The sequence below is a fragment of the Oncorhynchus gorbuscha genome, linkage group LG02 (genome assembly GCF_021184085.1).
Source record: "Oncorhynchus gorbuscha isolate QuinsamMale2020 ecotype Even-year linkage group LG02, OgorEven_v1.0, whole genome shotgun sequence".
NCBI classification, from domain to species: domain Eukaryota; kingdom Metazoa; phylum Chordata; class Actinopteri; order Salmoniformes; family Salmonidae; genus Oncorhynchus; species Oncorhynchus gorbuscha.
In genome coordinates, this window is record NC_060174.1 from 9,312,717 (window position 1) to 9,375,073 (window position 62,357).

Here is a 62,357-nt window from a genome sequence, read left to right on the forward strand (position 1 = left end):
ATTTTATTACAATGGTTAAATTGGATTTTCATTGTGTTCAATGGTGTTATTTGCCCCCTAGTGGCGCTTTCTGGTACTTAGAAAGACAACGCAAACGGGAAGTTCAGAATTTGTTTTGCACGCAAAGAAGCAGCTACAAACAACGCTACGGTGCAGGTCTTTCAATGTAGTTATTTCTTGTCACGCTTCAGCCTTGGAAAAATATTTGTTTGTAAGTTTGATTCAAGCATTTAGCTAATGATGATAATCTTGTTATTGATAGAGTTTCTTACATATCAATGTTGGTTGCATATACTCACAAATTGCAATGCCTTTTGTGTATGTCGTTAGCTGTATTACTTTGCTCATGCGTCATACAAACGAATTGTAAAATATACAATACTGTAGTTTTGTTACTGTTTTTAGTGTAATATGCTTTGTTATTCTACATAGATGGTTATACATTATTAGAGTAATGAAAGGAGCAATTACCATATGGTTAACCATTAGCTATATGGTTTGGCATCATGCCAGATGCATGGTACCTTAGCGCGTGCTTTGTATTTATGCAACTTCAAATATTTAATGTACAGCTACAGAATGTCGGTGTGAATTGAACACTAAAGTATATTCTTTTCTGTATTTTGCAGCTTCACAACATAAACGTTTTCAATATATTCATTCAAGAAAAGTCACGCCTTGGGAGTTTTATTGAAGACTTAGTTGTTAGCTATCTGTCTAGTTTTGCATGGGAACGCAACTCAATGGCAGAATAGTGAAAAAACATCATCACAGCGGGCTCAAGCATAAGAATAACTGCACACAGTGGTTATGTTTCTACGTTCATCAGCCAACAAAGCCTCTTATCCTAGGGAAGACCAGCAGTCTACGATGCAACAACCAGAGCCAGGTGTTCAACAGAGAGAGATGGAAGAGCCTCTTCAGCACATTGGGACCAAGTCTCAATCTACAAGATCAAGGTCATCAAAACAGTCAAGCAGATCCTCAACGGCGAGTTCTGCAGCCGTCAAAGCACGCGCCAAGGCGGAGGCAGCACGCGCACAAGTCTCTTATGCTGAGAAGGAAGCTTCTGTGATGAAACAAAAGGCCAGAAATAGAGGCCAGCTTGTTGAAGCAAAAGGCAGAAATAGAGGCCAGCTTGTTGAAGCAAAAGGCAGAAACAGAGGCCAGCTTGTTGAAGCAGAAACAGAGAAAAAGCTGACCTCGAGGCAAGTTTATATGTTCTCCAAGTTGAGAGAACAGCTGCTGCTGCATTGGCTGAAGCTGCAGCCTTTGAAGAAGTTGTAGGATCAGAACGCAGAGAGCTTCGCAAAGAACTAGACACAGGGACACAGCCCTTAAGTCCAGTCCAACGTACATGTGAGTACGTGCAACAACATGCTAGGCCCTACTTTGCTGAACTTCCATTTGAAGTGGAGAAACAAGAGCTTAGTGTTGACCCAGCTACATGCCATAATCCAGAGAAAGTAGCAAACAACAGAACATGAGCAGAGACTCTCCGTTCAAAAGAAATGAACAGCAGCATGGTGGAAATGGAAAGCAAGCCCACTTCCAGTCACACACACACAACTTCCCTGAGTCACAAGTGGCACCAGACCTCACCAAGTACCTCCTACGACGTGAGATGGTGAGTTCAGGACTCCTGAAGTTTGATGATCGCCCTGAAAATTATTGGGCATGGAAAGCATCCTTTCTCAATGCGACCAGAGACTTGAATTTATCAGCCAGGGAAGAGTTAGATCTAATTACCAAGTGGCTAGGGGCAGAGTCGTCTGAGCAAGCAAACAGAATTAGATCTGTCCATATTTTCAACGCAACAGCAGGGCTTAACATGGTCTGGCAACGACTAGAAGAGTGCTATGGTACACCCGAAGTGATCGAGAATGCACTGTTGAAGAAAATTGATGATTTTCCAAAACTGGCTAACAAAGACAATCACAAACTAAGAGAACTAGGTGACATTCTTCTCGAACTGGAGTGTGCTAAAGTAGAAGGGTACCTTCCAGGCCTCGCTTATCTGGACACATCTCGGGGGGTAAACCCTATTGTAGAGAAACTTCCATTCAGTTTACAAGAAAAATGGATAGCACAGGGATCCAAATATAAGGAGGACTATCGGGTAGCATTCCCACCATTCTCGTTCTTCTCGAGATTCATCAGGAACCAGGCGAAAATTAGAAATGACCCCAGCTTCACCCTCTACACCTCAACTAACCAGGTGTCCATGAAAAGTGAGAAACCTGCCAGGTACAGCAGCAAGACACCTGTGACTGTATACAAGACAGATGTGTCATCTGAGGCTTCAGACCACCAAACCAAACCCAGTAAGACAAAGGTTGAAAACCCTGACCGTCACTGCCCAATACATAACAAGCCTCATCCTCTTAAAAAGTGTCGTGGGTTTAGATACAAAACTCTAGATGAGCGCAAATCATATCTCAAAGACAATGGCATTTGTTTCCGATGTTGTGGGTCAACTCAGCACAGAGCTAAAGACTGTAAGGTTTCAATCAAGTGCTCTGAGTGCGACAGCGACAGGCATCTTGCTGCTCTGCATCCAGGCCCAGCCCCTACAAATACATACACCGCTACAGCAGAGACAGATAATGGCGGGGAGCAAGGTGACGATGCTCTTCTATCTGTCACCTCAAAGTGTACAGAGATCTGTGGTGAGGCAGTCAATCCAAGATCATGTTCAAAAATATGCTTAGTCAAAGCTTATCCGGCTGGGAAAAGAGAGAAAGCTGTCAAAATGTATGTAGTGCTTGATGAACAAAGTAACAAATCTCTGGCCAAGACAGAGTTTTTCAGTCTCTTCAACATCAATGACAACTCTGCTCCATACACCATGAAGACGTGTTCTGGGGTAACAGAGACTTCAGGCAGGAGAGCCGTCAACTTCATGGTGGAGTCTATAGATGGACACATGCAGCTCACTCTCCCTACTCTGATAGAGTGTGATATGATGCCAGACGATAGGATGGAGATTCCCTCCCCCGACATTGCGTATCATCATCCCCATCTGCAACCAGTTATGGACAGAATTCCAGCTGTGGACCCAGACGCTCCCATCCTCCTGCTCTTAGGACGAGACATCTTAAGGGTACACAAGGTACGAGAGCAAATCAATGGGCCCCACGACACTCCTTATGCACAGCGACTCGACCTCGGGTGGGTCATTGTGGGTGAGGTCTGTCTGGGAACGGCTCACCGACCAGCCAATGTTAACGTGTTCAGGACAAACATACTTCAAAATGGTCGCACATCCTATCTGAGCCCTTGCCCTGACATCATCCAGGTAAAAGAGAACTACAACAGCGTAGCTCAGAAACACATCTCTCCCTCTACAGTGCACTCGAGAGATCCAATCACAACTGTGAACACAGACAGCCTGGGATGTTCCGTGTTCGACAAAACACAAGACGATGATAAACCAGCACCATCAGTGGAGGACAAAGCCTTCTTGGACATTATGGACAAACAGGTTTTCCAGGATGATGGAAACAACTGGGTGGCTCCACTACCCTTTCGCCCCAATAGACGTCGCCTTCCTAATAACAGGGAGCAGGCCATGAACCGTCTCACATCACTTCGCAGGACTTTAGACAAAAAGCCTGACATGAAGCGTCATTTTATTGACTTCATGCAAAAGATGCTGGATAACGACCAAGCCGAACCTTCACAGCCACTAGAGGGAGACAAAGAACGTTGGTATCTGCCCATATTTGGTGTTTACCATCCACAAAAGCCTGAACAAATACGAGTAGTATTTGACTCCAGTGCTAAGTGTCAAGGCGTGTCACTTAACGATGTTCTGCTCAGTGGTCCAGACTTAAACAACACACTCTTGGGTGTCCTAATGCGTTTTCGCAAGGATTGCATTGCACTAACAGCAGATGTGCAACAAATGTTTTACTGTTTTGGTGTACGTGAGGATCACAGAGATTACTTAAGTTTTCTCTGGTATAAAGACAACAACCCAGATAGAAACATAACTGAGTACAGGATGAAAGTCCATGTATTTGGGAATAGCCCTTCACCAGCCGTAGCCATCTACTGCATGAGACGAGCAGCGCTACAGGGTGAGAAGGAACACGGATCAGAACCCAAGCAATATGTAGTGAGGAACTTCTACGTCGATGATGGTCTGACATCAGTAGCTACTACAGAAGAAGCTATCAATATTCTAAGAAAAACACAAGCAATGTTGGCGGAGTCCAACATGAAACTACACAAGATTGCATCCAATAGCAAAACAGTTATGGAAGCCTTCCCTATGGAGGACTGTGCGAAAGACTTAAAAGATCTGGACCTAGGAGTGGATCCTCTCCCCTTTCAACGGAGTCTGGGACTTTCCTGGAACCTGGAAACAGACAGCTTCTCATTCCAGGTGTCCCACAATGAGAAGCCTTTTACTCGGCGAGGCATCCTGTCCACAGTGAATAGTCTTTATGACCCCCTTGGGTTCGTGGCTCCAATAACAATGCAAGGTAAAGCCTTAATCATAGAACTCTCTTCTGATCAGAGTGAATAGGATGTCACTCTTCCAACAGAAAAAGAAGAGAAATGGAAACAGTGGAAGCAAGTCCAGTGTCTCGCTGACACCTTTTGGAAAAGGTGGAGACAGGAGTACCTGACAACGCTGCAGAGATGCAGAAAATGGACAGCAGAAAAGCCAAATGTAAAAGTGGAAGATGTTTTCTTATTGAAAGACAGTCAGGCACACAGAAATGACTGGCCAGTTGGGATTGTGGTAAAAACCTTTCCCAGTACTGACAAAAAGGTTAGGTAGAACTAAAAATTGTCAAGCAAGGAGCTGCTAAGGTGTTTCTGAGACCAATCTCAGAGATTGTTGTTCTTCTTTCTGAAGCATCCTAGAGACAAAAGATAAAAATAGAAAGGACATTTGTTTCTTGATATGTTTTATTTAATAGTGGCACAATTTCATTATACCAGGCGGGGAGTGTGCTGCCATCCTGTTAGAAGGTAACAGATTATTTTATTACAATGGATTTTCATTGTGTTCAATGGTGTTATTTGCCCCCTAGTGGCGCTTTCTGGTACTTAGAAAGACAACGCAAACGGGAAGTTCAGAATTTGTACGCTACGGTGCAGGTCTTTCAATGTAGTTATTTCTTGTCACGCTTCAGCCTTGGAAAAATATTTGTTTGTAAGTTTGATTCAAGCATTTAGCTAATGATGATAATCTTGTTATTGATAGAGTTTCTTACATATCAATGTTGGTTGCATTTACTCACAAATTGCAATGCCTTTTGTGTATGTCGTTAGCTGTATTACTTTGCTCATGCGTCATGCAAACGATACTGTAGTTTTGTTACTGTTTTTAGTGTAATATGCTTTGTTATTCTACATAGATGGTTATACATTATTAGAGTAATGAAAGGATAGTTTTGCATGGGAACGCAACTCAAGGGCAGAATACCCTTTCTAGCCTAACTTCTTCGCATTGGCAACAATGAACCAGCTAAGTTAGCTAGCTAGTTAACGTGAGCTTACTAGACTACATGTTGAACTTCAATCGTCTCAGGACAGTGGCACAATATGTGAATTGATGGTTAGATCAGAATCGCCGTCATAATCATAATCATTAAGTCCAAATCCCTATTAAGTCTCTATCCATGGCTTAGGAAATGATTGATTTAGCAAGTTAGCTACTGCTGCGCCTGGACAACCCACAATTGAGCTCAGCTCAACACTGATTGGCGTGTTCAAGACGACTGGGAACTCTGAAAAATACAAGGTTGAATCATGATGATGTCAGTGATCTTCAGGTCGCAGCAAGAGAAAGAGAAAGAGAAAGAGGCCTGAGGTCCCAATTTACAATTCCGAGTTGGATGATTGCTCAAAACCTATTTTCCCAGTCGGAGCTCGTCTCAGGCATTGCAACCACTGATTCCTTCCAAACCACTCATTGTTGAATTTACGATTTCCAACTAGTTGTGTAATGTTTATGTCCAATGGCCAAAGAGCACAGATACGTTTTATCTATAATTTCCCTTCGTTATTTCTCTTCATATGACAAGGATTAAAAAGGATTTGCCAGTAGATTGTCGATTTAATCATGATGATGACTTCTAGCTAAGATTTTTAAAGTGTGATGTTGACATACAGTCCAATCAAAGCTACTGTGGATATAACGTGATTTGATGGCATTTTATCTGTGGCCAATGATCTTGAAACTTCTTTGAGGGGCACTTCTAATGTAATGCTATGAATTTTCGAGCAATACCCTTAGACTTGGTGGTGACGTTGTGTCCCCACAACTGACGGAACACTGAGCCAATCACAGCGCAACTAGAGAATATTACCAACCCCTATGCTTCGTATTTTCCGCTGGCTGCCCCACCACCACAGAAAGCACCGAGCTGGGCTGAAACATCTGCATTTTGGAGCTGCCTTACTCATGAAAGCAAAAAAATACATCCTGTTTGTATGCGGCATTATTAACCGAATGACGGGCGCCACTGGACCTCACAATGGCTGTCAAGCACCTAAGCTAACTGACTAAAGTTGGCAAGCTTGCTAGCTACTTCCAGACAGAAATTTGAGAACACCTCACTCTGACCATTTTACTCACCCTAGCAGAGCTGTTTAGACTGTGTTCATGTACATTAGTGACTAACTGTACTGCTAGGAAAAATGTCATTAAAATGTATTTTTTTTATTTTTAAATTGCAGACATTCAGACAACGGGGGTTGAGCATTCTTAAATTCATCAGTTTTTCTGCGATCTGCTCTGAAATAGACGTAGATAGCCAGGCCGGGGTTTGGGAAGTCAATGAGAGAAGTGACATTCTTCCTTAGTTGTTCATTTTCTCCAAATATAAAGGCACAACCTAGATTTGAGCCAATGTCTTAATTAAGTATTTGAACATGCTATTACTCCAACTTCGTGAAAATGACACTGACATGTTTTATTGAAGGAATGCCTTTGATTTGACGGCCTGCACATGTGTGGTTCTTCCTACCTTCATACTTTACGTCGGTATTGCCCAATAGCTCTCCACCTCCATCTAGTGGCAAAATGTAATATTGTCGCTTTAAATCAGCTAACTTTCTGTTCAAGAGCTCATCACTCCTATCCAATCAGATCTGAAGAGAGGCAGCATCACGGACTCTCTAGGCCCTTTGAAAGATTGTCTGCAAGTAGATTACCTTTGTTTTCAAGTGTTTGGTATGATATTTTGTTAATTAAAGCTGTGCCTTTAGTTTAATTTTTTAATTCTAGCCTTTATAGTCCCAATGACGCTAAGCTAATGTGTGCTAACTAATCGCCATAGGGACTACATTGGGTGTTATTATGTTAGCTATCGGTTCTACATGCAACTTCAGCTTCCTTTACTTTATAATGTATCTGTATCCTTTGAGTTACAAGATTATACTGTTGTGATTATGTTGTATGTATACATAACAGGTGTATTGGTATTTTAGTCATTTTGTGGCACTTGTGAAGTCAATTCTGCAAGTAATTTGTTGTACTGGCTAGCTAGGTCACTATTATTAGCTTGTGGTGGTAGCTAAATGAATGGAGTCATGCTATTCATAATTCGTATGCATTTGTGAAGGACTTTATGCAGAACATTTTGGAAGACAACATTCTCTTTTCTGTATTTTACAGTTTTACAAAAAAATTAAAAATATCTCACTAAAGATTCAAAACGATACTCCTGCCTCCGTGGTCTTTATTGGGAGTTGTCAACTGTCTGAAATATAAAACAAAATAAAATATATGCCATTTAGCAGACGCTTTTATCCAAAGCGACTTACAGTCATGTGTGCATACATTCTACGTATGGGTGGTCCCGGGGATCGAACCAACTACCCTGGCGTTACAAGCGCCATGCTCTACCAACTGAGCTATAGAAGGACCAAGCTTTATACATACGGTACACATACTGAGGGAAGAATTCAACAATCAATTTATTCTTGCACCATGAGATCAATTAGCAGTTCTAAACATGTCTATTTCTTCTCTACGTTGCCTTGCAGCATGATGTATTTTGTATGCACGCATATACTGTATGACAGACAGCACGTCTCTGCAGGCACAGGAGGAGAGCGCATTAAACCTACTGTAGAATTCATTGCGGCCAGCAGGTCAAACAAATGACTAGAATGAACAAGTGACTCTGGAAAAACAAAATCACGACTCGGGTCAGTAAAAAAAAAAAGAAAGAATCGTTGGCGAACTGCACATCACTTAAAACTAAGCCCTCAAAATGAGACCTTGTAAAATGTAATGTTAATCATCACAGGACTGAATATTAACCACGTCTCTGTCATTAGCAAACAGTCATGGGTAGTACTGGTAACTCCAAAACAAAATCACTTGAAAGGCACCCTGGGAAATATGCAAATAAGGTTAAAGACCCTACATCAGGGCTTTTCAATTCCACTCCTGGTGGGTCAAAACATTTATGATTTTGGAGTTTTGTATCTTTCTTCAAAGAACCATCCCATGTATGTCTCTTCAGAGACCATAAAATGATTCACTTAAGGCATCTCTCCCAAGAAACTTATGTGGATCCAACTTCAACCTGCTAAACAACAGACATGAAGAGTGTATTGTAAACCTGCTAAACAACAGACGTGAAGAGTGTACTGTAAACCTGCTATACAACAGAAGTTAAGAGTGTACTGTAAACCTGCTAAACAACAGACGTGAAGAGTGTACTGTAAACCTGCTAAACAACAGAACTGAAGAGTGTACTGTAAACCTGCTAAACAACAGACGTGAAGAGTGTACTGTAAACCTGCTATACAACAGACGTGAAGAGTGTACTGTAAACCTGCTAAACAACAGACGTGAAGAGTGTACTGTAAACCTGCTAAACAACAGTACTGTAAACCTGAAGGTGTACTGTAAACCTGCTATACAACAGACGTGAAGAGTGTACTGTAAACCTGCTAAACAACAGACGTAAACCTGAAGAGTGTACTGTAAACCTGCTATACAACAGACGTGAAGAGTGTACTGTAAACCTGCTAAACAACTGTAAAGAACTGAAGAGTGTACTGTAAACCTGCTAAACAACAGAACTGAAGAGTGTACTGTAAACCTGCTAAACAACAGACGTGAAGAGTGTACTGTAAACCTGCTAAACAACAGACGTGAAGAGTGTACTGTAAACCTGCTAAACAACAGACGTGAAGAGTGTACTGTAAACCTGCTAAACAACAGAACTGAAGAGTGTACTGTAAACCTGCTATACAACAGAAGTGAAGAGTGTACTGTAAACCTGCTAAACAACAGACGTGAAGAGTGTACTGTAAACCTGCTAAACAACAGAACTGAAGAGTGTACTGTAAACCTGCTAAACAACAGACGTGAAGAGTGTACTGTAAACCTGCTAAACAACAGACGTGAAGAGTGTACTGTAAACCTGCTAAACAACAGACGTGAAGAGTGTACTGTAAACCTGCTAAAAACAACAGAACTGTAAACCTGCTAAACAACAGACGTGTACTGTAAACCTGCTACAACAACAGAAGTGAAGAGTGTACTGTAAACCTGCTAAACAACAGACGTGAAGAGTGTACTGTAAACCTGCAAAACAACAGAACTGAAGAGTGTACTGTAAACCTGCTAAACAACAGACGTGAAGAGTGTACTGTAAACCTGCTATACAACAGACGTGAAGAGTGTACTGTAAACCTGCTAAACAACAGACGTGAAGAGTGTACTGTAAACCTGCTAAACAACAGACGTGAAGAGTGTACTGTAAACCTGCTATACAACAGACGTGAAGAGTGTACTGTAAACCTGCTAAACAACAGACGTGAAGAGTGTACTGTAAACCTGCTAAACAACAGAACTGAAGAGTGTACTGTAAACCTGCTAAACAACAGCTAAACAACAGAACTGAAGAGTGTACTGTAAACCTGCTAAACAACAGACGTGAAGAGTGTACTGTAAACAGAACTGCTGTAAATAAACAACAGACAGACGTAAACCTGAAGAGTGTACTGTAAACCTGCTAAACAACAGAACTGAAGAGTGTACTGTAAACCTGCTAAACAACAGAACTGAAGAGTGTACTGTAAACCTGCTATACAACAGAACAGTATACTGTAAACCTGCTATACAACAGAGTGTACTGTAAACCTGCTAAACAACAGCTAAACAACAGTGAAGAGTGTACTGTAAACCTGCTAAACAACAGACGTGAAGAGTGTACTGTAAACCTGCTATAAACAACAGAACAGAAGTGAAGAGTGTACTGTAAACCTGCTAAACAACTGTAAAGACGTGAAGAGTGTACTGTAAACCTGCTATACAACAGAAGTGAAGAGACTGTGAAGCTATACAACAAAAGTGTACTGTAAACCTGCTATAAACAACAGAGGTGAAGAGTGTACTGTAAACCTGCTAAACAACAGAGGTGAAGAGTGTACTGTAAACCTGCTATACAACAGACGTGAAGAATGTACAGAATGGATGTTTGTATATGCATATATATGGATTCAGCTTTTTTTGTGCATAACACGTGTTTTTGACTGGAGGAGGGAGATCAGCAGCTGTGCTGTAACTTGTCTGTGGATGTGTAAACCTGAAGCCAGGAGGTGTGGGGGGCATGGATGGGAATATATTGAATGACTGTGCAGGGACACCTGTGCCCAGCCACTCAGTAGTCAGAGAACAAGAGCCCACTTGTTCCCAGTGGCAGAATAAATGTAAAAACACACATTACAGTGCTCCTCAGTCTCAAAGTGATGCTTCCTCCCACTCTGCTGGAAAGGAATGGCAGAGGAGGGAGGTGTCATTAAGAATCCCTTTAATCCATACGGATTATCAGACTGCACGGGGAGCAGGAGAATGGATGGATTATCAGACTGCACGGGGAGCAGGAGAATGGATGGATTATCAGACTGCACGGGGAGCAGGAGAATGGATGGATTATCAGACTGCACGGGAGCAGGAGAATGGATGGATTATCAGACTGCACGGGGAGCAGGAGAATGGATGGATTATCAGACTGCACGGGGAGCAGGAGAATGGATGGATTATCAGACTGCACGGGGAGCAGGAGAATGGATGGATTATCAGACTGCACGGGGAGCAGGAGAATGGATGGATTATCAGACTGCACGGGGAGCAGGAGAATGGATGGATTATCAGACTGCACGGGAGCAGGAGAATGGATGGATTATCAGACTGCACGGGGAGCAGGAGAATGGATGGATTATCAGACTGCACGGGGAGCAGGAGAATGGATGGATTATTAGACAAACTTCATAACAGCGTTTGGCCCACATGAAAAATGCTAAATCCTAACCTGCCCATTCCCTCCACCATATCCCAAATTGGACCAGAGAAACCTACAGTGTCTTCAGAAAGACAAACCTACAGTGTCTTCAGAAAGACAAACCTACAGTGTCTTCAGAAAGACAAACCTACAGTGTCTTCAGAAAGACAAACCTACAGTGTCTTCAGAAAGTATTCACACCCATTGACTTGATTCACATTTTGTTGTTAGAGACTGAATTTAAAATGGAATTAAGATTTTTTTTTTGTCAATGGCCTACAAACAATATGACATGTCAAAGTTTAAGACATTAAAATGGTTGTCTAGCAATGATCAACAACCAATTTGACAGAGCTTGAAGAATCTTGAAAATAATAATGGGAAATGTTGCAGAATCCAGGTGTGTAAAGCTCTTAGAGACTTGCCCAGAAAGACTCACAGCTGTAATTGATGCCAAATGTGCTTCAACAAAGTAGTGACTCTAACATTTATTAACCCAGGGGGTTGAATACTTGCATTACAGAGTATTTTGTGTAGATCGTTGACAACAAAAAGACAATTAGATACATTTTATCCCACTTTGTAACACAACAAAATGTGGAAACAGTCAAGGTGTAACGGTTTTCTAGGTGTGGTGAAGGAGAGTCGGACCAAAACGCAGCGTGTAGATTGCGATCCATGTTTAATAAAAACAAAGTAAACATGAATCAATACAAAAACACCATGCCACACCCTGGCCTGACCCAATACATAAAGATAAACACAAAATACTTAGACCAGGGCGTGACAGAACCCCCCCCCCACCCTAAGGTGCGGACTCCCGAACGCACCCCAAAACAATAGGGAGGGTCCGGGTGGGTGTCTGTCCATGGTGGCGGCTCCGGCGCGGGACTGGACCCCACTCAGTCAATGTCTTAGTCCCCTCTCCTCGCGTCCCTGAATAGTCCACCCTCGCCGCCGACCATGGCCTAGTAGTCCTCACCCAGAACCCCACTGGACTGAGGAGCAGATCGGGACTGAAGGACAGCTGGGACTGAGGGGAAGCTCGGGAGTGAGAGAAAGCTCGGGAGTGAGAGAAAGCTCGGGAGTGAGAGAAAGCTCAGGAGTGAGAGGAAGCTCAGGAGTGAGAGGAAGCTCAGGAGTGAGAGGAAGCTCGGGAGTGAGAGGAAGCTCAGGAGTGAGAGGAAGCTCAGGAGTGAGAGGAAGCTCGGGACTGAGGGGAAGCTCGGGAGTGAGAGGAAGCTCAGGCAGGTTGATGGATCTACCAGATCCTGGCTGGCTGGTGGTTCCGGCAGATCCTGGCTGACTGGCAGATCCTGGTTGACTGGCGGATCCTGGCTGACTAGCAGATCTGGCAGATCCTGTCTGACTGGCAGATCCTGGCTGACTGGCAGATCCTGGCCGACTGGAGGTTCTGGCGGATCCTGGCAGACTGGCGGATCCTGGCTGACTGGCGGATCCTGGCCGACTGGCAGATCCTGGCCGACTGGCACCTCTGGCGGATCCTGGCTGACTGGCACTTCTGGCGGATCCTGGCAGACTGGCACTTCTGGCGGATCTTGGCAGACTGGTGGATCCTGGCAGACTGGCGGATCCTTGCAGACTGGCAGCTCCTTGTAGACTGACAGCTCTTTGCAGACTGGCAGCTCTGGCTGCTCCATGCAGGCTGGCAGCACCTTGCAGACTGGCAGCTCCTTGCAGACTGGAAGCTCCTTGCAGGCTGACAGCTCTGGCTGCTCCATGCAGGCTGACAGCTCCTTGCAGACTGACAGCTCTGGCTGCTTCATGCAGACTGACAGCTCTGGCGGCTTCATGCAGACTGACATCTCTGGCTGCTCCATGCAGACTGACAGCTCTGACTGCTCCATGCAGGCTGGCAGCTCTGGCTGCTCCATGCAGGCTGGCAGCACCTTGCAGACTGGCAGCTCCTTGCAGACTGGCAGCTCCTTGCAGACTGACAGCTCTGGCTGCTCCATGCAGGCTGGCAGCACCTTGCAGACTGGCAGCTCCTTGCAGACTGGCAGCTCCTTGCAGACTGACAGCTCTGTCTGCTCCATGTAGACTGGCAGCTCTGGCTGCTCCATGCAGGCTGACAGCTCTGACTGCTCCATGCAGGCTGACAGCTCTGGCTGCGCTGAACAGACAGGAGACTCCGGTAGCGCAGGAGAGGAGAAAGGCTCTGGCTGCGCTGAACAGACAGGAGACTCCAGCAGCGCTGTAGAGGAGGAAGGCTCTGATAGCTCTGAACAGGCGGGAGGCTCCGGGAGCGCAGGAGAGGCAAGGTGCACTGTAGGCCTGATGCGTGGTGCTGGCACTGGTGGTACTGGGCCGAGGACACGCACAGGAAGCCTGGTGCCGGGAGCTGCCACCGGAGGGCTGGTGTGTGGAGGTGGCACAGGATGGGCTAGACCGTGAAGGCGTACTGGAGATCTTGAGAGCAGTGTTGGCACAGGACGTGCAAGGCTAGGGATGTGCAGAGGAGGCCTGGTGCGTGGGGCTGGCACCAACTTCACCAGCCGACTAACACGCACCTCAGGACGAGTATGGAGCACTGACCCAGGTGCCATCAAATCCCCGACACGTTCCGTCGGGCGAATTCCATGCAAAAAGCACCAACACAGCAACTCCCTCATTTCTCTCTCCTCCAATTTCCCCATTAACTCCTTCACAGTCTCTGCTTCGCTCACCTCCAACACCGGCTCTGGTCTCCTCATTGGCTCCTCACGATAAACAGGGAGAGTTGGCTCAGGTCTGACTCTTGACTCTGCCACTCTCTCCCTGAGCCCCCCCCCCAAGAAATTTTTGGGGCTGACTCTCAGGCTTCCTTGCTAACCGTGTTCCTGCATATCGCCGGCTCCTCTCTCCGGCTGACTCTGCTCTCCTCGCTGCCTCCACCTGTTCCACCTTTGGGCGGCTACACTCCCCTGGGCTAGCCCAGGGTCCTCTCCCGTCGAGGATTTCCTCCCATGTCCAGAAATCCTTATTACGCATCTCCTCTTTGGGCTGCTCCTGCCTGTTGACACGCTGCTTGGTCCGTTTACGGTGGGTGATTCTGTAACGGTTTTCTAGGTGTGGTGAAGGAGAGTCGGACCAAAACGCAGTGTGTAGATTGCGATCCATGTTTAATAAAAACAAAGTAAACACGAATCAATACAAAAACACCATGCCACACCCTGGCCTGACCCAATACATAAAGATAAACACAAAATACTTCGACCAGGGCGTGACACAAGGTGTAAATACTTTGGAAGGCACTGTAATTGTGTGTGTGGGCTACAGAGATGAGGTAGTCATTTGAAAGTCATGTTAAACACTATTATTGCACAAACAACTTGTTCGGCACATTTTTACTCCTTAATGTATTTAGGCTTGCCATAACAAAGGGGTTGAATACTTATTGACTCAAGAAATATCAGCTTTTCATTTTTTATGAATTTGTAAAAATGTCTGAAACTATAAATCCATGGGTATTGTGTGTATGTTGCACAATCCAATTGTGGAAAGCTCTTAGATACTTAACCCAGAAAGATTCACAGCTGGAAACTAAGGGATGTGAATCAATGGAGGTTGCTGAGTGCCCAAGAACACAAAGGTAACCTGCCTAAATGACTACCGACCAATAGCACTCACGTCTGTAGCCATGAAGTGCTTTGAAAGGCTGGTGATGGCTCACATCAATCTCTCTTTTGACGAACATATCAAGACTCTTTCAAGGACAGCTTTTTTCCATCTACGTAACATTGCAAAAATCAGAAACTTTCTGTCCAAAAATGATGCTAAAAAATAAATCGATGCTTTTGTTACTTCTAGGTTAGACGACTGCAATGCTCTACTTTCCGGCTACCCAGAAAAAGCACTAAATAAACTTCAGTTAGTGCCTAACACGGCTGCTAGAATCTTGACTAGAACCACAAAATGTGATCATATTACTCCAGTGCCTCCCGACACTGGCTTCCTGTTAAGGCAAGGGCTGATTTCAAGGTTTTACTGCTAACCTACAAAGCATTACATGGGCTTGTTCTTACCTATCTTTCTGATTTGGTCCTGCCGTACATACCTACACGTACGCTACGGTCACAAGACGCAGGCCTCCTAATTGTCCCTAGAATGTCCCTAGAATTTCTAAGCAAACAGCTGGAGGCTGGGCTTTCTCCTATAGAGCTACATATTTATGGAATGGTCTGCATACCCATGTGAGAGACGCAGACTCGGTCTCAACCTTTAAGTCTTTACTGAAGACTCATCTCTTCAGTGGGTCATATGATTGAGTGTCGTCTGGCCCAGGAGTGTGAAGGTGAACAGAAAGGCTCTGGAGCCTTCCCCAGGAGGGGTGCGTCACAAAGTGGGTGGGGTTATATCCTTCCTGTTTGGCCCTGTCCGGGGGTATCATCAGATGGGGTCACAGTGTCTCCTGACCCCTCCTGTCTCAGCCTCCAGTATTTATGCTGCAGTAGTTTATGTGTCGGGGGGCTAGGGTCAGTTTGTTATATCTGGGGTACTTCTCCTGTCTTATCCGGTGTCCTGTGTGAATTTAAGTATGCTCTCTCTAATTCTCTCTTTCTCTCTTTCTTTCTCTCTTTCGGAGGACCTGAGCCCTAGGACAATAACTCAGGACGACCTGGCATGATGACTCCTTGCTGTCCCCAGTCTGGCCGTGCTGCTGCTCCAGTTTCAACTGTTCTGCCTGCGGCTATGGAACCCTGACCTGTTCACCGGACGTGCTACCTCTCCCAGACCTGCTGTTTTCAACTCTCTAGAGACAGCAGGAGCGGTTGAGATAGTCTTAATGATCGGCTATGAAAAGCCAACATTTACTCCTGAGGTGCTGACTTGCTGCACCCTCGACAACTACTGTGATTATTATTATTTGGCCATGCTGGTCATTTATGAACATTTGAACATCTTGGCCATGTTCTGTTATAATCTCCACCCGGCACAGCCAGAAGAGGACTGGCCACCCCCTCATAGCCTGGTTCCTCTCTCGGTTTCTTCCTAGGTTTTGGACTTTCTAGGGAGTTTTTCCTAGCCACCATGCTTCTACACCTGCATTGCTTGCTGTTTGGGGTTTTAGGCTGGGTTTCTGTACAGCACTTTGAGATATCAGCTGGTGTAAAAGGGCTATATAAATACATTTGATTTGATTTAATCAACACCATTATCCCAGAAACCCTAGACCCACTCCAATTTGCATACCGCCCTAACAGATCCACAGATGACGCAATCTCTATTGCACTCCACACTGCCCTTTCCCACCTGGACAAAAGGAACACCTATGTGAGAAAGCTATATTCATTGACTACAACTCAGCGTTCAACACCATAGTGCCCTCAAAGCTCATCAATACTTTTTTTTGGTTTAACTGTTATTTAACAAGGCAAGTCAGTTAAGAACAAATTCTTATTTACAATGGTGAACCAGGGAAAAGTGGGTTAACTGCCTTGTTCAGGGGCAGAATGACAGGTTTTTACCTTGTCAACTCAGGGATTCGATCCAGCCACCTTTCAATTACTGGCCCAACGCTTTAACCACTAGGCTACCTGCTGCCCCAATAAGCTAAGGATCCTGGGACTAAACACCTCCCTCTGCAACTGGATCCTGGAATTCCTGACGGGCCACCCCCAGGTGGTAAGGGTAGGTAACAACACATTCGCCATGCAGATCCTCAACATGGGGTTCCCTCAGGGGTGCGTGCTTAGTCCCCTCCTGTACTCCCAGTTCACTCATAACTGCACAGCCAGGCACGACTCCAGCACCATCATTAAGTTTGCCGAGGACACAACAGTGGTAGGCCTGATCACCGACAATGATGAGACAGTATTTACAGAGGAGGTCAGAGACCTGGCCATGTGGTGCCAGGACAACAACCTCTCCCTCAACGTGATCAAGACAAAGGAGGTGATTGTGGACTACAGGAAAAGGAGGACTGAGCACGTCCCCATTCTCATCAAGTTACTTGGTGTCCAGATCATCAACAAACTAACATGGTCGAAGCACACCAAGGCAGTCGTGAAGAGGGTCAAGACAAAACCTACTTCCCCTCAAGATACTGAAAAGATTTGTCATGAGTCCTCAGATCCTCTAAAGGTTCTACAGCTGCACCATCGAGAGCACTGGTTGCATTACTCCCTGGTACGGCAACTGCTTGGCCTCCAACCGCAAGGCACTAGAGAGGGTAGTGTGAACGATCCAGTTCATCACTGGGGCCAAGCTTCCTGCCATCCAGGACATCTATCCCAGACGGCCATAAAAATTGTCAAAGACTGTTCTCTCTGCTACCACACGGCAAGCGGTACCGGAGCGCCAAGTCTAGGACCAAGAGGCTTCTAAACAGCTTCTACCCCAGGCCATAAGACTCCAGATCATCTAATAAAATGACTACCAAGACTATTAGCATTGTCCCCCCCCCTATCCTACGCCACTGCTACTCTCTGTTATTATCTATGCATAGTTTAATAACTATACCTACATGTACATATTACCTCAATTACCGTACCCCCTGTATATAGTCTCACTGTTGTTATTTTACTGCTGCTTTTTAAATACTTGTTACTTTTATTTCTTATTCTACTACACCTGTTATATTCAGCATTTCACTGTAAGGTCTACTACACCTGTTGTATTCAGCATTTCACTGTAAGGTCTACTACACCTGTTGTATTCAGCATTTCACTGTACGGTCTACACCTGTTGTATTCAGCATTTCACTGTAAGGTGACTACACCTGTTGTATTCAGCATTTCACTGTGAGGTCTACTACACCTGTTGTATTCAGCATTTCACTGTAAGGTCTACTACACCTGTTGTATTCAGCATTTCACTGTGAGGTCTACTATACCTGTTGTATTCAGCATTTCACTGTAAGGTCTACTACACCTGTTGTATTCAGCATTTCACTGTAAGGTCTACTACACCTGTTGTATTCAGCATTTCACTGTAAGGTCTACTACACCTGTTGTATTCAGCATTTCACTGTAAGGTCTACTACACCTGTTGTATTCAGCATTTCACTGTAAGGTCTACTACACCTGTTGTATTCAGCATTTCACTGGAAGGTCTACTACACCTGTTGTATTCAGCATTTCACTGTAAGGTCTACTACACCTGTTGTATTCGGCATTTCACTGTAAGGTCTACTACACCTGTTGTATTCAGCATTTCCCTGTAAGGTCTACTACACCTGTTGTATTCGGCATTTCCCTGTAAGGTCTACTACACCTGTTGTATTCGGCATTTCCCTGTAAGGTCTACATCTGTTGTATTCGGTGCATGTGACTAATAACACTTTATTTGAGGGGAGAATGGCTGATAATAATGGCTGTAAATTAGCGAATGGAATGGCATCAAACACATTGAACCCGTGTTTGATATTTGACACCATTCCACTTATTCCGCTCTAGCTATAACCACTAGCATGTCCTCCCAAATTAAGTAGACACCAACCTCCTGGGGTGTGAATACTTATGTAAATGAGATTCTGTTTTTAATTTTCAATAAATCTGCATAAAATTCTGAACACGTTTTCACTTTGTCATTATGGGGTATTGTGTGTAAATGGTTGAGAAAATGAAGAAATATATATATATATATATATACACACACACTACTCAAAAAAATAAAGGGGACACTTAAACACCACAATGTAACTCCAAGTCAATCACACTTCTGTGAAATCAAACTGTCCACTTAGGAAGCTACACTGATTGACAATACATTTCACATGCTGTTGTGCAAATGGAATAGACAACAGGTGGAAATTATGGGCAATTAGCAAAGACACCCCCAATAAAGGAGTGGTTCTGCAGGTGGTGACCATAGACCACTTCTCAGTTCCTATGCTTCCTGGGTGATGTTTTGGTCACTTTTGAATGCTGGTGGTGCTTTCACTATCGTGGTAGCATGAGACGGAGTCTACAACCCACACAAGTGGCTCAGGTAGTGCAGCTCATCCAGGATGGCACATCAATGCGAGCTGTGGCAAGAAGGTTTGCTGTGTCTGTCAGTGTAGTGTCCAGAGCATGGAGGCGCTACCAGGAGACAGGCCAGTACATCAGGAGATGTGGAGGAGGCCGTAGGAGGGCAACAACCCAGCAGCAGGACCGCTACCTCCACCTTTGTGCAAGGAAGAGCAGGAGGAGCACTGCCAGACCCCTGCAAAATGACCTCCAGCAGGCCACAAATGTGCATGTGTCTGCTCAAACTGTCAGAAACAGACTCCATGAGGGTGGTATGAGGGCCCAACGTCCACAGGTGGGGGTTGTGCTTTACAGCCCAACACCGTGCAGGACCTTTGGCATTTGCGAGAGAACACCAAGATTGGAAAATTCACCACTGGCGCCCTGTGCTCTTCACAGATGAAAGCAGGTTCACACTGAGCACGTGACAGACGTGACAGAGTCTGGAGACGCCCTGGAGAACGTTCTGCTGCCTGCAACATCCTCCAGCATGGCCGGTTTGGCGGTGGGTCAGTCATGGTGTGGGGTGGCATTTCTTTGGGTGGCCGCACAGCCCTCCATGTGCTCGCCAGAGGTAGCCTGACTGCCATTAGGTACCGAGATGAGATCCTCAGACCACTTGTGAGACCATATGCTGGGTTCCTCCTAATGCAAGACAATGCTGGACCTCATGTGGCTGGAGTGTGTCAGCAGTTCCTGCAAGAGGAAGGCATTGATGCTATGGACTGGCCCGCCCGTTCCCCAGACCTGACTCCAATTGAGCACATCTGGGACATCATGTTTCGCTCCATCCACCACAGACTGTCCAGGAGTTGGCGGATGCTTTAGTCCAGGTCTGGGAGGAGATCCCTCAGGAGACCATCCGCCACCTCATCAGGAGCATGCCCAGGAGTGGTTTGGAGCATGCCCAGGAGTTGTTTGGTTATTTTAGTGTTCCCTTTATTTTTTTGAGCAGTGTATATTCCATTTTGAATTCAGGCTGTAACACAACAAAATGGGGAATAAGTCAAGGGGTATGAATATTTTCTGAAGACACTGTACATGTGCCAAGTATAGACCACTGTATACAGGTTATAGAAAAGAGCAGAAGCTCTGAACTCTCCGTTCAGCCCTCAGTACTACTGGGCAATTTTCATGTGTAATATTTCCTTAAGAAGAAAGACCCTAATGCTATGTCAAAGATAATAAAACACTACATTGAAAGCAGTATACTACAGTCCGCGAAAACACATGTAATTACTGTAGTATATAATACGGTATTTATACTATAGTAAACTGTAAATGCTACAGTCATATCTGCAACACAGTCCACAAAAACACTACAGTGATACTATAGTATTTATATTATAGCATTTCTTTCATGTTGTGGGGGGGGGTGATAATGTATTCTCTTCACACACCATATCACCTTGAGCACGATTTCCATCAGACATGGGAGAGAGTTCAGCTAGTTTGATGATGCTAATAGTGGAAATGGCAAGGGGGTTAGTATTTTGATCTTCACATCCCAGCAGCCTCCAGAAATTGCAATGTTCTACTGTTTCTCCTACCCCCTGCGATGTTGTCTCTCCAACACTGCTAAAAATGTCCTCTGGCCTTTGAAAACCTTTCTACTGTGAATAGAGTTCTCCCAAAATCAAGAGGAGTTACAGAGCTAACTTGTGATAAGGGCATAAAATTGACAAAATGCCAGAATGAAGTATACAGACGACTTGGCTTCTTCAGTTTAAATGCCACATTGAGAATATCTTACTTTGAAAAGCTGGTTTACATATCATCTTGAGGGGAAGTGTCTGCGTTTTTAGTTATTTGAGGGGAATTTCATCAATCTAAGTGGGGACCGTGTGTGTGAAGTAAATAATGCCAAGCAAGGTCCCCATTCATCAACAAACAAATATTTAGATAACCTGGTTAGTGACAGCCAATTTACATTTTTCAAACCTTTTTATGCGAGTAAAGCACACTACATGACCAAAAGTATGTGGACACCTGCTCGTCAAACATCTCATTCCAAAAATCATAGGTATTAATATGGAGTTGGTTCCCCCCTTTGTTGGTATAAAAGCCTCCACTCTTTTGGGAAGGCTTTCCACTAGATGTTAGAACATTGCTGCAGGGGATTTAGGCCTGGTTCGCAGTCAGCGTTCCAATTGAAAGGTGTTCGATAGGGTTGAGATCAGGGCTCTGTGTAGGCCAGTCTTTCCACACTGATCTCTACAAACCATTTCTGTATTGACCTCGCTTTGTGCATGTGGACATTGTCATGCTAAACAGGAAAGCGGAAAAAAAAAACAACTGTTGCCACAAAGTTGAAAGGACAGAATTGTCTAGAATGTCATTGTATGCCTTAAGATTTCCCTTCACTGGAAATAAGGGGCCTACTCCAAACAATGAAAAACAGCCCCAAACCATTGTTCCTCCTCCACCAAACTTTACAGTTGGCACTATGCATTGGGGCATGTAGTGTTCTTCTGGCATCCCGCGAACCCAGACTTGTCTGTCAGACTGCCAGATGGTGAAGCGTGATTCATCACTCCAGAGAATGCGTGTCCACTGCTACAGAGTCCACTGGCGGCGAGCTGTACACCACTCCAGCCGACGCTTGGTATTGCGCATGGTGACGAACAGTTCTTGTGCTGACGTTGCTTCCAGAGGCAGTTTGGAACTGGGTAGTGACTGTTGCAAAAGAGGACATATTATTTTTATGTGCTACTCGCTTCAGCACTTAGCGGTCCCGTTCTGTAAGCTTGAGTGACCTACCACATTGAGCTGTTGTTGCTTCTAGACATTTCCATTTCACAATAACAACACTTGCAGTTGACCGGAGCAGCTCTAGCAGGGCATAAATTTGACAAACAAACTTCTTGGATAGGTAGCATCCTATGATGGTGCCTCATTAAGCACTTCAGTAAGGCCATTCTTCTGCAAATGTTTGTCTATGGAGATTGCATGGCGGTGGGCTCTATTTTATACACCTGTCAGCAACGGGTGAAATAGCCAAATCTACTAACTTGAAGGGTTGTTCACATACTTTTGTACATACAGTTGAAGTTGGAAATTTACATACACTTAGGTTGGAGTCATTAAAACACATTTTTCAACCACTACACAAATTTCTTGTTATCAGACTTTAGCTTTGGCAAGTCGGTTAGGACATCTACTTTGTGCATGACACAAGTCATTTTTCCAGCAATTGTTTATAGGCAGATTATTTCACTTATAATTCACTGGATCACAATTCCAGTGGGTCAGACGTTTACGTACACTAAGTTGACTGTGCCTTTAAACAGCTTGGAAAATTAAAGAAAATTATGTCATGACTTTAGAAGCTTTTAGGCTAATTGACATCATTTGAGTCAATTGGAGGTGTACCTGTAGATGTATTTCAAGGCCTACCTTCAAACTCAGTGCCTCTTTGCTTGACATCATGGGAAAATCAAAAGAAATCAGCCAAGACCTCAGAAAAAAGATTGTAGATCTCCACAAGTCTGGTTCATCCTTGGGAGCAATTTCCAAATGACTGAAGGTACCACGTTCATCTATCCAAACAATAGTATGCAAGTATAAACACCATGGGACCACGCAGCCGTCATACCGCTCAGGAAGGAGACGCGTTCTGTCTCCTAGAGATGAACGTACTTTGGTGCAAAAAGCGCGAATCAATAACAGAACAACAGCATAGGACCTTGTGAAGATGCTGGAGGAAACAGATAAAAAAGTATCGATATCCACAGTGAAACAAGTCCTATATCAACATAACCTGAAAGGCCGCTCAGCAAGGAAGAAGCCACTGCTCCAAAACCGCCAGTTTATGAGGCTACAGATGAAATATGTTAGGATGAACTTCACATGGTGGTGAAAGCACACGGTGATGAGCTTGATGCCGCTTTCCATAAATAGGGTCTTATTCTGGTGACATGATGATCGATGCTTGATGCTGCCGTTTGACAAATAAAAATAATCTAGCTCTTTTTCCATAATTAGTTGTCATTGTATACGTAGCCTTCCTGCACAGTCTGCGAGCTATTGGCAAGAACAGGGTTTCCTAGGGACAGGACCGAGTTTGGGAAAACCCTGGGCTAGAGCGCATATGCAAAGACCATTCACTATATAACTAAACCAGACCTGTTACAAAACCATCAGTAGAGTGTAAAATGCGATGCAAACACATTTTTATTTTATTTATTTTATTCCGTACATGGGAATTGAACCGCAAAAGTTGTTTTTATGTGCATAACGTCATCACTAAGGCTTCACATGCTTGTGGGAAATAAGAAACTTGGAACTGTTAAATCTGACGTGATTGTGTTCAAGTGCTTTTTGAAGTCGGAACAATTATTCAACCAATAAGATTTTAGCTTGCTTGATAAGCTTGCTAACATTGACAATATTGTCAGACCTAGCTACATCATCCATAATGAGGGTGTAATTGTCAAAAATGAATTAGGTTGAAAAGGTAAAAAAAAAAAAGTCAATGGTGAAACATCACAACTCGGCAACAACATTTTCTCTGAGTTCCCCCACTTGTAATTACAACTTTGAGGGTCATTCAAGTGAAATTACCCACTGGGAATTAGTATCTTCCGATTACTCCGAGTAGCATGTGAATGTACACTTCTACTCTCTACTCCAGTGTTTCCCAACTCCGGTCCTCAACTACCCCCAACAATACATATTGTTGTTGTCAACTAATCATCAAGCCCTTGACAAGTTGAATCAGGTGTTTTTGTCTGGGGATACCACAATAATGTACTGTTGGGGGTATTTATTAAATTTAAATTTAATTTAAATTGAACCTTTAACTAGGCAAGTAAGTGTGGAACAAATTCTTATTTACAATGACGGCCAACCAAAAGGCCTCCTGCGGGGACAGGGGCCTGGGATTAAAAATAAATACAATATAAACATAGGACAAAACACACATCACAATGAGACAACAACACTACATAAAGAGAGACCTAAGACAACAACATAGCAAGGAAGCAACACAACATAACAACATGGTAGCAACATAAAACATGGTACAAACATTATTGGGCACAGACAACAGTACAAAGGGCAAGAAGGTGAGACAACAATACATTTTACATTTACATTTAAGTCATTTAGTAGACGCTCTTATCCAGAGCGACTTACAAATTGGTGCATTCACCTTATGACATCCAGTGGAACAGTCACTTTACAATAGTGCATCTAAATCTTAAAGGGGGGGGGGTGAGAGGGATTACTTATCCTATCCTAGGTATTCCTTAAAGAGGTGGGGTTTCAGGTGTCTCCGGAAGGTGGTGATTGACTCCGCTGTCCTGGCGTCGTGAGGGAGTTTGTTCCACCATTGGGGGGCCAGAGCAGCGAACAGTTTTGACTGGGCTGAGCGGGAGCTGTACTTCCTCAGTGGTAGGGAGGCGAGCAGGCCAGAGGTGGATGAACGCAGTGCCCTTGTTTGGGTGTAGGGCCTGATCAGAGCCTGGAGGTACTGAGGTGCCGTTCCCCTCACAGCTCCGTAGGCAAGCACCATGGTCTTGTAGCGGATGCGAGCTTCAACTGGAAGCCAGTGGAGAGAACGGAGGAGCGGGGTGACGTGAGAGAACTTGGGAAGGTTGAACACCAGACGGGCTGCGGCGTTCTGGATGAGTTGAAGGGGTTTAATGGCACAGGCAGGGAGCCCAGCCAACAGCGAGTTGCAGTAATCCAGACGGGAGATGACAAGTGCCTGGATTAGGACCTGCGCCGCTTCCTGTGTGAGGCAGGAATCACACATCATACATCACACAAAGCAAGCACAACTGTCAGTAAGAGTGTCCATGATTGAGTCTTTGAATGAAGAGATTGAGATAAAACTGTCCAGTTTGACTGTTTGTTGCAACTCAGTTGCTAGCTGCAGTGAACTGAAAAGAGGAGTGGCCCAGGGATGCGTGTGCTTTGGGGACCTTTAACAGAACGTGACTGGTAGAACGTGTGGAGGAATATGTGGAGGATGAGGGCTGCAGTAGACATCTCAGATGGGCCTCACTCCCCCCTAAGAGGGTTTTATAAATAAGCATCAACCAGTGGGTCTTGCGACATGTATACAGAGATGACCAGTTTACAGAGGAAATGGTGGCAAATCTGATGGCCGAATGGTAAAGGACATCTGGGTACTGGAGGACCGGAGTTGGGAAACATTGCTCTACTCAATAGCTCAACAACTATCTGTGTCCAGACCTATAATGCATCCTGTGTAGAGAATGACACCATCCTTTTTGTCAAGCAAGAATGATGAAACAACAGCACCTTGGGCTGTATAATCTCTCTGTGCAGAAAAAGCTTTTGAGAGACAAGAATGGTTATACGGTGAGCTCCAGAATGATTTGGACAGTGGCAAATGTTTTGTTGTTTTGAAATTGTAGTCAGCTTTAATTTGAGGGTACTTCCTCCATATCAGGTGAATCGTTTACAAAATCACAGCACTTTGGGGTCCCCCCATTTTAGGGGACCAAAAATATTGGGAAAAATTCACATATGATTTAAGGTAGTCAAAAGTTTTTTAATTTGTTAATTTTAGAGGGTAGATCAGCTTTAATGTTGCAGATAGATTATGGCTTCTGTCAATGTAATTGTCTGCAGATGCACAAATATTATACCCCTAAAACATGCTAACCTCTCACCATTACAATAACAGGGGAGGTTAGCATTTTATATCATACAACCAAGACATGCTAACCTCTCACCATTACAATAACAGGGGAGGTTAGCATTTTATATCATACAACCAAGACATGCTAACCTCTCACCATCACAATAACAGGGGAGGTTAGCATTTTATATCATACAACCAAGACATGCTAACCTCTCACCATTACAATAACAGGGGAGGTTAGCATTTTATATCATACAACCAAGACATGCTAACCTCTCACCATTACAATAACAGGGGAGGTTAGCATTTTATATCATACAACCAAGACATGCTAACCTCTCACCATCACAATAACAGGGGAGGTTAGCATTTTATATCATAACCCCAAGACATGCTAAACCCCAAGACATGATAACCTCTCACCATTACAATAACAGGGGAGGTTAGCATTTTATATCATACACCCAAGACATGCTAACCTCTCACCATCACAATAACAGGGGAGGTTAGCAAAAATAAATTGTGTCACCGTCCCAATACTTTCAGCTCTCTGGTCGGTTTTAGAATATATGGGAATTGTCTCCAATTTTAGATAATATGATTAAAATACTACATGCCAATCGCTCAGCCAAAATTATAACAGACAACTCCGTTCAGAATCACTAGAAGCAGAGAATCTAGACAACGTATCAATCGCTCCCAAACGCAATGAAGATCATAGATAAATTCAGCTGTATCTCAAATGATAAAATTAATCAACCCAAATCAGGTCTACTACCTCTAAAGACCCGATGGAAGAGTCCATCTCTACTTATACAATCCTAATTGTTTCCCATTTTAAATATTTGGGGAGTAGATTATCTCCTTCTTTAGATAAAATCTTTTGCAAGAAACTTTAAACAGAATTCTCAAATCATTTCAATCCAACCTCAGTAAATGGAATAATATCCAGTTGCTTTAACCTGGCACAATATCTATTGTCAAAATTAATATATTGCCAAGGCTGAATTTCAGTATTTCAATGCTTCCCATGGCTCCCCCTTCAGGCTGTTGGGTTAAAACGTGCATTTGAAAAAAATCCATACGCAAGGTAAAAGATCCCAGCTAAAATGTATACATTTTTAAACAGGGAAAGACATAAGGAGGACCATCCGTACTGATGGATTCTGGGTACTAACTCCTCAACTTGAGATAGGGTTAATTATCAGGTATCCTATTGAAATATTGAGTGCTAAGGTTTAGGAGGGTCTGCACCAGAATTGAATGGCTATCCGTAGGAGGAAGGTATATGGTGGGTGCAACTAAGCTTGGTATGTACTGAGTGCAGGGAAAGTGATCACGTAGCAGGCAGTGATAAAGGGAGAGAGCCATGGATTAGTGACGAAGAGAGAAAGAAAAAAGTTTATGACCGTATTACTTAGTTCCCGACGAGCAGTAAAGATACAATGTTTGTTCAGATGTGTAGAAGGAGACTCGGCCTAAGAGAACGGGTTAAGTATCAGTGCTTGTACAGATGTGTAGAAGGAGACTCGGCCTAAGAGAACGGGTTAAGTATCAGTGCTTGTACAGATGTGTAGAAGGAGACTCGGCCTAAGAGAACGGGTTAAGTATCAGTGCTTGTACAGATGTGTAGAAGGAGACTCGGCCTAAAAGAACGGGTTAAGTATCAGTGCTTGTACAGATGTGTAGAAGGAGACTCGGCCTAAGAGAACGGGTTAAGTATCAGTGCTTGTACAGATGTGTAGAAGGCGACTCGGCCTAAGAGAACGGGTTAAGTATCAGTGCTTGTGTGAACAAATGTCTTTGTCTAATGCAGCTGTATTCATCCTCTGGGAAGAATAAACCTGGTTTAAGAGTCCGTCAAGTTCTTACTCTGAGAATTAGAACTGCAAATGTTTTGGTGGGACTCACTCTCTCCCATTTAACCAGTGGACACAGTTACGGTTAGAAGCTCGAACATCAGAACTATCGACAGTGAGAATGAATGGTGCTAGTCCAGGAACAATTGAGGCCTGGACAAATATACTTGACTCTGTAAAGAACATTCTCAGCTAAAGCACCCCCCCCCCACACACACACAGTACCAGTTATTTTATTTTGACTATTTTCTACATTTTAGAATAATAGTGAAGACTTCAAAACTATGAAATAACACATATGGAATAATGTTGTAACCAAAAAAAGTGTTGAACAAATATATTTTATATTTGCACTCCATTTGTTTAACCCTTTTTAGTTAGATTCCAAATGTTTTATTTCATAGTTTTGATGTCTTCACTTTTATTCTACAATGTAGAAAATACTAAAAAAATAAAGAAATGACTTTGAATGACTAGGTGTGTACAAACCTTTGACTGGTACTGTATATACACACTGAGTGGACAAAACATTTGGAACACCTTCCTAATGTTGAGATGCACCCCCAATTCGTCGGGACCCTTCCACCTGGAAGGGGCAGTATCGGGGGGGGGGGTCTAACAGAGACTCAGGGAAAGGATGGGTGGGAGTGGGACTGATAAACAACCTCAGTTGCTGGGTGGGTGTGTGGATATTCAAAGCTGAGCTTTTGTTGTCATGGAAAACTGCCAGTTGCCTTACTGCCTCCCTGGCAAGAGTGGCCTTTGAATGATTAGCTTGGTCAAAATACGTGCAATGTGAACTGAATAAGCAGAGTTGTGTCTTATTGGAAAAGCCATGATTCCTATTTTGATATTCAATGACTTTCCCCTCTAGGGGCATTAAGGCCAGACTTTTGAATATTGAATGATCTCTGATTTTCATTCAGCTCGATTTAAGGCCTTGTGAGTTTTGAAAATGGATTTGATTTCACATGGAAGTTATGTAAAGATATTTTCTGAAGGAAAGGGGAATTATATTGACCATCTCAGCTAAAAACCGATGCCCTTGTCTAAAATAAATAAATAAATCTATATATAAATATTATTTACATTCATTCTAATGCTCCTGGAAACAACAGGTGTGGATTATGAGAGAAATCCAACCCAGTGTCAGTAATCCACATGAATAATGTTTACATACTGCGTTACTTATTTCATATCTACAGTACATTCAGTACAGTAGTATTCAGACCCCTTGACTTTTTCAACGTTTTGTTGCGTTAACAGCCTTATTCTAAAATTGATTAAATGATTTCCCCCCCCCCTCAATCTACACACAATACCCCACAAATGACAGCGAAATCAGTTTTTTTTATTTTATTTTGCAAATGTATTACAAATAACAGAAAAAACTTATTTACATAAGTATTCAGACCCTTTGCTTTGAGACTCGAAATTGAGCTCAGGTGCATCTTGTTTCCATTAATCATCTTAGAGATGTTTCTACAACTTGATTAAAGTCCACCTGTGGTAAATTAAATGGATTGGACATGATTTGGAAAGGCACACACCTGTCTATATAAGGTCCCACAGTTGACAGTACATGTCAGAGCAAAAACCAAGCCATGAGGTTGAAGGAATTGTCCGTAGAGCTCCAAGATAGGATTGTGTCGAGGCACAGATCTGGGGAAGGGTGCTGACATTTTCTGCAGCATTGAAGGTCCCCAAGAACCCAGTGATTCATGAATGGAAGAAGTTTGGAACTACCAAGAGTCTTCTTAGAGATGGCCGCCCAGCCAAACTGAGCAATCAGGGGAGAAGGGTCTTGGTCAGGGAGATGACCCGATGGTCACTCTGACAGAGCTCCAGATTTCCTCTGTGGAGATGGGAGAACATTCCAGAAGAACAACCATCTCTGCAGCACTCCACCAATCAGGCCTTTATGGTAGAGTGGCCAGATGGAAGCCACTCCTCAGTAAAAGGCACGACAGCCCACTTAGAGTTTGCCAAAAGGCACCTAAAGGACTCTCAGACCATGAGAAACATGATTCTCTGATCTGATGTTACCAACATTGAACTCTTTGGCATGAATGCCAAGCGTCACGTCTGTCGGAAACTTGGCACCATCCCTACGGTGAAGCATGGTGGTGGCAGAATCATGCTGTGAGGATGTTTTTCAGCGGCAGGGACTGGGAGACTAGTCAAGATCAAGAGAAAGATGAACAAAGCAGAGCTTGAACACGATCTAAAAAAAGAGAGAGAGAGAGATGCCATCCTATTCAATTATTGCTGCACATATACTATTCTATAGATCTACTAAATATTCTATTCACATACTATCCCATACACAATCCAGACTCCGACATTGCTCATCCTAATATTTATACATTTCTTTTACATTTTAGTCGATCTCTTATCCAGAATGACTTACAGGGGCAATTAGGGTTAAGTACCTTGCTCAAGGGCACTGACAGATTTCACCTAGTCAGCTCAGGGATTTGAAACAACAACCTTTTGGTTACTGGCCCAACCTCTTAACCGCTAGGCTACCACCCAGCCCACATTTGTGTGTATTATTGTGAATTGTTAGATATTATTGCACTGTTAGAGCTAGAAACACAAGCATTTTACTACACCAACATCTGCTAAATATGTGTATGTGACAAATAATATTCGATTTGATCTAGATTTTCAACAAAGTTGTGTATTTATGCCAGAGAGTGATTTTCAACTTTCAATGCACTTGAATTCTCAGATGACAAAATAACATTGCCAGTTTATGTACTAGTGTTTCTTCAGGAGTATGGTTGGTTTAAAATAAGAAATGGCATTGGTCTATTGCTGGGAACATGTCGGTTGAACTTTTACCATTTGGACATTAGAGATTTAAGAGGGGAAGATTTTGAGACAGCTACCTAATAAAAAAAAAAAAGTGGTTGTAGGTGTTCAATCTCACATTGTGCCAGGTATCCTGCTAATACTTGCCAATTACCTATGCCAGAAATAAAACTATACTGTCACATTGTATTTACACTACATTGCTCAGGAGACCTCACAAAAGTGTTGCTATTGGTTAAGTTAAGGTGTGCGGAAATGTGCATATTAAATGAGTAGTCTTATGATTGAGCTCGCTCTGTTCTCTGAAGCTTCCATAAATCGGCTAGTCAGTACTGCCTAGTGAACCATCACAGACCTGAACCGAGGAGACAGTTTCATAGAATTTTCCAAGGGCCCTGCGGTACGGAGAAAGCACTTATAGCACATAAGGTGCCTCAGAAGGCGAGGCCTTACAGGATAGAATGCATTTAGAGTCACATAGTAGAACTCACAATCCATATGGCCATACGAGGGCAACACAACAGGTAACACACTTCAATCTCGGGGGAATGAGATCACTGAACCCAGTGTTCTGTGTTACAGATACAGATTAGATCTAATGTTTTGATGCACTTGTGCAATGGAGCAGAATGCTCTGTTTTTCCTATTTAAAACTTGAATGTATTGTTTTTTTTAACCTGTAGACCCTGCTGCAACTTTGCGCAGGTGAAATGAATTACACAGGAAACGAGAATCATTGCCTCCAAACAAATTAATTTGAATTTTAAATAATTAGTCCAGGCCATTTAGATGTTTTTTATATTCCTTGTGCACATGAAATTGAAAAAAAAACTTTTGGTGTTTACAACTTATTTTAGAATAAATAGTGAATCATCAAGGATGCCTATATATTTGATCACATCTGAAGGTAATGTAATCATCAGAAAAAAAATCTGTGATGTAAGAGAGACATTTAGCTGCTAAACACATTCACACTCATTCAAACTATTGCCTAGAACCGCACAGAGGCAGTATTGTTCCATTCCAAATTAGGACTATCACATGCATCAACATCAAAATGGCTCCATTACGTGACAAATGTCAATCAAATGTTTCTAAAAGGATAATAGTTCCCCAGAAAATAAGCTACAGAAGCCCATCATAACGATAATAAAATGTATGCACACGACTGTAAATCGCATTAGATAAAAGTTTCTGCTACATGGCATATGTTACTATGGAACATAATACTATTTTATTTGTATTATAATGCATTATTATGATATTACAACCTTTGTTTAAACAATAATTGAAAGAACGAAATAATTAGGCTACATTGTTTTCTGTGTAAAAAGGGAAAGTGAGGCGATTGTTAAAGGATCATAAAACAGTCAACCTAATTGTGGTTCTGTAGTGGTGTGGGCGGGGCTTGAATTGAGATTCTGTCATGCATCAATCTCAGAATGAGTGCGAGAGATAGATGGGGGGAGGTAAATGGAGACCAAACTGGAGGGTTGGAAAAAGTCATCATAGAATCAGTTTGACAGTGCTATGTGATGGTATTTCTCATCTGCATTGTAAATTCCCAATGAGAAACTCAAGGAGAGCGAGCTATGCCTTTTGATTTAAGACTGAGTACATGTCATTCTTTCCACCAAGGGAGATTAGCTCCTATTTTTTGAATTTGAAAATAAAACCGCTGCCATCTGCCCTTAAGGGTAATTGCTATTCAGTGAGACCATGATCTGTTTTCTGAAATGCTATTTATGACTAGCTTGAGTTGTGTGCCAAAATGGTCAACCAAAATAAAAAGTGCTTTGAGTAGTTACTTGGCATTTGCAGTACATCCAACAGCAATTTGTCTAATTGTCTTAAACGTCCTGCTCTTTAAAAAGGAGCTTCCTTACGGCTCACCGTTACTCCTTCTCTATCCGAGTCGTCTGACTTTCCACTTACACCAGGAAATAAACGGCAGTGTGAAACGTCGTCAAGTCAGCAATTATGAAAAAGGCACAGAACGAGTTGGAGGATGACCTCGCTCATGATTGAGACAACGCTGAAATCATTGTCTATTTGAGAAACAAACGATATGGATGAAAGGATGCGTAATCAATTTGCGGAGAACAAATTGGATTTTTATTTGTAATCAGAAAGAGACAGGTGCTAATGGTGTTTGCTCATGTGCAAATATTTTAACTATAGGATTGAACATTGTTACCATATTAGAGTGAAAAATATTAAATAATCTAAACAGAGCAAGAGCGTTTCTTACATTGTCCTCCTTTAGATGCAGGTTCACTGCAGACTGAAAATAAATTCAGCCGAAAGCTATAGAGTGTAGGAAACAATCAAATCAGACAGTCAACGATAAGCAGAACTCATGTGTTCGAACAGTAATCCAAGCAGTGTTCCAATCATGACAGAGGCATATGGAGACAACACAAAATAAATCAGAACTCAAGTATTCAAGTAGTAATCCAATCATGACAGAGGCATATGGAGACAACACAAATCAATCAACAGGGATATAGAAAGATATTTTCAGATTTAAGTTAGACATAAGATTTTTGTTTTTAGCTGAGAAAAACTGAAAGGATGCAACGCAGACCACATGACGCAAGGCAGACCACATGACGCAAGGCAGATCACATCAAGTAGACCACATGAAACGCAGACCAATCAAGGCAGACCACATGACGCAAGGCAGACCACATGACGCAAGGCACATGACGCAAGGCAGACCACATGACGCAAGGCACATGACGCAAGGCAGACCACATGACGCAAGGCACATGACGCAAGGCAGACCACATGACGCAAGGCACATGACGCAAGGCAGACCACATGACGCGAGGCAGACCACATGACGCGACGCAGACCACATGACGCGACGCAGACCACATGACGCAAGGCACATGACGCAAGGCACATGACGCAAGGCACATGACGCAAGGCACATGACGCAAGGCACATGACGCAAGGCACATGACGCAAGGCACATGACGCAAGGCACATGACGCAAGGCACATGACGCAAGGCACATGACGCAAGGCACATGACGCAAGGCACATGACGCAAGGCACATGACGCAAGGCACATGACGCAAGGCACATGACGCAAGGCACATGACGCAAGGCAGACCACATGACGCAAGGCAGACCACATGACGCAAAGCAGACCACATGACGCAAAGCAGACCACATGACGCAACGCAGACCACAGACCACATGACGCAAGGCAGACCACATGACGCAAGGCAGACCACATGACGCAACGCAGACCACATGACGCAAGGCAGACCACATGACGCAAGGCAGACCACATGACGCAACGCAGACCACAGACCACATGACGCAAGGCAGACCACATGACGCAACGCAGACCACATGACGCAAGGCAGACCACATGACGCAAGGCAGACCACATGACGCAACGCAGACCACATGACGCAAGGCAGACCACATGACGCAAGGCAGACCACATGACGCAAGGCAGACCACATGACGCAACGCAGACCACATGACGCAACGCAGACCACATGACGCAACGCAGACCACATGACGCAAGGCAGACCGCATGACGCAACGCAGACCACATGACGCAACGCAGACCACATGACGCAAGGCAGACCACATGACGCAAGGCAGACCACATGACGCAACGCAGACCACATGACGCAACGCAGACCACATGACGCAAGGCAGACCACATGACGCAACGCAGACCACATGACGCAACGCAGACCACATGACGCAACGCAGACCACATGACGCAAGGCAGACCATTGGTGCAATTTTCACAAGTATGTGGTACATCTTCACAACTCTTAATTACAACCCTCAAAACCACATCGTCAAAAAGGCAGCTGTATCAAAAACCTCAGCACATTTTCACTTGACTAAGACCACAAAAAAATAAATAACTGGACCAGTGTTTATTGAGATTGTGAACAACAGAACAAAAATGTTTGTAAAGTATAAACATATATAGCATGACAGAGGCTGACTGTAATGCGCAATTATGATTTTTTTTTCTTCTAATCTGATATTGACACAAACAGATGCATAAGCAAAAATTAATTGCATGGTATTTTTGCTATGGGGGGGGGGTTCTCTTCTGCTTTGCTAATATTCCATTGTTTAATAGATTACTGTAATACATTTCATTTACGTAAAAAAAAACACTTGTATCCAAAGTGCATTCAACCCTGACAATGGATTGGCCATGCCAAAATATTTTATCCCCAGGTGCATGAACATTCACTGCTATGTGGATGAGAACCTCTGGCCAAATGCTAAACAGGCTTGATGCAAACTAGAACTTCCTAAACGTTCTATTTCATTTGATTACAGCACACCTCTGTTGTAATTATATCTGGGAAAAAAATATTATTTTCTTTGCATCAACGATTGTGGAAGACGTCTTCAATGATCACACCTGGGATAGAAATGATGGAAATGTGATTCAGTCAATTTTGATGGGTAGTGCAAAGGGTATAGCCTAATCTGAAAACAATGTCATGTACTATAATATACAGTACTTTGGCATATCATTTTCAGTCATTCAAAAGGGCCATTTTGAAACATGTATCTTGCATTTGTTTTGCTATTGGATGGTGTTTTGTTGATTAAACCAAAATGTTCTCATTATATTTCACAGTTAACTTGTATTTTTGATCAAATGGTTGTGTGGTGAAAGATGTCTCCAAAGAAAAGAAATGCACAATGAAAAGTTTGGAATGTAAGATGCTACGTTACATTAGAAACTGTAATACGCTTAGAAACAAAAGAGGGTCACAATACATTAGTCTGTCATATACAGATGCTTCCTACGCTTCCATTCTAATTAGTATGCAGCTGGTTCTCTCCAGACGAGTGGTAGCTCCACACGCGCGCGCACACACACACACACACACACACACACACACACACACACACACACACACACACACACACACACACACACACACACACACACACACACACACACACACACACACACACACACACGTGTTCTTGGGGACTTTCAATGCTACAGACATTTTCTGGTACCCTTCCCCAGATGTGTGCCTCGACACAAACCTGTCTCGGAGCTCTACGGACAATTCCTTCGACCTCATGGCTTGGTTTTTGCTCTGACATGCCCGGTCAACTGTGGGACATTATATAGACAGGTGTGTGCCTTTCCAAATCATGTCCAATCAATTGAATTTACCAGTGGTGGACTCCAATCAAAGTTGCAGAAACATCTCCAAGATGATCAATGGAAACAGGATGCACCTGAGCTCAATATCGAGTCTCAAAGCGAAGGGGCTGAATACATGTGTAAATAAGCCATTTCTGTTTTTAATACATTTGCAAACGTTTCTAAAAACCTGTTTTCACTTTTTCATTATGGGGTATTGTGTGTAGATTGATGAGAAACAAATGATTTAATCCATTTCAGAATAAGGCTATAACGTAACAAAATGTGGAAAAAGGTCAATGGGTCTGAACACTTTCCGAATGCACTGTACATACATACACACATACACACACACACACACACACACACACACACACACACACACACACACACACACACACACACACACACACACACACACACACACACACACACACACACACACACACATACATACATACATACACAGTACCAGTCAACAGTTGACACACCTACTCATTCCAGGGTTTTTCTTCACTTTGACTATTTTCTACATTGTAGAATAATAGTGACATCGGAACTATGAAATAACGCATATGGAATCATGTAGTAACCAAAAATAGTGTTAAACAAATCAAAATATATTTTATACTCTTCAAAGTAGCCACAGCTTTGCACACTCTTTGCATATATTGGGAAAAAAAAGTAAAGAAAGAAAGAAAGAAAAACCCTTGAATGAGTAGGTGTGTCCAAACTTTAGACTGGTACTCATACAGTTGAAGTCGGAAGTTTACATTCACTTAGGTTGGAGTCATTAAAACTAGTTTTTCAACCACTCCACAGGACCTTGTGAAGATGCTGGAGGAAACAGGTACAAAAGTATCTATATCCAGAGTAAAACTATATCGACATAACTGATGTCTTGAGATGTTGCTTCAAGGTTAAGTTAAAGCTTGGTAGCAAATGGGTCTTCCAAATGGACAATGACCCCAAGCATACTTCCAAAGTTGTGGCATTAAGGACAACAAAGTCAAGGTATTGGGAGTGGCCATCACAAAGCCCTGACCTCAATCACGTAGAAAATGTGTGGGCAGAACTGAAAAAGCGTGTGTGAGCAAGGAGGCCTACAAACCTGACTCAGTTACACCAGCTCTGTCAGGAGGAATGGGCCAAAATTCACCCAACTTGTTGTGGGAAGCTTGTGGAAGACTACCTGAAATGTTTGACCCAAGTTAAACAATTTAAAGGCAATTCTACCAAATACTAACTGAGTGTATGTAAACTTCTGACCCACTGGGAATGTGATGAAAGAAATAATAGCTTAAATAAATCACTCTCTACTATTTTTTGAAATTTCAACATTCTTAAAATAAATTGCTGATCCTAACTGACCCAAGACAGCATTTATACTAGGATTAAATGTCAGGAATTGTGAAGAACTGAGTTTAAATGTATTTGGCTAAGGTGTATGTTTACTTCCGACTTCAACTGTATGTATGTATACACACACATACATATATACACACACTATAAAGTCTCCAAAACAGTTCTTAGCAACACAGTTCAACAGGATTCCACTGGCGACAAACACAGATCAGATTCTGTCAATGGACATGTGGGGGGGCAATGTAGCCTAGTGGTTAAAGAATTGGGCTAGTAACTGAAAGGTTGCAAGTTCGAATCCCTGAGCTGACAAGGTACAAATCTGTTGTTCTGCCCCTGAACAAGGCAGTTAACCCACTAGGCCGTCATTGAAAATGAGAGTTTGTTCATAACTGACTTGCCCAGTTAAATATATAATCTACAGATGGTCCTGTACAAATCCATGTGTCAAGTCTTTGTGCAAAACAACAATTCACTGAGTGTATTGCAGCAAAGCAAGTTGCACTGAAATCCTCACTTATTCCTTTTGTATTTTTCCTTTCACCCTTTTTCTCCAATTGGTAGTTGTCTTGTCTTGATGCTGCAACTCCCGCATGAACTCGGGAGAGGTGAAGGTCGAGAGCCGTGCGTCCTCCGAAACACAACCCAGCCAAGCCGCACTGCTTCTTGACACAACGCCCGCTTAACCCAGAAGCCAGCCGCACCAATGTGTGGGAGGAAACACCGTACACCTGGCGACCGTGTCAGCGTGCATTGCACCCAGCCCGCCAGTGCGTGATGGGACAAGAACATCCCTGCCGGCCAAAACCTACCCTAACCTGGACTAAATTGTGAAGTCTCCCGGTCGGCTGCGACAGAGCCTGGACTCGAACCAGGATCTCTAGTGGCACAGCTAGCACTGCGATGCAGTGCCTTAGATCACTGTGTCACTTGGTAGGACCACGGGAATACATTTGTATTAAACATCATTATGTGCAGTCAAATTGTTTTCAAAGTCCAAGAACAACTCACCAATATTGCAATCCTCATCCAGATAATTTTCAGTTCCACATCCTCCTCGTCTTCACGGTCATTCTCCCTAGTGAACTGACAAAACATCCTTTTTAATGGCAACTCGTTAGGGCTCATTTAGTCTAGACGAGCGCAAGTGCACCAAAGGGATTGCACACAGTTGAACTGACAGAAAAAGGTCAGACAAAAGTCCCCTCTTCAAAGACAAGCATAGCATATCACACATTTACACAGGTAAAGTCATAATATAAATACATTTAACAAAACTAAACCAAAAAAAAATACATCAAAAGTTATCCAGTTTTTTCCCCACAGCATAGACAGGTTAGCTGACAACGTCAATAAAAACAATACCGAAGCTTAAATGGGGCAGACGTATGTGTGTTGTGATTCTGGATGGCCATGACAGCTAGCAACAATGACAAGAAACTGCCCAGATAGCTAGCAACAATGACAAGAAACTTCCCAGATAGCTAGCAACAATGACAAGAAACTTCCCAGATAGCTAGCAACAATGACAAGAAACTTCCCAGATAGCTAGCAACAATGACAAGAAACTGCCCTGATTCTGGATGGCCAGATAGGTAGCAACAATGACAAGAAACTGCCCTGATTCTGGATGGCCAGACAGCTAGCAACAATGATAAGAAACTGCCTAGATTCTGGATGGCCAGATAGCTAGCAACAATGACAAGAAACTGCCCTGATTCTCGATGGCCAGACAGCTAGCAACAATGACAAGAAACTGCCCTGATTCTGGATGGCCAGATAGCTAGCAACAATGACAAGAAACTGCCCTGATTCTGGATGGCCAGATAGCTAGCAACAATGACAAGAAACTGCCCTATGGGGATTCAGCTAGTTACATCTTGTTCTTGATAGCATGTTTTGACTGATGTCACGTTTATACTAATATGGCTAAAATTCCATGTATTTGAGAGACAAGTGCTCATTGTACAAATGTACTTGTTTTCAATAAGAATTGGAGACAAACTATAGTTAATATGTTGTCAACAATCTAAGCCGACCCCTTCTGTTTTGCCCCATAGTTGCGCACGCAAAGGTTGTGTTGCTAAACAACCAACCCGTCCGCGTATGTGACACTTTGTGTTTATACGTTTCCATTGGTGCACGTCAGGTGTTCCAATGCATCACTCCAACACCTCATTCACGACCAACACAAATAGTTAGTCTTGTAAAGAACGGGCGAAAACAACCATATTTAGGATGGGTTAAAAAGAGCCCAAACACGTAACCTAATAGTTTCAAGTTTATTAGGTACACCACCACGAAAATGGTTCGCTCCTACAGACAGTTTTTTCCCCTATACTAGTCCCCCGTGGGAATTCAACACACAATCATGGTCTTGCAAGCACTACGCTCTACCAACTGAGCCACATTTGAGTGGTGAGATACACAATAATTCAAAGTCGAAAGTGTACTGAGGACCCAGCTGCAAAGTACGCTAAATGCTTCCAGGTAATTACCACAGAACATAGTCACTGGGGAACTAGCTGGATAACCTAGCTACATAAAGTGCATGCATCTATGGCTATCTCTCTCAGAATGACCTTCTTGATCCAAATCAGTCAGGTTTCAAGACTAGTCATTCAACTGAGACTGCTCTTCTCTGTATCACGGAGGCGCTCCGCACCGCTAAAGCTAACTCTCTCTCCTCTGCTCTCATCCTTCTAGACCTATCGGCTGCCTTCGATACTGTGAACCATCAGATCCTCCTCTCCACCCTCTCCGAGTTGGGCATCTCTGGCGTGGCCCACGCTTGGATTGCGTCCTACCTGACAGGTCGCTCCTACCAGGTGGCGTGGCGTGAATCTGTCTCCTCACCACGCGCTCTCACCACTGGTGTCCCCCAGGGCTCTGTTCTAGGCCCTCTCCTATTCTCGCTATACACCAAGTCACTTGGCTCTGTCATAACCTCACATGGTCTCTCCTATCATTGCTATGCAGACGACACACAATTAATCTTCTCCTTTCCCCCTTCTGATGACCAGGTGGCGAATCGCATCTCTGCATGTCTAGCAGACATATCAGTGTGGATGACGGATCACCATCTCAAGCTGAACTTCGGCAAGACGGAGCTGCTCTTCCTCCCGGGGAAGGACTGCCCGTTCCATGATCTCGCCATCACGGTTGACAACTCCATTGTGTCCTCCTCCCAGAGCGCTAAGAACCTTGGCGTGATCCTGGACAACACCCTGTCGTTCTCAACTAACATCAAGGCGGTGGCCCGTTCCTGTAGGTTCATGCTCTACAACATCCGCAGAGTACGACCTTGCCTCACACAGGAAGCGGGGCAGGTCCTAATCCAGGCACTTGTCATCTCCCGTCTGGATTACTGCAACTCGCTGTTGGCTGGGCTCCCTGCCTGTGCCATTAAACCCCTACAACTCATCCAGAACGCCGCAGCCCGTCTAGTGTTCAACCTTCCCAAGTTCTCTCACGTCACCCCGCTCCTCCGCTCTCTCCACTGGCTTCCAGTTGAAGCTCGCATCCGCTACAAGACCATGGTGCTTGCCTACGGAGCTGTGAGGGGAACGGCACCTCAGTACCTCCAGGCTCTGATCAGGCCCTACACCCAAATAAGGGCACTGCGTTCATCCACCTCTGGCCTGCTCGTCTCCCTACCACTGAGGAAGTACAGTTCCCGCTCAGCCCAGTCAAAACTGTTCGCTGCTCTGGCTCCCCAATGGTGGAACAAACTCCCTCACGACGCCAGGACAGCGGAGTCAATCACCACCTTCCGGAGACACCTGAAACCCCACCTCTTTAAGGAATACTTAGGATAGGATAAAGTAATCCTTCTCACCCCCCCCCCCTTAAAATATTTAGATGCACTATTGTAAAGTGGCTGTTCCACTGGATGTCATAAGGTGAATGCACCAATTTGTAAGTCGCTCTGGATAAGAGCGTCTGCTAAATGACTTAAATGTAAATGTAATATAGAGTCAGTAGGACTACTACTCAGTGTAATTTACTCAGTAGGCCTACTACTCAGTGTAATATAGAGTGGGTAGGCCTACTACTCAGTGTAATATAGAGTCAGTAGGACTACTACTCAGTGTAATATAGAGTCAGTAGGACTACTAATCAGTGTAATATAGAGTCAGTAGGACTACTACTCAGTGTAATATAGTCAGTAGGACTACTACTCAGTGTAATATAGAGTCAGTAGGACTACTACTCAGTGTAATGTAGTCAGTAGGACTACTACTCAGTGTAATGTAGTCAGTAGGACTACTACTCAGTGTAATATAGTCAGTAGGACTACTAATCAGTGTAATATAGAGTCAGTAGGACTACTACTCAGTGTAATATAGAGTCAGTAGGACTACTACTCAGTGTAATATAGTCAGTAGGACTACTACTCAGTGTAATATAGAGTCAGTAGGACTACTACTCAGTGTAATATAGAGTCAGTAGGACTACTACTCAGTGTAATATAGAGTCAGTAGGACTACTACTCAGTGTAATATATAGTCAGTAGGACTACTACTCATGGTCATCCGCTACAAGACCATGGTGCTTGCCTACGGAGCTGTGAGGGGAACGGCACCTCAGTACCTCCAGGCTCTGATCAGGCCCTACACCCAAACAAGGGCACTGCGTTCATCCACCTCTAGCCTGCTCGCCTCCCTACCACTGAGGAAGTACAGCTCCCGCTCAGCCCAGTCAAAACTGTTCGCTGCTCTGGCCCCCCAATGGTGGAACAAACTCCCTCACGACGCCAGGACAGCGGAGTCAATCACCACCTTCCGGAGACACCTGAAACCCCACCTCTTTAAGGAATACCTAGGATAGGATAAGTAATCCCTCTCACCCCCCTTAAGTTTTAGATGCACTATTGTTAAGTGACTGTCCCACTGGATGTCATAAGGTGAATGCACCAATTTGTAAGTCGCTCTGGATAAGAGCGTCTGCTAAATGACTTAAATGTAAATGTAATGTAAATGCTACAAGATAGGAAGTTAACAATTGCTCATTTGTTTGTGCCTTCCTCATTAGCAAGGATGTCTGTATTAAATTGGAGAGTCAATTGCAGTACAAGTCAAATAGCCAATATATTTGAAATTAACTAAATTTAATAAACTAATAATGTATACAAATAGCAAATAAGGGTGATGTAAAGTGACATACATTAGAAAGAAAACATTGGTAGACACCATTTAACACCACGTTACAGCTACAGTCTGCGTGTAGGTTATGCATGTTTTATTCTCAGGTTGACCTGACATTAGTATGAATAAAACAGTGCCTGTCTTGTTGTCCTCTGTAGTTATTAAGCAAGGCAACAGTCCTCTTTCTGTCAGAGTATTTAACTGTAATTTGCTGCTATTTACAACAAGAAAAAACACAACAGAGATTGCACAGTGCATCTTCCCCCGGGGAAAGGGCAAATTCTCTGGCTCGAATCCACAAAGCATCTCAGTGTAGAAGTTCTGATCTAGGATCTGTCCCTGTAATCCTATTCACTATGATCTAAAAAAAAAAAAAAGGTTCAACTGATCCTGGATCATCACTTCTACTCGGAGATGCTTTGAGGATCTTTTTCTGTTTTTGTGGATGTCTAATGTGGAGCACTCTCATTTTAAAAGTTCTTGTGTCAAAGTAATTATGCAATTACTGAAGTCATGAGTGCTTTTAAAATAGCAAAGCTATTGCAAAATCTTCCCATCTTCTTTTGTCCTCAGTAGAAATAACTGCCGAAAGCAGTCGCCACACAGAACAAACTGTCCTAGAGGAGGGAAAATAGTCATTATCACAGACAATCAAAAAAGAAAAAAAAAACGACAATTCCTCATACCAGACTGGAAGATAAAACACTTACATTCATGAAAATGTCCTGAGCGTAGCTGTCTGTGTCAGCATCCCAGAAACACCTGGCAGCCATCCTGGTGAGACAGGAAGAAGTCATCAGATCCTTTTAATTAACTTCAATACAAAGAAAGAAGCTTTGGAAATCACAATACGTGTGGTCCTTCTGTAGCTCAGTTGGTAGAGCATGGCGCTTGTAACGCCAGGATAGTGGGTTCGATCCCCGGGACCACCCATACGTAGAATGTATGCACACATGACTGTAAGTCGCTTTGGATAAAAGCGTCTGCTAAATGGCATATATTATTATATATTATATATATCACAATACAACAACCACAGGGACCAACAGAATGCATTTTGACATTAAAGCCACCACTGGGTGTCAGGCACGCTCCCTGATAAAAAAGGTACAGGACACAGAGTTCATAGTTCCTTACAGTCTGGTTATGTTTTTAGCCCTAAAGGGTACACCACATACAACTACTACTAAAAGCTTTAGGGTACCTTTGTTCACTCTAGTTTTCAACAATGTTTCTATGAGGATAAGTGGGGTCCATAAGACTTGTGAACTAAAAAGATGGTCAGAGATGGTCTTGAAATTGGGCACACAAATAGTAGCTTGGGAGAAAGGAAAACAAACATCATCCGTGCATATTATCTAAACGGTATTAGAGCCAATGACACATCCTCCGTACATATTATCTAAATGGTATAGGAGCCAATGACACATCCTCTGTACATATTATCTAAATGGTATAGGAGCCAATGACACATCCTCCATGCATATTATCTAAATGGTATAGGAGCCAATGACACATCCTCTGTACATATTATCTAAATGGTATAGGAGCCAATGACACATCCTCCGTACATATTATCTAAATGGTATAGGAGCCAATGACACATCCTCTGTACATATTATCTAAATGGTATAGGAGCCAATGACACATCCTCCGTACATATTATCTAAATGGTATAGGAGCCAATGACACATCCTCTGTACATATTATCTAAATGGTATAGGAGCCAATGACACATCCTCCGTACATATTATCTAAATGGTATAGGAGCCAATGACACATCCTCCATGCATATTATCTAAACGGTATAGGAGCCAATGACACATCCTCCATGCATATTATCTAAACGGTATAGGAGCCAATGACACATCCTCCATGCATATTATCTAAACGGTATAGGAGCCAATGACACATCCTCCATGCATATTATCTAAACTGTATAGGAGCCAATGACACATCCTCTGTACATATTATCTAAACGGTATAGGAGCCAATGACACATCCTCTGTACATATTATCTAAATGGTATAGGAGCCAATGACACATCCTCCGTACATATTATCTAAATGGTATAGGAGCCAATGACACATCCTCCATGCATATTATCTAAACGGTATTGGAGCCAATGACACATCCTCTGTACATATTATCTAAATGGTATAGGAGCCAATGACACATCCTCCGTACATATTATCTAAATGGTATAGGAGCCAATGACACATCCTCCATGCATATTATCTAAACGGTATAGGAGCCAATGACACATCCTCCATGCATATTATCTAAACGGTATAGGAGCCAATGACACATCCTCCATGCATATTATCTAAACGGTATAGGAGCCAATGACACATCCTCCATGCATATTATCTAAACTGTATAGGAGCCAATGACACATCCTCCATGCATATTATCTAAACGGTATAGGAGCCAATGACACATCCTCCATGCATATTATCTAAATGGTATAGGAGCCAATGACACATCCTCCTTGCATATTATCTAAACGGTATAGGAGCCAATGACACATCCTCCATGCATATTATCTAAATGGTATAGGAGCCAATGACACATCCTCCGTACATATTATCTAAACGGTATTGGAGCCAATGGCACATCACTCACTTGACACCTTCTCCTCGCTGCTCTCCAATTACCACTTGTACCACCAGCTTGTATCGGTCAAAGCCCACATCTGTTATTGGAGAGAGAGAGACCATTATCATTAACCGTATTTGTTACAAGGTAAATTGAGAAAAAAAATAAAAAATAAATAACTGTCTGACAGCAAGATCCGGGATTCTTACCGGGTCCAAGTTCAATGTCTCAATATTTTGTGTTTTTAATTCACCTTTATTTTGACAGGGAAGACATCTAGGTCTCAATATCTCTTTTCCAAATGTGGAAAGGCACCAGAACATCAACATTATTAAATGTATTTTGAAATTTGTTCCAGCAATAGTGTGCATTAAAACTAAAAGCAGATTTACCTAGCTCTGTGGAGACCCTAGGAAGCTCAATAGTTAACCAATCCTGTGAACAGATTTACCTGGCTCTGTGGAGACCCTAGGAAGCTCAATAGTTAACCAATCCTGTCAGCAGGTTTACCTAGCTCTGTGGAGACCCTAGGAACCTCAATAGTTAACCAATCCTGTGAACAGATTTACCTGGCTCTGTGGAGACCCTAGGAAGCTCAATAGTTAACCAATCCTGTCAGCAGATTTACCTAGCTCTGTGGAGACCCTAGGAACCTCAATAGTTAACCAATCCTGTGAACAGGTTAGGCAACTCGGGTGTCTATACTTCAACAACAAAGTTATATAAGACGGAAGTTTATGAAAAGGGGCCTTGTAAACAAAAAAGGGATTAATGTAGAGATCTATGGGTTTTTAGTGAAGTCCAGCCAACCTTACGATACAGGATGAGTATCAAAACTGTCACCTCTAACAAAACGACAGGCACTATGATAGATGGCATACGGAGGTTTAAGAGTAGTAGCAGCTGCACTTCGATAAATAATATCACAATAATCAAGAACAGATAAAAAGGTTGACTGAATAATCTGCTTCCTACTGCTTAGAGAAAGACACCATCTGTTTCTGTAGAAAAAGACAACTTTTAATCTTAGCTTCTCAACCAGCTCATCGAGATGTTTTTTTTATATGTGTTTATATAAATAGTGAATAGGTTCCAAAATCGACCCCCGAGGTACACCTTTATGTACTTCTAGACTTAACCCCATCAATCACAATGGTCTGAGTTCTGTCACTAAGATAATCATGAAACCATCAACAGGCGTCAGAGCTCAGGCCTATCGAGGACAACTTATTCAATAAAATAGCCTGATAAACAGTATCAAAAGCTTTTGACAGGTCCACAAACAAAGCAGGATATTTCATTTTACTGTCTAAAACATTGACAAGTTCATTAACAACTGTGGTGGTTGCTGTAATAGTACTATGTTCAGGACTAAACCCTGACTGTAGTGGTTGTTGTTCATGACTAAACCCTGACTGTAGTGGTTGTTGTTCATGACTAAACCCTGACTGTAGTGGTTGTTGTTCATGACTAAACCCTGACTGTAGTGGTTGTTGTCCAGGACTAAACCCTGACTGTAGTGGTTGTTGTCCAGGACTGAACCCTGATTGATTTATATTTAAAAAATTGCAAAGTTGTACATTTACCAAGAATTCTAGAATCATAGACAAGGAAGCCTTGGAATGGGGTGATATTTATTGAGATCACTACTTTTCCCCATCTTTATGGAGTGGCAAAACAAGAGCTGATTTCCATACTTTTGGCATATTTCCTGATAACAATGGTCAAACTAAAATGTGCGTTATTGAGCCAACAATGGGCGCTGCACATTTAAGCAGACCAGGATCCAATTGGTCGGCCCCTATGGATGGTTTTGTTGTCTACTGGTAGCGAAGCATTCAGGACTTATTTTAAACTGATGCATGCTTAATTAATATATGATTTAAGACCAAACAGCACTGCTATTAATGCAAGGTAAGAAAGGTTGTCTTTTATGTCAAATGATTTTGGACAAATCTGTCAAGACACCAACCATGAGAAAGTGTTTCTAAATCAACTCGTGAATTGTATTAAAATGTAGCCATGTTTTCCCCTTATGTCTTAAAGTAATGCCATAAAAAAGAAACGCGGCAGATTATTATCAATGACTTAACAGCTGTAACAAGTTGTCCACCGCAGGAAATCAAGAACAAGGCCGTTAAACCCACTGTTCCTAGGCCGTCATTGAAAATAAGAATTTGTTCTTTAACTGACTTGCCTAGTTAAATAAAGGTAAAAGACACCCATGACCATACATTTACTAATCTTATTATGATAAGAGTTTCACAACGTCACCCGCAGTTAGAGGCTTTGTAACGGCTGCGTAGTTTCTCACCCTTCAGTTTGTCCTTTATGCAATCTGCTAATGAACGGGACAGAACGCCGACCTCATCCGGATCATACTGCACCCCAGACAGTTGTTCTCTCAGGACATCATGAATGCATTCCTTCACAACAGCTGCTTTGAACCTGAAATAAAAACAAAATGATAAAGAGAGGGAAAGACAGAGAGACACACCAGGCTGCCCTGCTAACTAATGTTAGCTAGCTAGATATTAGATAGCCAACTAATTTTGTTTCATAGCTAGCTATTAATCTAGTCTACATAACAGTAAATTGTGCAACAAAATGTCTTGAACGTTGACTGCTGCAGCAGCATAGCTAAAGACTGTATATTATCTTGGAAAGATATTTGAGTGACCACTCTAACAATGTGAAATATGTCCTCAAGTATGGAAGGCAGGTGGGAGGTGAGATCAGGTAGGACAAATCTAGCCAATGAGACGGCAGATATGCATGTAAACTACATGCCATAGACATAGCTAGAGGAATCATCTGTGTAGCTGAGGCTATCGCCATTTTAAAGTAGTCAATTTTATTCTTATTCATTGGCTGATTGCTCCCAACTCATGAATCCCCACACAGTCGACTACTTTAAAATGGTGGAAGCCCTCAATGGCGACGCTAAAACGGGTTATATCCATGATGAGTCGTCTATCAGATCTCTATGACAACAGGCACAACTCCGATACAAAGTTGTTTTTGGGGTAAGTTGCCGAAATGCCACGTGCATCCACGTATATCAGTAACAACCTACCCATTACCAAACTTCTATTTGATAAAATAAGCCTCATGTACTGAATTAGAAATTGTGTTTTTGGTGACCTATTTTGACACACTCTCATTGACCTCCATAGAAAAAGGTGTCACTTAATCAAATTATTTTAGAGTAGCAGGTAGCCTAGGTTAGAGCCGAACGGTCGCTGGTTCCAATACTGGAGCTGACAAAGTGTGGGGGGAGAATCTGTCGCTGTGCACGTAGCTAACCCACATTGCTCCAGGGGTGCTGTACAATGTACACATTTCCCCAAGGACAAATTCTTCTTCTATGGTATAATTGCGTTTTCAACAATTTGATGTGCATTCCGCGACCTACTGTGCGGGTGAATAATAAGGATCCCAAAAAATGAATTTATGTAAGTAAAATAAAAATAAAATATAATATCATACAAACTATCAAAAAATAAATAAACATTTAAAAAAAAATAAGTTTTGATACAAATATAATCAGGTCCCTACAAAGGCTCAATGGACCCCTGTGAGGTCAGGACATTTCCTAGCAACAATAATCCTTGCAGTGCTTGTGCCGTTTAGTCTTCTCGGCTGCAGATATAATCATGACCAGCTTCTTGGACTTCTTTGACAATTGTGCTGTACAATTAATCACTGTGGATACACTCTTCACAATGAGTGAATCCAGATCACCCGATTGACTTAAAACAGCTGGTTGCAATGCATCCACCATCATAACTTCAACACTATTGCCTCTTGCTCCTTTCGAGTCTCTTCACCGCCTCCACATAAGAGATCTGCTGTAATAGCCCTGATCTTTGACACCTCAACCTCCTTCACCCTAACATGATACTAAGAGGAAGTCCAGAGTATGATCCCCACCACAGTTGCAATGTTTTCCAATTGATAGATTCTTCAATACTATACTTCTCCCATCTGCAAACATTGGACACGTGACCATTTCCTTCACAATTCCCACATTGTAATGTTTGGACACGAATGCTCTCACTGCACACCTCACATTAGGTAGGTCTCCTCAAACAGGTGGGTATCCTTTGTGGAACGTTCCAACAGGAATCTGTTCCCAAAACTTCGTAGATTACAAGTATGCAAACAAACAACGCATACAAAGTAGCATGATCAATTCAACTAGCTGACGAATAGGCATCAACTTAACCACGTAGCTTATTCTTAATGTTTGTCCATAGGCTACCAGGGTGAGGGCAGACATTTCAGAATAAACGTGGTGAGTGAAAACCGTAATTAAAAAGTCGACTCCCTACCTGGTATCTTATTCTGCCGCTATACAACCTTGTCATTTACGAAGTTTTTGGAACAGGTTCCTTTTGGAACGTTCCACAAATTATATCCACCCTCATCAAACAACAATAACATCGATAGGCTTTTCTCCTTCCCTCCATTTACCATACGGGTCAGGTGACGTACACTGATCACTCCTGGGATTTTCTGACTAATGTACTCGTCATCTATATCCAACGAGACTCCAGCTATAACTCCTCTTTGGCAGGCGCCCTACTCCGAAGATCAATACATGTTGTTTCTGACGTGAACAACTTAGCCAGATCCAGCGCACGCTTCTTCTGTTCTTCATCAACACAATTGACCAGTAAACTCGGCAACTTCTAGTCACCTTGATTGAATCCACATTTCTTCAGTCCTATAACGTTATATTGCAAATGGGAGTTCCCAAAATGAATATCTTAACGCGGTGCATTATTGGACCGATCCTTGTCTTCTACCACAACTTTTGCTCGTTTTGTTCCATTCTTTGATTTCACTATTTTACATTCATTGTCACACACTTCACTTTTGGACACTTTCAGATTCAATCCGTCGCCATTTCCTCCCAACCACTACTACCTTAACTCCTGTGAACCTCCAACGACCACCCAAATGATTTTCTTGGGCGCAGTAAAACCTCTCACTTCGCCTCTTCCTCTCTACCATAGCTAACGTTAGGTAGCTAACTTTACCGTTAGCATTGAGTATGGCAACTTACTTGTGATGATAATTCGGTCTAATGAGGTAAGTATTTCCTCCGGTATCGGTTCCCTCCATTTTAACTGCGTATGTATTATAGTGCGTTGGATGGTAAAGAAAGCTTATTTAGCAAATAATACATAAAAACATGGCAATGGAGATTGAGCGAAAGCCTCAAGAGGCTTGAATAAACGTTTGCTTGTGTTACCATAACAACATTTCCGCTTCCGGAAGTGTAACGAACCAAGCGTAAACTTCTCAACAGTTGTTGGAACCACAAGGTCTCGTTCAAGACTTCAAATGTTGAACGGTGTTACGAAAACATCTTCCAAGAGCCAATTTGAGTTCAAAATAATTAGCCAAAAATGAAAATAATTGAATTACGTAAATAATAGTATTTATATTGTAAGCGACAGTGAAGTAATGCACATTGGGAGATTTTATTTCAATTGTATGAAACATGTAGAAAGAATTCAATTGATATTTGCATCCAATCTTTCTTTGGTCAAACAACATATTTTCACTCAAGGTTCTTGTTCTTTTTTTCACCTTCCTTCAAGTCATCTTTTCTCTCAATTTAGGATTGGTAGTCTAGACTTGGAGGAGAGGTTAGGGGGGATGGGTAATAAAGGTAATTAGGATACTGAAATAACTTGTTCTTTAGTATCCTAAACAACAAGTTTCCATCCTCTTCTTTCTATTTTTAATACAGTTATTTACCCCTCCCCACAACCCAAGTCCCCTTCCCTTAAACCAGGTTTGTATCCTATTCACAGCCCTTCCATTTAAATGTAAACCCTTACCTTCCGTCCGCCCACGTGTTCTCGCACACCCCGAGAGCTTCTGGTCAGCGGGGTGGTGGCATCGGGATCCTTATCTCTCCCAAGTGGTCATTCTCTCTTTCTCCCCTTACCCATCTGTCTATCGCCTCCTTTGAATTTCATGCTGTCACAGTTACCAGCCCTTTCAAGCTTAACATCCTTATCATTTATCGCCCTCCAGGTCCCCTCGGAGAGTTCATCAATGAGCTTGATGCCTTGATAAGCTCCTTTCCTGAGGACGGCTCACCTCTCACAGTTCTGGGCGACTTTAACCTCCCCACGTCTACCTTTGACTCATTCCTCTCTGCCTCCTTCTTTCCACTCCTCTCCTCTTTTGACCTCACCCTCTCACCTTCCCCCTACTCACAAGGCAGGCAATACGCTCGACCTCATCTTTACTAGATGCTGTTTTTCCACTAACCTCATTGCAACTCCCCTCCAAGTCTCCGACCACTACCTTGTATCCTTTTCCCTCTCGCTCTCATCCAACACTTCCCACACTGCCCCTACTCGGATGGTATCGTGCCGTCCCAACCTTCGCTCTCTCTCCCCGCTACTCTCTCCTCTTCCATCCTATCATCTCTTCCCTCTGCTCAAACCTTCTCCAACCTATCTCCTGATTCTGCCTCCTCAACCCTCCTCTCCTCCCTTTCTGCATCCTTTGACTCTCTATGTCCCCTATCTTCCAGGCCGGCTCGGTCCTCCCCTCCCGCTCCGTGGCTTGACGACTCATTGCGAGCTCACAGAACAGGGCTCCGGGCAGCCGAGCGGAAATGGAGGAAAACTCGCCTCCCTGCGGACCTGGCATCCTTTCACTCCCTCCTCTCTACATTTTCCTCCTCTGTCTCTTCTGCTAAAGCCACTTTCTACCACTCTAAATTCCAAGCATCTGCCTCTAACCCTAGGAAGCTCTTTGCCACCTTCTCCTCCCTCCTGAATCCTCCTCCCCCTCCCCCCTCCTCCCTCTCTGCAGATGACTTCGTCAACCATTTTGAAAAGAAGGTCGACGACATCCGATCCTCGTTTGCTAAGTCAAACGACACCGCTGGTTCTGCTCACACTGCCCTACCCTGTGCTCTGACCTCTTTCTCCCCTCTCTCTCCAGATGAAATCTCGCGTCTTGTGACGGCCGGCCGCCCAACAACCTGCCCGCTCGACCCTATCCCCTCCTCTCTTCTCCAGACCATTTCCTGGAGACCTTCTCCCTTACCTCACCTCGCTCATCAACTTATCCCTGACCGCTGGCTACGTCCCTTCCATCTTCAAGAGACCGAGAGTTGCACCCCTTCTGAAAAAACCTACACTCGATCCCTCCGATGTCAACAACTACAGACCAGTATCCCTTCTTTCTTTTCTCTCCAAAACTCTTGAACGTGCCGTCCTTGGTCAGCTCTCCCGCTATCTCTCTCAGAATGACCTTCTTGATCCAAATCAGTCAGGTTTCAAGACTAGTCATTCAACTGAGACTGCTCTTCTCTGTATCACGGAGGCGCTCCGCACCGCTAAAGCTAACTCTCTCTCCTCTGCTCTCATCCTTCTAGACCTATCGGCTGCCTTCGATACTGTGAACCATCAGATCCTCCTCTCCACCCTCTCCGAGTTGGGCATCTCCGGCGCGGCCCACGCTTGGATTGCGTCCTACCTGACAGGTCGCTCCTACCAGGTGGCGTGGCGAGAATCTGTCTCCTCACCATGCGCTCTCACCACTGGTGTCCCCCAGGGCTCTGTTCTAGGCCTTCTCCTATTCTCGCTATACACCAAGTCACTTGGCTCTGTCATAACCTCACATGGTCTCTCCTATCATTGCTATGCAGACGACACACAATTAATCTTCTCCTTTCCCCTTCTGATGACCAGGTGGCGAATCGCATCTCTGCATGTCTGGCAGACATATCAGTGTGGATGACGGATCACCACCTCAAGCTGAACTTCGGCAAGACGGAGCTGCTCTTCCTCCCGGGGAAGGACTGCCCGTTCCATGATCTCGCCATCACGGTTGACAACTCCATTGTGTCCTCCTCCCAGAGCGCTAAGAACCTTGGCGTGATCCTGGACAACACCCTGTCGTTCTCAACTAACATCAAGGCGGTGGCCCGTTCCTGTAGGTTCATGCTCTACAACATCCGCAGAGTACGACCCTGCCTCACACAGGAAGCGGCGCAGGTCCTAATCCAGGCACTTGTCATCTCCCGTCTGGATTACTGCAACTCGCTGTTGGCTGGGCTCCCTGCCTGTGCCATTAAACCCCTACAACTCATCCAGAACGCCGCAGCCCGTCTAGTGTTCAACCTTCCCAAGTTCTCTCACGTCACCCCGCTCCTCCGCTCTCTCCACTGGCTTCCAGTTGAAGCTCGCATCCGCTACAAGACCATGGTGCTTGCCTACGGAGCTGTGAGGGGAACGGCACCTCAGTACCTCCAGGCTCTGATCAGGCCCTACACCCAAATAAGGGCACTGCGTTCATCCACCTCTGGCCTGCTCGCCTCCCTACCACTGAGGAAGTACAGTTCCCGCTCAGCCCAGTCAAAACTGTTCGCTGCTCTGGCTCCCCAATGGTGGAACAAACTCCCTCACGACGCCAGGACAGCGGAGTCAATCACCACTTTCCGGAGACACCTGAAACCCCACCTCTTTAAGGAATACCTAGGATAGGATAAAGTAATCCTTCTCACCCCCCTTAAAATATTTAGATGCACTATTGTAAAGTGGCTGTTCCACTGGATGTCATAAGGTGAATGCACCAATTTGTAAGTCGCTCTGGATAAGAGCGTCTGCTAAATGACTTAAATGTAAAATGTAAATGTAACCTTAAACCAGGTTTGTATCCTATTCACAGCCCTTCCCTTTAAATGTAAACCCTTACCTTAAACCAGGTTTGTATCCTATTCACAGCCCTTCCCTTTAAATGTAAACCCTTACCTTAAACCAGGTTTGTATCCTATTCACAGCCCTTCCCTTTAAATGTAAACCCTTCCCCTAAACCAGGTTCGTATCCTCTACCCAACCCCTCCTCCACTTATTTATTTATTTATGTTTACTTTAATTCTTTACATTTTAAATCCATAAAAGTTTGTTTTAATCAAATCAAGCATAGGAAGAAAAGAAAAAAAGGAGAACTCCACCACCCTGACCCACTTGTACCTTGTCGAACCTGACCTTCACCAGACCGATACATTGAGAAGAGATTGGAAAACTCTAAACAAACAACAACACGAAGAGTTATCTATCCAAAACAGAAGCCATATGGATAAACCACTTCTCCAATATTTTTGACTCTATAACAAAGAACAAACATCAAAAACATATACATGATCAAATTAGCGCGCACCACCGCTAACTAGCTAGCCATTTCACATTGGTTACACACAGAACCACAAAGAATTCGAAAACAAAACCAATTTGGATAAATTCCCATATCTATTGGGTGAAATACCACAGTGTGCCATCACAGCAGCAGAATTTGTGACCTGTTGCCACAAGAAAAAGTCAACCAATGAAGAACCATCACCATTGTAAATACAACCTATATTTGTGTTTATTTATTTTCCCTTTGGTACTATTTACACATCAGTACAACACTGTGGTCCTTCTGTAGCTCAGTTGGTAGAGCATGGCGCTTGTAACGCCAGGGTAGTGGGTTCGATCCCCGGGACCACCCATACGTAGAATGTATGCACACATGACTGTAAGTCGCTTTGGATAAAAGCGTCTGCTAAATGGCATATATTATTATTATATATTATAATATGACATTTGAAATGTCTTTATTCTTTTGGATCTTTTGTAAGTTTAATGTTTACTGTAACATTTGTATTGTTTATTTCACTAAGTGTTTATTATCGAGTTCACTTGCTTTGGCAATGTTAACATGTGTTTCCCATGCCAAAAAAAAAATCCCTTAAATTGAATCGAAATAGAAGAGGGCATGAAGCCCTGAGATGTCACTACCAGTCCCAAAGGTCGTCGTTGCTCAAATAAGAACAGCAAATGGGCTCTAAGCAACGCTTCCATCGCGGTGTCCAAGGATAAGCTGTCCAAAGTGGCAAAGTAGTTAGCTAGCTAGCTAGGTACTGTCGACGTAGCAGAAGTATAAAAACAAAATCAGCCAGCTGTGATTGACTGACAGATATCGAGCTATAGATATCATGCTGTATGAACAATGAGCAGGTTAGCTAATGAATTAGATATGGCTATGAGCAGATGATGTCTACCGTGGGAAAATGTTGTTGCCAAGATTGGGCCACTGCACTATACACTACATTGGATTTATGTACACGTTTTATTTGTTATTCCCTGCTGCCAACACCAACCAGCTGCCTGGTACAGCCTGACTGCCTGGTTTAGAACCAGTCCTGCCTTGCCCAGTCCAAATCTTAACACTACAGCATAAAATGACATTCTAGATGATTCCGTGTAGTGTATTATTAAAAACATTGATGAGTGTGAAATATGGCCTACTCAACCCAATGGCAGAGGTATTTAGGCCTATGTTTTTTTATTTCTACTTTGCACATTCTTCCATTGCAAAACTACCATTCCAGTGTTTTACTTGCTATATTGTATGTATTTTGCCACCATGGCCTTTCTTGCCTTTACCTCCCTTCTCACCTAATTTGCTCACATTGTATATAGACTTGTTTATACTGTATTATTGACTGTATGTTTGTTTTACTCCATGTGTAACTCTGTGTCGTTGTATCTGTCGAACTGCTTTGCTTTATCTTGGCCAGGTCGCAATTGTAAATGAGAACTTGTTCTCAACTTGCCTACCTGTTTAAATAAAGGTGAAATAAATCAATAAATCAAATGTGTTGGTGTTTAGGCCTGTGTTGGTATAAGAGAAGAGCACAGCATACCAAATATTTTTAGGCAGTTGATATTCAGCCGACAGATTTTATAACCTAACCTTCAGAAAACTGGACACAGGAATGTTCTTGTATTGAAAGATAGCTTGCTACATCCTATCAAACCTGTCATCTGGTGTGTTTGGTTAACCCGCTAGTTAGTGAAAAGCAGGTTAGGAATTAAGATAACTAGCTAGGTTGTCATGCTATCAACAACGCTAACCATTTAGGTAGCTATCAAGCTAAACATTTAGCTAGCTGCCATGGCAAGCAAGGTTAGGAATTAAACTAGTTAGCGAGCTTGTTTTTCTGTTTTGCTATCGAAGACGTTAACCGTTTAGCTAGTTAACAAGTTAAACATTTGACTAGCTGGCATCGGGAGTATGGGGTAATGTTAGTTACAGCGTGGTGAGGTTGAATACAATTTCTTCCGCATCTTTGGCTACAACACTAAGTTGTAGCCAAAGGACTTTCTACAATTACTAACTAGCCTGCAACATTAACCAAGATACCCGCACAGTCACAATGGCTAGCTAACAACATAACATTTGCATATTCTGGAGGCAGTGGAAACACACAAAAATCGACCAATGGCCAGCCAGGCCGTGCCAGGTTGATTTCACAGCGCGAGGCTTTAGAATCCTGTTTTTTTTCTTGAATTTGAGCAAAGATGTATGCTACAACGGGACTTGACTTGCAGCATTTCTATTGAGACAAGACCATACGCCTTAGACCGGGTATACTATAGGGTGGTACAGATTTCCCCCCAAAACATATGTCCCGCTCCAGATAAGCTTGCCTGTTCCCTCATGTGAAGGCTGGCTGAAGTTGCCCCTAGATGTGACTTGGGTCAGAATTTAATTCTGCTGCTTGCTAAATACATTCATTGTGAAGAAGAAACAATAGTGGGAGTGGTGTTTTGGATGGGTAGTCAGACTAAATCCCATTTGCACTGAGGGGGAACTTCAAGCCGGAGTGTGAAAAATAAACCTTCAAAGTTGGTATGTTTCCAGAGAGTGCATTTGTTACAGTACAACATGATAAAGAGACTGCTGATAAGTCAGTCAGTTAACAATTGTGGTCTCAGTTTAAAGTGACAAAAAAGATGGTAGGATTTACACAGCAGAAGGATGTCAGCAGGACCACAAAAAAACAGCTGAAGAGGACGCCCTCCCTACGACCACAGACACCACAACAAAACCCTTTGTTTTGATTCCTCCGCTACTGTAGACCACCGGCAACTCTCTCTTTGACACGTCCTCACAGAACCCCATTACATCCTCCAGTAAGCTTCAAACTGCTGTTTTGTCATTTGTTTACCTCATCTAATGTCATGCTTACTGTTTATGCAAGTGGTACTCGTGAAAATATATGTTTTGATTCTTGATTTCATGATCAGAGGAATGATTTTACGATTGTTAAGCTCTCATCATTTGTTGCTGGTGAACCATATATACTTCTCACCCCAATTTTTAAAATTATCTTGCCATACATTTTTATACATCGGAAGTGTCTTGGAATAATTTCAATCTTTTATTTCTTACAATTTGAGTGGCTCACAGGTGCTGTGGGCATGGACCCAGCTTGGCTTTGGTTCCAAAACAGTTGTGAGATATGACAATGTCTGACATAGGCTACTTTTCTTTTAAGGTGAACTATCTCTTTAACTGACACATTATTCTGACTTTTATTGGCACACTTGAGACACTCAGAAGTCTGCACCACAAGTCCCAGAACAACCTTTGAAGCCTTTGTTCACAGGAGGTGCTTGTAGTTGCACATACATATGGGTTGAGGCTAGTTCCTGTCAGCATTTCTCTCTTTACTATGATCTCAAGTGTGAGGGTAGGAAGAAACAGATCAGGAGTTAGACGAGTGGAGGCAGACGGGGAAGACACATCATTTAGGCCAAGGATATAGAATCTCCATTCTTCTGATCCGGTCGTCGTGTATCATGTTCTACTACTCTAGCCCAAAGCCTCTCTTACTGGTTGTCCTCATCGTGCTGTTCAACGGTAGGCCATCTTCCTCCGTCTATGTACTGTCGATGTAGCCTACTAGAATGGCAGTGACTGTGTATGTTCGGATCAAATGTTGAAGGGTTATTATTTATAAAACATACCTGATCTGTAAAAGTTATGACTTAAACTATAGGAAAAGGATCTTTAGTAACCCAACTCTTTATCATCGAACTCACAGGTCAGAGGTGGTGATACTCAGTAGCACAGAGTATGTATGGTATGTCTCTGAACAACCAAGATTGTACTTTTATTTCATTTTTTAAAATTTCACCTTTATTTAACCAGGTAGGCTAGTTGAGAACACCTTTATTTAACCAGGTAGGCTAGTTGAGAACACCTTTATTTAACCAGGTAGGCTAGTTGAGAACACCTTTATTTAACCAGGTAGGCTAGTTGAGAACACCTTTATTTAACCAGGTAGGCTAGTTGAGAACAAGTTCTCATTTACAACTGCGACCTGGCCAAGATAAAGCAAAGCAGTTCGACACATACAACAACACAGAGTTACACATGGAATAAATAAACAAAACATACAGTCAATAATACAATAGAAAAAAAAGTCTATATGCAGTGTGTGCAAATGAGGTAGGATAAGGGAATTGAGGCAATAAATAGGCCATAGTGGCGAAATGGGCTGTATAATTCATCCCAATGTGTTTGTGACTTTTTGCTTGTGGATGATTTGACAAAGTGACATGTTTTCCATAGCATTTAGCAGCGTAGCCTAGTGGTTAGAGCGTTGGACTAGTAACTGTAAGGTTGCGAGTTCAAACCCCCGAGCTGACAAGGTACAAATCTGTCGTTCTGCCCCTGAACAGGCAGTTAACCCACTGTTCCCAGGCCGTCATTGAAAATAAGAATATAGAATATGTTCTTAACTGACTTGCCTGGTTAAATAAAGGTTACAAAAAAATTGGGGTACAGTAGGCCTTCAGAAAGTATTCAGACCCCTGGACTTTTTCCACATTTTGTTGTGTTACAGCCTGAATTTAAAATTGGATTAAATTGAGATTTGTGTGACTGGCCTACACACAATACCTGTGGATCTATATTTTTAGAAATTTTTACAAATTAATAAAAAATGAAAAGCTGAAATGTCTTTAATCAATAAGTATTCAACCCCTTTTGTTATGGCAAGCCTAAATAAGTTCAGGAATAAAAATGTGCCTAACAAGTTGTTTGGACTCTGTGTGCAATTACAGTGTTTAACATGACTTTCAAATGACTACCTCATCTCTGTAGCCCACACATACTATTACAGTGCCTTCCAAAGTATTCACACCTTGACTGTTTCCACATTTTGTTGTGTTACAAAGTGGGATAAAATGTATTTAATTGTCTTTTTGTTGTCAAAGATCTACACAAAATACTCTGTAATGCAAGTATTCAACCCCCTGGGTTAATAAATGTTAGAGTCACTACTTTGTTGAAGCACATTTGGCATCGATTACAGCTGTGAGTCTTTCTGGGCAAGTCTCTAAGAGCTTTACACACCTGGATTCTGCAACATTTCCCATTATTATTATCAAGATTCTTCAAGCTCTGTCAAATTGGTTGTTGATCATTGCTAGACAACCATTTTAAGGTCTTGCCATAGATTTTTAAGCAGATTTCTTTCAAAACTGAAACTAGGCCACTCAGGAACATTCACTGTCTTCTTGGTAAGCAACTCCAGTGTAGATTTGGCCTTGTGTTTAAGGTTATTGTCTTGCTGAAAGGTGAATTCATCTCCCAGTGTCTGGTGAAACGCAGACTGAACCAGGTTTTCCTCTATGGTTTTGCCTGTGCTTAACTCCACTCTGTTTCCCTATTTATCCTGAAAAATTCCCCATACACATAACATGAGGCAGCCACCTCTATACATCTTGAAAATAGGTCGAGTGAATCAGTAATGTGTGGTATTCAGGACAAAAAAAATGAATTGCTTTGCCACATGTTTTGCAGTATTACTAAAGTGCCTTGTTGCAAATATTCCTTTGAGCATGATGACATTATGAATGACACTTTGGATGGTGTATCAATACACCCAGTCACTATAAAGATACAGGCATCCTTTCTAACTCAGTTGCCAGAGAGGATGGAAACTGCTCAGGGATTTCACCACGAGGTCAATGGTGACAGTTACAGAGTTTTTAATGGTTGTGAAAGGAGAAAACTGAGGATGGATCAACAACATTGTAGTTACTCCACAATACGAACCTAAATGACAGAGTAAAAAGGAAGCTTTTACAGAACACAAATATTCTAAAACATGCATCTGGTTTGCACTGGGAGACAAATTCACCTTTCAGCAGGACAATAAGCTACAACACAAAGCCAAATGTACACTGGAGTTGCTTACCAAGATGACATTGAATGTTCCTGAGTGGCCTAATTACAGTTTTGACTTAAATCGTCTTGAAAAATCTATTGCAATACTCGGAAATGGCTGTCTAGCAATGATCAACAACCAACTCGACAGAGCTTGAAGAATTAAAAAAAAAAATAACAATGTGCAAATATTGTACAATCCAGTTGTGCAAAGCTTTTAGAGACTTACCCAGACAGACCACAGCTGTAATCGCTGCCAAATGGGATTTTAACATGGATTGACTCAAGGGTGTCAATACTTACGTAAAGTAGATATTTCTGTATTTCATTTTAAATACATTTGCCAACATTTCTAAAAGCATGTTTTTACTTTGTCATTTCAGGGTATGGTTGAGAGAGAAAATAAATAAATTCAATCAATTTTGAATTCAGGCTGTAACACAACAGAATGTGGAATAAGTCAAGGGGTATGAATACTTTCTGAAGGCACTCTCATACCTTCTAAAAGGTTCTGAAGGCATTCTCATACCTTCTAAAAGGTTCTGAAGGCACTCTCATACCTTCTAAAAGGTTCTGAAGGCACTCTCATACCTTCTAAAAGGTTCTAAAGGCACTCGCATACCTTCTAAAAGGTTCTGAAGGCACTCTCATACCTTCTAAAAGGTTTCTGCATACCTTCTAAAAGGTTCTGGCACTACCTTCTAAAAGGTTCTACCTCTCATACCTTCTAAAAGGTTCTGAAGGCACTCTCATGCCTTCTAAAAGGTTCTGAAGGCACTCTCATACCTTCTAAAAGGTTCTGAAGGCACTCTCATACCTTCTAAAATGTTCTGAAGGCACTCGCATACCTTCTAAAAGGCATTCTATTTTTTGTAATATTTTTATTCCACTTTGATCATAAAATGTTTTTTTTTATATTGCTTGGTTTATTTTTTCTATATCCCAATGAAGACATTTTTGTCCAAGGAATATTTGTGGATCATATCTCTAGTCAATGAAAACTGGTAACTGGGTTCCTGGGATAAGATAAATATGCAGGAAATGTAAAAAAATACTGTATGCACAGTGATGAAAATATACACAACACTGTGTATATTTGATGAAATATATTGCACTTCTCTTTTCCTACTAGCACTGACTTTGCTGATAACGTCTTAATTAAAGGAGAAATGTACTTACTATGACTGTGATATGTGGTTGTCTCAACTAGCTATCTTAAGACGAATGCACTAACTAAGTTGCTCTGGATAAAAGTGTCTGCTAAATGACTAAAATATAAATTATATTCATAATATTAAATATAAATGTAAAATTAGTCATATGGAACATCGGTTTAAAAAATTTTTTTAAGTAAAAGATGTTAAAGGTCCATTAGAATATTAATTTACAATATAATTTTACATGTATATTTAATATTATTAATATGATTAATATTTTAGTCATTTAGCAGACACTCTTATCCAGAGCAACTTACAGTTAGTGTTATGCAATCAGGTGGAGATAGAAGTTATAGAAAAAAGAAGAAAATAAACATCTTGTGTACCTAAATCATCAGGTCATGTCCTAACTTGTTGACAACTTCCTCTCTCTTTTTCAGGACATAACTGGGCAGAGAAAATGGTGGGAATCATAGGTCATGGGGTCACCATCCGTTTCTCACTTCAGAACATGTCCACAGCATCTAGTAATCGGTCAATTGGTCTTTACAAAAATAATAAAAAGATTGCTGAATGTATTCATGATGTGCACAGCTGTTGCTTACAAAGCCACCTCTGCTTCTCTAAGAATAAAGAGGCCTCTTTCTTCATCCAAAATCTGACATCAGTTGACAACGGAACGTATTGGATCATGTTGTTCCAAATCAATAGAGATCCTCCCATGCTAAAAAGCAATGAGGTGTCGCTTATCCTTCAATCGAATGGTAACACCGCAGGTAGGCTATAAGATCGCTCTCTTCACAGTATAATGTCTATAACTCAGTCAATGTCAAGCACAAGGGGTTTCATGATATGTCACATGATGTTTTTAATTTTTATTATTAAAGCAGTGTCCGTCCAGCCTGTATTGAACCCAGCTAAATGTACAACCTTTTTATAAGTACTATCTGTAAAAATTCAAAACCAACCTAAGCAACCATTTTAAAGGAGCTAACTATGGACCTTTTAAAGCCTTTGGTCAAGATTGTGTTCCTTGAAGATTGATGTTCTAGACAGCATGACCCTACTCTGCTTTACCTTAATTTACTGTCTCATCTAGTTTCACCTAAGGAGCCATTTCTATTCCAGAATCCCCATCAGTCACCTCTAACGCCGCAGGTGATGGTTTCAGCGACCGTGGAAACGCCAACCATGTCTATGTCCTGATCATCTTTGCTGTTTTGGGGGTGACAATCATAGCTCTGTTAATCGGACTGCTTGGTTGGTTCTGCTGGACCTACAAAAGGAGCACAGGTATTGAAGGGACCCTATCACTATCCCTAACCATACATATCATGAGTATGAGGTTGGTGACACCTTAATTAGGGAGGA

General features: G+C 42.7%; 2 protein-coding genes across 4 annotated transcripts in view; one reads left to right on the forward strand and one right to left on the reverse strand.

Annotated features, from left to right (window-relative positions):
• Positions 1 to 33,576: 33,576 nt before the first annotated feature.
• dynlt2b (dynein light chain Tctex-type 2B) lies at positions 33,577 to 50,056 on the reverse strand. Of its 3 annotated transcripts, XM_046300480.1 has the most exons (6): positions 49,853 to 50,044; positions 47,096 to 47,229; positions 44,809 to 44,878; positions 42,894 to 42,957; positions 38,048 to 38,122; positions 33,577 to 34,927 (listed from the first exon to the last, which is right to left on the reverse strand). In XM_046300480.1, exons 1-6 carry the CDS (start codon positions 49,909 to 49,911, stop codon positions 34,922 to 34,924), a joined length of 408 nt encoding a protein of 135 aa, XP_046156436.1. In that variant the 5' UTR covers positions 49,912 to 50,044; the 3' UTR covers positions 33,577 to 34,921. The 3 variants fall into 3 exon arrangements, with proteins under 3 accessions (XP_046156436.1, XP_046156426.1, XP_046156445.1); XM_046300470.1 differs by lacking the exon at positions 33,577 to 34,927 and having other exon boundaries at positions 37,092 to 38,122; XM_046300489.1 differs by lacking the exons at positions 33,577 to 34,927; positions 38,048 to 38,122 and adding an exon at positions 42,128 to 42,800 and having other exon boundaries at positions 49,853 to 50,056.
• A 7,281-nt stretch (positions 50,057 to 57,337) lies between these two features.
• The window catches only part of LOC123996795, an 11,385-nt gene continuing 6,365 nt past the window's right edge, over positions 57,338 to 62,357 (forward strand). The window contains exons 1-3 of the mRNA XM_046300501.1: positions 57,338 to 57,513; positions 61,427 to 61,762; positions 62,115 to 62,279. Of these exons, the coding sequence (XP_046156457.1) occupies positions 57,453 to 57,513; positions 61,427 to 61,762; positions 62,115 to 62,279 (562 nt within the window). The 5' untranslated portion in view covers positions 57,338 to 57,452. The remainder of the gene's footprint in view (positions 57,514 to 61,426; positions 61,763 to 62,114; positions 62,280 to 62,357) is intronic.

What these genes read in the sequence shown, in the direction of transcription:
- dynlt2b (XM_046300470.1), bottom strand. Translation starts at nt 49,911, where the DNA reads ATGGAGGGAACCGATACCGGAGGAAATACTTACCTCATTAGACCGAAT. An exon ending in AGACCGAATTATCATCACAA is followed by an intron (nt 47,230 to 49,852) that starts GTAAGTTGCCAT and finishes TTTTTATTTCAG; the next exon opens with GTTCAAAGCAGCTGTTGTGA. An exon ending in CAGCGAGGAGAAGGTGTCAA is followed by an intron (nt 42,958 to 44,808) that starts GTGAGTGATGTG and finishes CTGTCTCACCAG; the next exon opens with GATGGCTGCCAGGTGTTTCT.